The sequence below is a fragment of the Dama dama genome, chromosome 7 (assembly GCF_033118175.1).
Source record: "Dama dama isolate Ldn47 chromosome 7, ASM3311817v1, whole genome shotgun sequence".
Taxonomy (NCBI): Eukaryota; Metazoa; Chordata; class Mammalia; order Artiodactyla; family Cervidae; genus Dama; species Dama dama.
In genome coordinates, this window is record NC_083687.1 from 37967685 (window position 1) to 38039773 (window position 72089).

The 72089-nt window shown below is 38.4% G+C and overlaps 2 non-coding genes and 1 pseudogene across 2 annotated transcripts; 1 reads left to right on the forward strand and 2 right to left on the reverse strand.

The window, feature by feature from the left end:
- Positions 1-24852: 24852 nt before the first annotated feature.
- LOC133059323 (placental prolactin-related protein 4-like) lies at positions 24853-38996 on the forward strand (annotated as a pseudogene).
- LOC133060087 (U6 spliceosomal RNA) lies at positions 30183-30289 on the reverse strand. Its single transcript, XR_009693749.1, has one exon. It is a non-coding gene; the product is annotated as a U6 spliceosomal RNA (small nuclear RNA).
- A 7254-nt stretch (positions 38997-46250) lies between the features above and the next one.
- On the reverse strand, positions 46251-46322 carry TRNAC-ACA (transfer RNA cysteine (anticodon ACA)). Its single transcript has one exon. It is a non-coding gene; the product is annotated as a tRNA-Cys (tRNA).
- Positions 46323-72089: the final 25767 nt, after the last annotated feature.

Below are 72089 nucleotides of genomic sequence, written 5' to 3' on the forward strand. Positions count from 1 at the left end.
GGACAGAAGAGAGACAGTGCTCTGAACCTGACACTTAAGTCTACTTTTTACCGTAGGATTCTTATAGTCACCACAGGAGTTTAATTTCTTAGCTGTACTCTCAGATCATAACTGATAAAAAATACTTAAAGGAGAGTCTACAAATCAAATATTCCTACACTGCACACAAACACCTAACCTCTCTTCCATGGTCCAAAAGAAATCCACCTCCTTGATGAATTGTTACCTACTTTTCCTACATGAAAGTACCATCCCTCCTTATGGCTTCCTAATTTCACTCTCACCATTTTTATCTCACTGACCACATTCTGGCTTATGTTACAGTTAATGATCTGAACAACACCTATTCCCACTACTTTAGTTCAGTTCCCTTAGGGCTACAAAGGCCACACCAGCTGCCCTGAAGTTACTATTTACTGAGTATCTCAACCACGCCAGAAACTGGTATTTTTCACAGACCAGCTTATTTAGTTCTTTTTGAAGTAAATATTATAACTAAAAGCATTTCAGAGATGAGGAATCTGAATCTCAAAGAAGTCATAATTCTGTATATTCCTCTGTACCATGAGTATTTGAATGGAGCATGTATCAAATGAATGATGGCCAAACTGATGTTAGGGACAATTTATGTGGGAATTTCACCTTCCTAGGGATGACGGTCCCACAGTGAGATTTATATTTTGGATTAGATGACAATTGGACAAAATCATAACTGATATTCCAGATAAAAGTTCCCTTTTTTGTCAAATTTCCCTTTCAAAAAGGGGATGTATTCTATATAACTTCAGGCAAATAAGAAAAGGACAATACAAGCAACTCCTGCAGCTCAATTCCAGAAAAATAAATGACCCAATCAAAAAATGGGCCAAAGATCTAAACAGACATTTCTCCAAAGAAGACATACAGATAGATGGCTAACAAACACATGAAAAGATGCTTAACATCACTCATTATCAGAGAAATGCAAATCAAAACCACAATGAGGTACCATTACATGCCAGTCAGGATGGCTGCTATCCAAAAGTCTACAAGCAATAAATGCTGGAGAGGGTGTGGAGAAGAGGGAATCCTCTTACACTGTTGGTGGGAATGCAAACTAGTACAGCCACTATGGAAAACAGTGTGGAGATTTCTTAAAAAACTGGAAATAGAACCACCATATGACCCAGCAATCCCACTTCTGGGCATACACACCGAGGAAACCAGAACTGAAAGAGACACGTGCACCCCAATGTTCATCGCAGCACTGTTTATAATAGCCAGGACATGGAAGCAACCTAGAGGCCCATCAGCAGATGAATGGATATGGAAGCTGTGGTACATATACACAATGGAATATTACTCAGCCATTAAAAAGAATACATTTGAATCAGTTCTAATGAGATGGATGAAACTGGAGCCCATTATACAGAGTCAAGTAAGCCAGAAAGATAAAGAACATTACAGTATACTAACGCATATACATGGAGCTTAGAAAGATGGTAACGATAACCCTATATGCAAAACAGAAAAAGAGACACAGATGTACAGAACAGACTTTGGGACTCTGTGGGAGAAGGCGAGGGTGGGATGTTTTGAGAGAATAGCATTGAAACAAGTATACTATCAAGGGTGAAATAGATCACCAGCCAGGTGGGATGCATGAGACAGGTGCTCAGGGCTGGTGCACTGGGAAGACCCAGAGGGATGGGATGGGGAGGGAGGCAGGAGGGAGGATTGGGATGAGGAACACATGTAAATCCATGGCTGATTCATGTCAATGTATGGCAAAAACCACTACAATATTGTAAAGGAATTCGCCTCCAACTAATAAAAATAAATGAAAGAAAAAAAAAAAAAAGGACAGATACAGAAAAAACACTGTTGCAGGAAATAAAGCTATGCAAATCATACCTCTTCTGTATACACCAAGACCCACATTTAAAACTAGTAAACTTCTGTTTAGTTCTTTGGCCCATTTTTTGATTGGGTCATTTATTTTTCTGGAATTGAGCTGTAGGAGTTGCTTGTATATTTTTGAGATTAATCCTTTGTCTGTTTCTTCATTTGCTATTATTTTCTCCCAATCTGAGGGCTGTCTTTTCACCTTACTTATAGTTTCCTTTGTAGTGCAAAAGCTTTTAAGTTTCATTAGGTCCCATTTGTTTAGTTTTGCTTTTATTTCCAATATTCTGGGAGGTGGGTCATAGAGGATCTTGCTTTGATTTATGTCGGAGAGTGTTTTGCCTATGTTCTCCTCTAGGAGTTTTATAGTTTCTGGTCTTACATTTAGATCTTTAATCCATTTTGAGTTTATTTTTGTGTATGGTGTTAGAAAGTGTTCTAGTTTCATTCTTTTACAAGTGGTTGACCAGTTTTCCCAGCACCACTTGTTAAAGAGGTTGTCTTTTTTCCATTGTATATTCTTGCCTCCTTTGTCAAAGATAAGGTGTCCATAGGTTCGTGGATTTATCTCTGGGCTTTCTATTCTGTTCCATTGATCTATATTTCTGTCTTTGTGCCAGTACCATACTGTCTTGATGACTGTGGCTCCAAAGAAGACATACAGATGGCTAACAAACACATGAAAAGATGCTCAACATCACTCATTATTAGAGAAATGCAAATCAAAACCACAATGAGGTACCATTACACACCAGTCACGATGGCTGCTATCCAAAAGTCTACAAGCAATAAATGCTGGAGAGGGTGTGGAGAAAAGGGAACCCTCTTACACTGTTGGTGGGAATGCAAACTAGTACAGCCGCTATGGAAAACAGTGTGGAGATTTCTTAAAAAACTGGAAATAGAACTGCCATATGACCCAGCAATCCCACTTCTGGGCATACACACTGAGGAAACCAGATCTGAAAGAGACACGTGCACCCCAATGTTCATCGCAGCACTGTTTATAATAGCCAGGACATGGAAGCAACCTAGAGGCCCATCAGCAGATGAATGGATAAGGAAGCTGTGGTACATATACACCATGGAATATTACTCAGCCATTAAAAAGAATTCATTTGAACCAGTCCTAATGAGATGGATGAAGCTGGAGCCCCTTATACAGAGTGAAGTAAGCCAGAAAGATAAAGAACATTACAGCATACTGACACATGTATATGGAATTTAGAAAGACGGTAACGATAACCCTATATGCAGAACAGAAAAAGAGACACAGAAATACAGAACAGACTTTTGAACTCTGTGGGAGAATGTGAGGGTGGGATATTTCAAAAGAACAGCATGTATACTATCTATGGTGAAACAGATCACCAGCCCAGGTGGGATGCATGAGACAAGTGCTCCGGCCTGGTGCACTGGGAAGACCCAGAGGAATCGGGTGGAGAGGGAGGTGGGAGGGGGGATCGGGATTGGGAATACATGTAAATCCATGGCTGATTCATATCAATGTATGACAAAACCCACTGGAAAAAAAAATAATAAAAAAATAAATAAATAAATAAATAATAAAAAAACTAGTAAACTTCTTCAAGTTGACATGCTGACATTTTCAAACAATTTCTCTCACTAGAGTGCATTAATTGCAATTGATGCTTTTCAGTGGAAGACCAAAGTGATAAAAATAGTATTCCATAACAGTCAAGTTATTATTTCTATCAAGGAAATTTTCCTAAAGCTAAGCGAGAGAAATACACTGTGAGATAGAGCACATAATAAGGAGTATAAGAGTTCTTAACAGGAAAGCTGCACAAGAAATAATTTTCTTTTCGAGAGAGGCACAAATAAATCTTCGGCTTGGGATCATGTTTTATACAGAGATTTGCATAATCTTCGGAAATGTAAAGGATTTTCGAATCTAATTTCCTGTGTAGTTGAGAAAACTTAGGCCTAGAGAAGTAAAAAGAAGTTTTTAAAATCAAGAGCATTTATTGCTTGTAGACTTTTGGATAGCAGCCATCCTGACTGGCGTGTAATGGTACCTCATTGTGGTTTTGATTTGCATTTCTCTAATAATGAGGGATGTTGAGCATCTTTTCATGTGTTTGTTAGCCATCTGTATGTCTTCTTTGGAGAAATGTCTGTTTAGTTCTTTGGCCCATTTTTTGATTGGGTCATTTATTTTTCTGGAATTGAGCTGCAGGAGTTGCTTGTATATTTTTGAGAGGGTGTGGAGAAAAGGGAACCCTCTTACACTGTTGGTGGGAATGCAAACTAGTACAGCCGCTATGGAAAACAGTGTGGAGATTTCTTAAAAAACTGGAAATAGAACTGCCATATGACCCAGCAATCCCACTTCTGGGCATACACACTGAGGAAACCAGATCTGAAAGAGACACGTGCACCCCAATGTTCATCGCAGCACTGTTTATAATAGCCAGGACATGGAAGCAACCTAGAGGCCCATCAGCAGATGAATGGATAAGGAAGCTGTGGTACATATACACCATGGAATATTACTCAGCCATTAAAAAGAATTCATTTGAACCAGTCCTAATGAGATGGATGAAGCTGGAGCCCCTTATACAGAGTGAAGTAAGCCAGAAAGATAAAGAACATTACAGCATACTGACACATGTATATGGAATTTAGAAAGGTGATAACGATAACCCTATATGCAGAACAGAAAAAGAGGCACAGAAATACAGAACAGACTTTTGAACTCTGTGGGAGAATGTGAGGGTGGGATATTTCAAAAGAACAGCATGTATACTATCTATGGTGAAACAGATCACCAGCCCAGGTGGGATGCATGAGACAAGTGCTCCGGCCTGGTGCACTGGGAAGACCCAGAGGAATCGGGTGGAGAGGGAGGTGGGAGCGGGGATTGGGATGGGGAAGACGTGTAAATCCATGGCTGATTCATATCAATGTATGACAAAACCCACTGAAATGTTGTGAAGTGATTGGCCTCCAACTAATAAAAAAAAATAAAATAAAATAAAAAATAAAATAAAAAAAATAATAATAAAAAATAAATAAATAAAATCAAGAGCAGTTATGTTAGGACTTAGATGAGAGCCCAGTGGCAGGCCTTAGTGTCTAGTTGCTCCATCTCTGTGGACTAGGCTGAAGATTGGGGTACCAGTTAATGGTACAGTCTTGAGGCTGAGTTGCTTTTATTTTGGGAAACCTCAATCTTTGTTCTTAAGGCCCACAACTGATTGCATAAAGCCCACCCACCTTATAGAAGGTGATTTGTTTTATTCACAATCTTTTGGTTCAAATATCAATTACATCTAAGAAAATGCCTTCCCAGGGGAGCATGTCACAAGACTACAAAAGGAAATTTATAGTTCTTTGGAGTATGTTATCATGTGCCACTTTATCTGGAATTGAATATCTGTTCTACCTGTTCCACTTTCACCACTATGGAAGAGAAAACAAGCTTGACAAATTTTTTTCCCCCATTTAATCTTGTCTAGTGTCTTAGTCCATTTTGGCTGCTATTACAACATACCAAAGGCTGGGGGGGTTATAAGCAATGTTATTTATCACAGCTCTGGAGGCTAGAAGTCCAAGATCAGGGTGCCAGCATGGTTAAGTGAGAGCCTCTTCCAGGACACAGACATTTCTTCCACCCCGGGATAGAAGGGATGAGTGAGTATTTCAGGCCTCTTCCAAAAGAACGCTAATCTCATTCATGGGGGCTCTGCCCATATGTGGGCTCTACCCTCATAACCTAATCATTTTCCAATGATTCCACCTCCTAAAACCATCACCTTGGGCATCAGGTTTTCAACATAAGCATTTTCAGAGAACAAAAGAACTTAACCCATAGCACCCAATGAGGAAACTAATTCATTTAAGGTAACCCAAAGCCTCATCCATACTGAATGCTAACTAATTACAACCTAAATAATAACTGTGAGTCTAGTTGTGACTTTTCTTGTCTCCCACCCAAGAATTGTGGATCTTCTGTTTCAAATGGTGGTAAGAAGCAATAGAGTTGTCCCATATGTGGTAGCATGAAAATCCCTCATTTCTATATCCATGGGAAAGTATGCTGAGAAAACCTGTCTACAGTGGCTGTCATAAAACAAACGATAAATGAATAACTTCATTGCTCCAGTTATCCATCCGTTTCCTGATCAATTCATACAACTGCTTTGTTCTGTCTCTTCATTGTCAGATTTCCACAAAGAGTTTTCAAAAACAAAGTTGTCTATTACAGGGAGCACTCATCTGACTATCCCTATGAGTAAAATCATTTGGTCCGCCGAACAAATTAAGAATACTAAAAATGCCAATGAGTAGAAACACAGTGGGAGTTTGTTCCAGGCAATTGGAACTCACAACTTAGAATTTTCACCTTTCCCCCAGCCCCCCAAAAAATATAGAGAGATTTCACATTTTTGAGAACTGATTTGTGAAACATACTAAAAGTCTTTGTAAAGAGTATCCCATCCAACATCTTTACTTATTTGAAAATAAACTAACTCTTCACTGCTTAGTGAAATTGACACTTCCAGTGGGTTTTCCCCTCTGAAGAATATTCCTCCTAGATTTAAAACTGTAAAAGACATGAATTAATGAGAGAAATTGCAGAATCTCATTGAGTATCTCAAAGGTTTAAAATTCCACTGCTGATACTCAAAACCAAGTTCATCTTTCACGTGAACTACAACAGAAAATGTTCTTCTACATTCATGAGTCATTTGAAACATTGCAGCCTTTCTCAAATGTCTAGTTCTGCAGTCTTTACCTAAGAAATTCTTTCTTAGGACTTAGAGAGAGATTGAAGAAAGGTCTAAGCTCACTCATGGTTACAAATGCAATCATAACTGGTCAGTTTTATAAGCAAAGAGCAGTAGCACTGGGATGAATTTTTTCACTATCAAAAATCAAACAAACCTGCAAAGACTGTCACTGCTACTGTTGCACAATAAACACCACAAATTCTACGTCGAGAATGACCAAATTAATTTGGAAATCATACAGTGTCCAATGGAAAGTTACAAAATGTATGCAGGTAACAAGAAAAAAAAAATTCCACTAATATTCCAGTTGTATTCGAAAGAAGATCCCCACAGCTACGCTTTTTCACACTGTCACTGATGAAAAAGCTAGGTTCATGGGATTTCAAAAAGACGCTCTGTCCCCAAACCTCCCTCCAGAGTAGAACTGGCACCAAACAGAAGCAGGTAAGCGCCAGGAAGCACATTTGAAAAATCAATGACTCCTGAAAATTTAAAGCAAACAAATACCTACTCTCCCACCATAAGCCAGCCGTAGATGTTTGCTTCTATGTCTTCAGGAAATTCTCATCTTATTAGAGATGCCTGAAAAAATAAAGTCAGGAGGAGAAATGAAGGGATGTGTGCACATCCCTCACATTCTTTGGTTTCAAGAAATCTGTAATCTTTGTAAATTGCTAACAACTTTATCTTCCCTCATAGCTCAGTTGATAAAGAATCTGCCTGCAATGCAGGAGACCCCAGTTTGATTCCCGGGTCAGGAAGATCCGCTGGAGAAGGGATAGGCTACCCACTCCAGTATTCTGGCCTGGAGAATTCCATGGACCATATAGTCCATGGGGTCACAAAGAGTCGGACACAACTGAGCAGCTTTTACTTTCAAAGAGGTATTTATAAATACCAGCAGAAACAAGCTAAACAAAACCAGAGCCAAAGTTTGCACTGCTATTATTCACCATTGTTTGGACTGGGAATTAATAAATTTCACAGATTCACTAACCACTCACAATCAGGAACCAGACTCACCTGCCACATGCCAACGGCTTGTCAACAAATGAATTTCTCCCCTCATCAACAAAAACAAATACTGTTATATGGCAGGAATATACCTCTCTCCTCTTTGTATTCCACATACAAAAGGAAATACCCAAGTAACATTGTGATTTATACGCAATCTTTCAGGGAAAACTGTACTTAAGAAAGATTGTGCTGTGCTCTGTTGAGTTGCTCAGTCATGTCTGACTCTGCTACCCCACGGACTGTAGCCCACCAGGCTCCTCTGTCCATCAGGATTCTCCAGGCAAGAATACTAGAGTGGGTTGCCATGCCCTCCTGCAGGAGATCTTCCCAACCCAGGGACTGAACTCAGGTCTCCTTCATTGCAGGTGGATTCTTTAACATCTGAGCCACCAAGAAAGCCCATAGAAGAGGATTAAAAAAAAAAAAAAAAAAACTTACTTTAAATTTTAACATAAAATTCAAGATGAAAATTAAAAGTAGTTAATGTTAGATTTCACAAAAAGGTTCTAGATTATATAACTTTCTAAAACATGTAGATATATCACTAACTTTCAAAATACTATTTTAAAGTATATGTTCTATTATCACAAAGATCTTAGAACCTTCCATTATATAAAACTGGATTCAAAATACTGTTTCAAGGGCAGAAAACAGGAAACAGTATAAATGAACCTTTCTAGTCACACCAGCCCTTCCTGAAGGTAGCAGTCAAACAGAGGGAAAGCTGGACTCTCTTGTTAACACGCGTGGGTTCTAATCCAGGTGTGGCCAGAGGTATAACTTGTATGACTCAGGACAGGTGATTCAACCTCTCCAGTTTTGTTTTCTTAAAAAATCTTTATGTATTTGACAACTGTTTACCGAATGCTTCCCCAGCACTAGATTCTACATTACAGAAAGAAAATACTTTGATAAACGGGACAGGTGAGGTCACTGATTTCATTAAGATTATATTCTAGCGGAAAAGACAGGTATTTGAACAAGCAATCGCAAACATGAAGAGATGTGGAAACAGGAAGGATTCACATTGTGGGAGCAGAGAGCACGGGAACTCGGCTCCTAGTCAAAGGGTTAGGAGTCACTGTCCAAGGAACTGACGCAGAAGATAAAAATCTAAAAGATACATGGGAGGAAGCTGAACAAACTATAGTAAAAAAACATTCTAGGCAGAGCAAAGCAAGGCAAGGAAGATAGTGCAGGATCATGGTATGTTCAGGGAACTGATCAGATCTGGTGTAGCTGGCCTGGAGAGAGGGGAGGACAGGGCAGGAGTGAAGCTGAAACCCAGGCAAGGGCCAGATCTAGGAGAGACCCAGGACAATGGGAAGAAAAGTGGGCTTTCTTCTAGGGAAAAGGGGTAGCCATCCAAGGGTTTAGGGAGCAGGGACACAATTTTACTTGTAATTTTAAAGTAAAGTCCAGCTGAAGAACACAGCCAGTATTACAGGGAGCAGAAGGGGATTCCAGGGATATTAATTCGGTGGCTGGGGATCACCCAGGAGATTGATGGAGCAGTTTGTGGTAGAAGGTCTGGAAAGAAAAGGAAGAAATCTTTAAAAGATTTAACAAAAAGAATGCTTAGAACTCACAACAAAGTCTAATATGTAGGAGGGATAAGGAAAGCAAGAGAGAAACAAGTTCTCTAGCTATAAAATAACTAGAGAATCATCCCTGCCATGTATGATCATGTGAATAAAAATATAAATGTGACAATGTAGACTACATTAAGCATCTCTTATACTGCCTAGTGCATAGAAGAAACTAAAAAAAAAGAAAATGGCTAGTGGTAGTTAGTTAGTGTGAAATAACAATTCACACTTGTTACAAGTGATGTGAGGTTGAATTTTTTTCTGGGTCAAATCCCTTATCTTTGCACTCTACCATTGGGTGCAAAGACTGCAGTTCACCAATACAAATGGAAAGGAATGTGGCAGGAGGCTGTCTGTACGTGGAAAGAGTCTATACTGTGACCTCCAGATTATGAATGCTCTACCTTTACATGCTGGCAGCCAATAAAAACGTTATTTGAGAATATATATCAATCAGTTTGGTGAGATTTTTCTCTTAAATTTATGAAGACGATCAAGACCATGATCTTGATTATGGTTTGCGTTCTTTTCCTGGAAGTCTGTTTTTACTCCTATGGATTATACCTTTCTGAAGAAACCCTTTGGGACTGAATAAAATCTGGAGACTCTGCAGTTTGCACCTCCAGTGGCCAAGACAAAGTTCTTGGCAGGGGTGCTATAGAACTGCGGTTGACCCACACACAAGGTATGCATAGAGGGAGATGGCCACACACAGACCTCTCTGGTGGGCAGGATACAGGAGAACCATCCCACAACAGAAGAAGCCTGTTTTACTTCCCTAAGTATAGACACAGACCATCACTATCACCAAGGAGGAGGGTGGTGTTTCTGTATTATAGGTTAACACACATACATTTAGACTTCGTATCTACAAGGATGCAGTTCTAACAAAAGAATGGGAGTTGAAAGGGCTTTATTCTAAATTTGTAAGACCTCCATATCTTTGTAACGAATTATTCTCTCTGAATATTCAGAAAGACAGGGAAGTCTGCGTGCTACAGTCTGTAGGGTTGCAAATAGTTGGACACAATTTAGGACTGAACAACAATACCTCTAAATATTCTATTGTGCCATTACAATGGAGCTCTATCTTACTCAGGAAATAAATAAGTGAGGGAAAATTTGTATGGAGAAAAACTTACTCGAATATTCTTTAAATCACCCACAAATAATGCTATATGTGGTTTTATACATATTTTGTGGTCTTGCAATAAGCCTAACATGGTCAGCTTTTCTCAAGCATTTAGACAAATTCCTACCTCTTTAGTGGAGAAACCAAATGAAACACTAGGTCTCCGTTTAGTGGTGATTTTTTAAAAATAAATTTGTCTGTCTTCTGCTTTTTAAAAAAATATATATACAATGTTTAAAGGTTGCTTTCTATTTATATTCGCTACAAACTGTTGGCTATATTACCCATGTTGTACAAAACATCCTTCAGCCTATTTATATCCAATAGTTTGTACCCCCCATCCCTAAAAATCCCCTCACCCACTACTAACCACTAGTTTGTTCTCCACATCTGTGAGCCTACTTTTTCTGATTTTTTTCAAGCACATGTTAGTTGAGTAAGTTAAAGATATACAACTCTACTACATATAAAAGAAAAGTACTTTTCTAAATCTATTTTCAAAACCAACAAAGTCCTATTCTAATTTTTAAAGATCAACTTTCAAGAAAAATTTGAATTAATTTATTGTGTAATTTAACTAAAAAATTACCTAGCTCTTTTGCCATGCCATTTGAAACAGTAAAACATCACTGGCCTAATTAGTCATGCTTTTAATGAACCGGGATATTAAATGTGCAGGAAAAAAGGGGGTGGGGCATGTAAGATTTCCCTCCTCTTTTCTCACTCATATGTATACACGAATCCAAATGAATCCCAATGTCATGTCATTCTAGACTTGTATTCATTCTCATTTAATTTTAGAATTGAAAGACAAGTCCAATATTATCTGCCATGCCAGATACCTTCTCTTTGCCCTTCTGGATATACTTTCTTCCTTCTCCACCATGTTTATGGCTTCTGTGGGATGGCCTAGGGACCACATCAATAGGCCCCCTTACTTTCTGTCTTCCTGTTGGAATCAACAAATGGGAAGCCCTGGCAGGAGATGGATGGAAGGAAACAGAATGAGATCAGTGAACTTATTCCCCTGGCTCCCTCCTCTTAAATTTTCCCAGACACAATCACAGTTTCTTCAAGGTGTCCTCCTCTGCAAGACTCTGTTTAAGTTCCATAGATGACCCCTTCTCCCATTTCTTTGGATCTAGGCTGATAACAACTTATTTAATATCACCCATCTCCAATAACTTGATAACACTTCTGAACTATTGTCATTTCTGTATACTGTTTGTTTGATTTCTAAATGCTACAATCTAATTTTACACATGAAAACACTGAACATGAGGAAACACAACTGTGAAGTTCAAGGTTACACAACCACTAGCCAGCCAGTGAATGGCGGTGGGAAGAAACCAGAACATTCCATTGCCAGGAACAGAAACTTCTGTGAAGCAAATTAAACAGACAAAAACATGGAGATGTTCTTTGGACCACAGAGCAGGGAAGTTCAGTGGGACTGAGTTGGAGAATGGGAGGAGGCAGAGTCCAGCCTTTATTATCAGGAATGTGTCTCTTTTCTCCATCCCTCTCCTTAGCTCCAGGTTGACAGGCAGGCTGTCCCCACAGAACAGAAAATGCGACTACTAGAGGCTGTATCTTTACTCATCCCAAAAGTTCTAGCAAAGTCTCAGAGGCAAGTATAGTTAAGTTAGCACTACTCACAAGCCCACCATGAACAAATTAAGTGAATCCTGAGTGCTCAGATCAAGACAGCTGGCCATCCCTGGAGTGAAGAATTAGGACTCACTCCCAAAACATAGACTCAGGTGGGGAATAGATGATTTCTTTGAGAAAGAGGCAGACAGAAAGCAGAAGAAAGGAACTTTCCACAGAAACAGGGGCAGAAGGAGGGTAGAATCAATAGACAACTGGTATACCAAAGCAAGAACAGAATCAGTTATCTGAACCTAATTCAATTTATGTTTCACTATGACACATACAGGAACCAAATAATCTGACCTAACCCAAATCTTATTCCATGGAACCTAAAGAAAATAAACTGTACATACCAATGATCAACAACAGTCTGGTAGTTACAAGTCACAGAGAATTATCACATACATTATCTAATTTAATTCAGTTATTCCAGATTCCGAATTTCATATACCTTGCCTATGGCCTTTTTCAAGGTCAGACAAATGTTTGTGAACTTTGAGAATCCAAAGATTATTTATAAACGCTTCAATGCTGTTCACATGTGGTTAAGAAACTACAGTGTAAGCATTTCAGAAAAACTCATGGTTGTCAGTTTTATTGTGCTAAGAACCACATAGAAATTCAGCCAGAGACCCATTAGGATATATTTCTGGGTCAAAGGCCAAAGTTCTTGGAATGATCATGTCTTCTTTTCTGCAATCTGCATTTACCCAGGCCCCAGGGGTCACTCTAATACTAAAAATATAGCTTTCCCACTCCCTGTGAAAACCACTGACCAAGGCTTTTACCATAATATTGCAGAAAAGCATGGATATGTGTGCCTACATATCCAGAAATGCGTCGTTAGTATAATAATCTCAAACAAATGATCAAGAGGCCAAGACTGGCAGACTCTCATGATGGTTTTGAAGCAAACTGTGGGTTTGCTCTGATGAAATTTAGAGGTCAGAAAACACATGAAGATGACCCCATGATGAAGTATTTCATAAGCTTGGGGAGAATAACAAACTTGGTCTGGATACCACGCAATTGAGAGTGAAAACTAGAACTTGATTCAGAAGGTTAAGAGAAAAGACCAAACACAGTAACATGAAAGACTGAATTTCTTTTGCCCTTTCTTGATAAAGGTAAAAAGTATTTAATGCAAATAACGTTTGAAATTTATATATATGTAAGCATCAGTTCAGTTCAGTTGCTCAGTCGTGTCCGACTCTTTGCGATCCCATGGACTGTAGCACACCAGACCTCCCTGTCCATCACCAGCTCCCAGAGTTTACTCAAACTCATGTCCACTGAGTTGGTGATGCCATCCAAACATCTCATTCTCTGTCATCAACCCCTTCTCCTCCTGCCCCCAATCCTCCCCAGCATCAGGGTCTTTTCCAATGAGTCAACTCTTTGCATGAGGTGGTCAAAGTATTGGAGTTTCAGCTTCAGCATCAGTCCCTCCAATGAACACCCAGGACTGATCTCCTTTAGGATGGACTGGTTGGATCTCCTTGCAGTCCAAGGGACTCTCAAGAGTCTTCTCCAACACCACAGTTCAGAAGCATCAATTCTTCAGCACTCAGCTTTTTTTATAGTCCAACTCACATCCATACATGTTTAAGGTTATATATATATAAATTATATCTATATGTAAAATAGCATATAAAATTGCATATATACAGTTTCAGACATTTTCGAAATTTCTCAGTTATCACAACAGATGGATTCTGAAGATTCCCAAAACTTTGCAATTGAAACTCACATAATGTGATATATTGAAATGTACTTTTCTAAATGGTGATGGCAACCATGGATCAACCCCAGTTGGCAGACATGAGGTTAGTAATCTCCAGGTCAGAATTTATTTGGTGCTGCTAGTTAGAAAAACTGAAGTTGATATATCTGTCAAAGCTCAAAACTATTATTAGTGCATTTCACGTCAGAGGTAGGTGGAAAGGCCCACTCTCTGGAGGAATCATCTGAGAAAACTGGTGACAGATGTGATATGAGGACAGGAAAGGAGAAGTGAGTAAGCAAAAGGTGACTCTAAAATCTTGAGCATAGCTGTGCATTCACTCAACTATGCTTACAGAGCTCTTTTCTTTTCTACTGACTACAACACAGTAGGAAAGAAAACAGCCCAAGTCAGCCTGCTTTCTTACACCAATCAGTCACTGAGCAATACAAGAAGTAGCCATTTTAGGGGATGCAATTTCATTCTGCAAAGTGTTGGGAGGTTCCCCTTAATCTATAAACTGTGTCTAAGGGGATTAATTAAAAGTAAATTCAAAAGAACCTGATCAAAATCTTTGAAGCACTTTTGGAGTTTAAGTAGAAATTAAATGCAGGTCTGGTAACCAAGATTCAGTCACAGATGAGTCAGATTCAGAACCAGTTTAGACAAATATCTGTGTATCATATCTGCTCAATCTGAAGTCTCCCCATTTTCCAAACAAATGACTGTGTAGTATCATTTAAGATCCACAATTCAGTTTTCATCTCAGTCTGGATATGAACATTGACATGTTAACACTGTATTGAAAAGAGGATGCGAACAAGTAGATTTATCAGAGGTCAAGAAGCAAACTAGAGTTACTGTTGTGGAAGGAAAAATATTGCCTTGCCTAACTGCTGACCTAACGTCTAAAGGCTTAAGGCAAAGTTAAGGAACAGATCAGACCTCAAGATTCAATCTCTGAGTCTTTGAGCTTTACACTCTGAACATAGACTTCCACAATATTATAGTTCACCATCATCATTTAAGGAAAGAATATGAGGAAAGAAAGAGTTGTCAGGACAGTTCATTTTCATCACAATATGGTTAATATTTAGTTTCTAGCAAATTAGATAATGTGTGCAAGAAACATACGTCAAGTAAGTACTAATACGATAAATCATTTGCATGCATAGATGCACACATAAGACTTATTCTAATGTTATCATAAAGCATGTTGAACAGGCAAAGAAAAAAAAAAAGTCCTATCCCTAAAGTGTTGTGTTATCTAAAGATACAATTATACTGTACCTAGGAGAAAGACAGACACCCATAAAATGGGTACTCAACAAATACTATACAACAACCGAAAACAGTCCTATGAATACAACTAATTTTCTGGGACTAAAGGTATTTAAAGGGCTAATCCACATTATCTCAGTTTCTCATTTTATATTCTTCCCTAAAATGCTATTCCTTTAATAAAGTGTAACTAATTTGCATTCCAAAGGTGTGAGGTGGATGAAAGTTTGTCACCCTTGTAATCTAAGTGTACAAGATTATCACAGGTACAGGCAATTAATAAGCAGATTGCCCTACACCCAGAGTCCTTGGGGACCCGTCACTAGCACTAAAGGTTTAGTTGAGATTTCATCTCAGTTACAAACAGAATTAGGCAGAGAAAACTTATACACCCTGTTCTCATATTCTCCATTTTCTTTTGAAATTGAGAACACACTTGAGTCACTTTGAAGTGATATTATTGACTTGCAAAACATTTTTTTTTCACTCTACAATGTGAATGTGCATTTTTCAAATATCAAGCCTTTGATCTGACTTGCTCCACCAGAACACTCTATAGAGGCTGGAAACCATTTCTATATAAGGGTTTGCAATGCTGAAAGGAAGACTGCTCTAGCTTGGAAGAGGTTCGAAATATCCCATCTGAAAGCTCTTTTCAGGCCTCCTCAACCTAAACACTTTACTGAGAGGGGTCAAAGGTCACCAACTGCCAAAACAAAACCCAAATTACGCAGTGCTCCCACAAGGAAGCTAAACTAAGTGGAAACTCAGAGGTCACCAACTGGACTCCTTAATGCAGCAAGGGACAAACAGTAAAAATGCCCTTAAAAAGTAACAGGTACATTCTCCTAAATCCTACTGATTTTTACAAGTTGTCCAGTAAGTTTAAACGACTAGCCTCTTAGGTATCAATGTAGAAACTAAAGTGAACTATTAAAGAAGGAGGAGGGAGTGGTAGCAGGAGTGGTGTGGTCAGTCCAAACTGTGAACTCTCAAAGCAACCAGCCTGCCAACTATGAAGTGCCAGATGGTTTTATAAACCCGAAGGCCCGAAGGTCCATAAATCTTCCCTTAAAGTTTCCAATTTTGAACAACAACAAAAAAAAGGTTGTTTTCTTTGTGGGATTGGGGAAAACTTTTGCCATTGGGTATCTGACCACCCCAAACCCTAATAGCTTCTTAAGTTTTCTTGCTCCGCATGCAGGAGACAAGTGGGACAGAGGCCAAGAGAACAAGCTCAGAGCACAGCGTCATCTGGCAGCTGTCTTGCTGGGGAGAGAAGGCTGAGCTTCTATTTCTCAACCTTGACTGTCTCACTGTAGTCATCACAACTTAATGAAGTTCTAAGATTTTAAACATTCACGGACTGAATTTAGAGATTCCTCCTTCAATTGGAAAATTAACATATATTTCTGATTTTCAATTACAACTCCAAATCTCCAGTTTTTAAATCATATTCAGCAGTGGTCAGAAGGAGGAAATGATGGGGGAAAGACTTCTCTGATTTTGTTATTTAGTCACTAATCTGTGCCTGATTCTTTTTGCAACCCCATGGACCGTAACCAACCAGGCTCCTCTGTCCATGGGATTTCCCTGGCATGAATACTGGAATGAGTTGCCATTTCCTTGTCCGGGGGATCTTCACCACTCAGGAAACCGACCCCGGGTCTCCTGCATTGGCAGCTGGGTTCTTTACTGCTGAGCCAGCAGTGTACCTTTAATTTGTAACGGAGTCAACTTTTTTCCCTTCTACTTTTAATGTGTGTGTTTGAGCTACCCATTTCCCACATCCTACACAGTAGAACATGCGAGAAGAGGACAGAAAATTGGAGGGAACGAGGGGCAGACCAAAGAGCGATTGGTGGCCACAATGCAAACTGGCTCATTTCACTTGTCAAGGTCTGTGTACACACCTGTGTGCGGAGCATCTGTGTGCCAACTTTGTCAGGATGGGATTCAATCAGGCAAGAGTCTGCAAAAAATATGAGGCTTTGATTTTGCTACAAAAATTAGTAATCAGAAAAGGGCAACTGTTCTTGGCAGACCCATCTATCTTACATAGTTTGGCTACTGAAATATGTAAGCATCCCATTATTTCATGTTCTTACATCCATTTCCTGCTCTATTCAACCCTTCATTACACATCATCTTAACTTCCTTTCTTCCTTCCCAGATTTCTTTCTTCCCTAAGTGCATGAAACCCTTGTCTCCTTGTTTATCAGAATGAGACTAAGACCAGCATGGATATACAAATTTCTTTGTAAATTAAGAAGTTTTCAAATAATTTCAATCATGATTATTTATTCATATGCCAAAATATACAAAAGACAAGAGTGGAAAGGAAGACATAAGAAATGCTAAATGCTTAAGATGGCTTACCTTTAAAAAATTATGTTCAAGATCATTTAATAATCACATTAAAGTATATTAGGAATTATTAGACTAAAGAGGTTTCAAATTCCACGAAAAATGGAAAAAAAACACATGGAATGACTTCAAGCTTCAAGGTATATATAATAAGAAATTTCAACAATCTGGGTTGCTGAGTCCTGGGGTGGATGAATCATTAAAGAAGACTGTGGACTGACTTCCCAGGAATTGTTTAAGGAGCAGAATGGTCACCGTCTGATGTGGTTCACACTCTGTAACCAAGCAAAAGGAATGAGAGAAATCAGGTCACACCAATCCTATTTTCCAGTTCCAAAATTTGATCAAAGCATTAATTTTTAAAAACTCATGCAAAGTCCCTATAACTTTAATACAAACACCCACATTTTATAATGTAAAATTTCCTACAGAATGGAAAAGTAGTTGAAAATTCCAGCTATTATGGTAACAAATAATAAAAATATTTTTTTAAATAGAACATGCAGTATATAACACATGGACATTTTAACAGCAGCCGTTTCAGATGAGACTTCTGTTTATAAGACACCCCCAGAGGTTCAAAAATCAGAGGTGGTGATAGCAACAAAAGAGCAAGTTTCTCGGTTTTTGCGTGTAGCCCCGCAAAGGCTTCATTATCTGAAGTGTCCAGAAAAAAAATATATTTCAGCGACATGAAAAATGTCAAAACTTTCAGTGACTGGTCATCATGAACATTGTCACAGACCTTCCACACAAAAGTTAATGACATCCCTGTTAGAAGATCCTTCAGCTACCCTTTATGTATATCTGTATAAATATATTTATGTCTCTGTATTTTACATTTATTTGAATATTTTTATTTTAAGAAAATGAAGGAGCAAAGTTAAAATTCTCTTCTGATTTAAAGGTTTTGTGTGGGATTTTCACTTTTTTCATTCACATTTTACTCTGAAAAGAAGAAAATAAGGGCAACAAGAGAAGTCTAAATTTTTTATCTTCAGTCACTGGAAAATGGGAACCTGACTTTCCTTTCATGCCAGTCATTTATTATGTGGCGGGGGTGGGGGGGTGTGTAATGGGCATATGCAAGCATAAGACAGCCACAGCTGCTCAAGCAGCCTGAAAAATTTCATACACCACCGACCCAGTTGCAACAAGAGGAGTCCAGCTTAGAAAACAAAATTTCTCCTCAGTGCCACCGTAGCCTTTTGGGTCTCCTTAAAAACACAAATAATACGGCAGGGGGCGGGGGTGGCTTTTATTTCACACAAGCTGTTTCAAGTGATAAGGGACTTTGTCACCTCTGGGGACTAAGCACCCAGTTATAACGTTTGTATGGAAGCTGACTTGTTAAATTTGCCCTCAAAGATAAGGAACCTACCAAAGCACTAGAAAGAGGGGAAGCAGGGTCCAGTTAAAAGTGAGGCCAGAGGCTGAGGGGCTATTCATCTACTGATAACTACTTAATTATCAATCCTTTTGCTTAAGTGGTATTTAAGCAATCGAAAAATCTCCATTTTGCCTTTCTCAGTAGATACTGCAAAGTTTTATTTTTTCCTATGTAGACATCAACATATATAAATCATATGTCATGAATAGGAACTAGCAAGAAGAATAAAAGTATTGTTTGAGACAGAACTGGCAAATAAAACTGTAAGATATTTAAAGTATATAACATGATAATTTGATATATGTATATATTATTTTTTAAATTTACTTTTAATTGGACTATAATTTCTTTCCAATGTGTTGGTTTCTGCTGTACAACGATGTGAGTCAGCCATAAGTGTACATATATCCCCTCCCTCTTGAGTCCCCCCACCACACACCCCATCCCACTTCTCCAGGTGGTCACAGAGCATGGGGTAAGCTTCCTGTGTCATATAGCAACTTCACACTCAGTTCAGTTAAGTCGCTCAGTCCTGTCCGACTCTTTGCGACCCCATGAATCGCAGCACGCCAGGCCTCCCTGTCCATCACCAACTCCCGGAGATTACTCAAACTCATGTCCATCAAGTCGGTGATGCCATCCAGCCATCTCATCCTCTGTCATCCCCTTCTCCTCCTGCCCCCAATCCCTCCCCGGATCAGGGTCTTTTCCAGTGAGTCAACTCTTTGCATGAGGTGGCCAAAGTACTGGAGTTTCAGCTAGCTATCTGTTAATATTTTACATATGGTAATGTACTGTGTTTAAATGCTAGTCTCCCAAGTCAACTTGCCCTCTCCTCCCCGCATTGTATCCACAAAACTGTTCTCTGTGTCTCTCTTCCTGCCCTCAAAATAGGTTCACCAGTACCATTTTTCTAGATTCCATATATATGCATTAATATACAATATTTGGTTTTCTCTTTTTGACTTACTTCACTCTGTATAACAGGCTGTACGTTCATCCACCTCAGCTCAAGTGACCCAAATTTGCTCCTTTTATGGTTAATTAAAATTCCATTGTATAGATGTACCACAACTTCTTTATCCATTCCTCTCTCAATGCACATCTAGATTGCTCCCACGTCCTGACTATTGCAAACAGTGTTGCAATGAACTTTGGGGTACATATGTTTTTTTGAATTATGGTTTTCTCAGAGTATATGCCCAATAGTAGAATTTCTAGGTTATATGGGAGTTTTGTTAGCACTTCCCTGATGGTTCATTAGGTAAAGAATCTGCCTGCAATGCAGGAGACGGTTCAATCCCTGGGTCGGGAAGCTTCTCTGGAGGAGGAAATGGCAACCCAGTCAGGTATACTTGCCATTTCCACCTACCCCTCCTCCACAGTGCTGACCCTCATTTACGTATGTATTAGAAAAGAATTTACCTTTCTATTAACTTAAGTAACATAGTTATCTGACATGTTTACCTTTTATTTTTTGAAGAGAACACAGATAAGTTCCTCTCTCTTAGACAGCATCAATTATACAACACAATTTTATCAGTTGTAGTCATCATGCTATACATTAGATCCTCAGACCTTATAATTTTCATATGTTAAAATGTATAACCTTTTACAAATCCCTGTTTTCCCCATCCTCCAGGCCTTGGCAATCACTTTCCTACTCTGTTTCTGAGTACCACATTTTTTTTTTTAGACTCCTCACAACTGATATCATACAGTATCTGTCTTTCTCTAACTTATTTCACTTAGCATAAGGCTCTCCAGTTTCATCCATGCTGCCACAAATGGAAGAATTTGCTTCTTTTTTAACGGCTAAATAAAATTCATATATATACATATATATATATAGTATATCACATTGTTTTACTCTCTTCATCTATTGACAGATACTTAGCTTGTTCCTGTAACAGGTTGTTCCCAGGCTACTGTGACTATTGCTACAATGAACATGGGAGTACAGATTTCCCTTTGTGATAATTATTTCATTTCCTTTGAATATATATTCAGAAGTGAATATATATCCAGAAATGAATACACATCCAGAAGTGGGATTAATGGCCACATAACAGTTCTTTTTTAAATTTCATGAGAAACTTCCAGAAGGTATTCCATGGGAGTTGCACCAATATACATTCCTACCAATAGATCATAAGAGCTCCATTTTGTACACAGCCTCAACAACACTTATTTCTTACTTTTTGGTAAAAGCCATTTAAACAGGAATTAGTTGGTATATGTTGTACTTTTGATTTGCACTTCCCTGATAGTGATGTTGAGCATCTTGTCATATACTTCTTAGCCATCTGTATACCCTATTGGGGGAAACATTGTCTATTCTGTAAAAAATAGCATGCATCTTGTATACTGTATTTGAATATATAAAACTCAGTTATCTATCCATACACCAACAAATTATAGAAATAGAAACAATCCCATTTACAATTGCATCAAAAAAATAAAATACTTAGAAATAAGTTTAAGCAAGGTGTTGAAAGATCTATATATGAAAACATTCAAGACACTCATGAAATAAATTTTTTAAAGACACAAAAGGTAATGTATTTCATATTTACTGACTGGAAGAATTAATATTGTTACTATATCCATATTACTCAAAGTTATCTACATATTCACTGTAGTCTCTTTCAAAATTCCAAGGCACTTTTCACAAAACAGAAAAAAAAATTCTACAACTTGTATAAAACTGTTGTTGTCGTTGTTGTTGTTCAGTTGCCAGGTTATGTCTGACTCTTTGTGACTCCATAGACTGCAGCACGCCAGACTTCCCTGTTCCTTACCATCTCCTAGAATTTTCCCAAGTTCATGCCCATTGAATTGGTGATGCCATCCAACCATCTCATCCTCTGTCACTCTCTTCTTCTTCTGCCTTCAATCTTTCCCAGCATCAGGGTCTTTTCCAATGAGTCAGTTATTCACTTTAGGTGGCCAGAGTATTAGAGCTTCAGCTTCAGCATCAGTCCTTCCAAAGAGTATTCAGGGTTGATTTCCTTTAAGGTTGACTGGTTTGATCTCCTTGCTGTCAAAGGGACTCTCAAGAGTCTTCTCAGCACCACAGTTCGAAAACATCAGTTTTTCAGTACTCTGCCTTCTTCATTGTCTGTCCAGCTCTTACATGCATACATGACTACTGGAAAGAGCATAGCCTTGACTATACAGACCTCTGTCAGCAAATGTTTTTGCCCATGTTTTTGCCTTTAACAAACTGTCTAGGTTTGTCACAGCTTTCCTGCCAAGAAGCAATTTTCTTCTAATTTCATGGCTGCAGTCACCATCCACAGTGGTTTTGGACCCCAAGAAGAGGAAATCTGTCACTGCTTCCACCTTTTCCCCTTCTATTTGCCATGTAAGTGATGAGACCAGATGCCATGATATTAGCTTTTTTGATATTGAGTTTTAAGCCGGCTTTTTCACTCTCCTCCTTCACCCTCATCAAGAGGGTCTCTAGTCCCTCTTCCCTTTCTGCCATTAGAGTAGTATCATTCACATATCTGAGATTGTTGCTATTTCTCCCAGCAATCTTGATTCCAGCTTTTAGGACTCATCCAGTCCAGCATTGCACATGACAAGCTCTACATATAAGTTAAATCAGCAGGGTGACAATATACAGCCTTGACATACTCCTTTGCCAATTCTGAACCATCTGAACCACTTTATTGTCCCCTGTCTACTTCTAACTGTTGCTCTTCGAACTGTGTACAGGTTTCTCAGAAGACCGGTAAGGTTGGTCTCGTATTCCCATCTCTAAGAATTTTCCACTTTGTTGTAACCCACACAGTTTGGTGAGGTCAATGAAGCAGATGTTTTCTGGAATTCCCTTGCTTTCTCTATGTTCCAGCAGATGTTAGCAATTTGATCTCTGGTTCCTCTGCCTTTTCTAAACCCAGCTTGAACATCTGGAAGTTCTGGGTTCACATAATGCTGAAGCCTAGCCTGGAGGAATTGAGCACAACCTTACAAGCATGGGAGAGGAGTGCAACTGTTCAGTGGCTTGAACATTCTTTAGTACTGCCCTTCTTGGGAACTGAGATGAGGATTGACCTCTTCCAGTCCTCTGGCCACTGCTGGCTTTTCCAAATTTTCTGACATACTGAGTGGAGCACTTTAATAGCATCATCTTTTAGGATTTTAAATAGCTCTGCTAGAATTCTATCACCTCCACTAGCTTTATGGGCAGCAGGGCTTCCTAAGGCCCACTTGACTTCACATTCTAGAATGTCTGGCTGTGAGTGAGAAACTACACCACTGTGATTATCTGGGTCATTAAGATATATATTTTTTACAGTTCTTCTGTGTACTTTTCCCATCTCTTCTTGGTCTAGTCTTCTGTATTAAATCACAAAACACCAAAGAGTCAAAGTGATCTTGAGAAATAAGAACACACTTTGAGACTAGGGTTGCTGATTTCAAATTGTATTAGAAAGCTATAGTAATCAAAACAGAATGATTTCCTTCTGACATGAAAACAGACACATAGATCAACAGAGCAGGCCAGAGAAGCAAGAAAGAACTGCACACCCATACATTGTCGGTTAGCTTATGAAAAAGGAGCCAAGAATATCCAGTGGGGAAAGGACAAGCTTTCCAAACATGGCACTGGGAAAACTGGACAGTCCTATGAAAAAATGAAACTGTGCCCCTGTCTTTTACCATACACAGAAATCAACTAAAAAAGGATTAAACATTTGAACATAAGACTTTAAGAAATTAAACCCCCTAGAAGACATTGAGGTAATCTTCCTTCTTGACAACGGTCTTTGCAATGAGTTTTTGGGTTTCACACCAAAAGCAATGGCAACAACTGCAAAAATATACAAGTGGGACCACATCAAACCCCAAACAAAGGAACATCAACAAAATCAAATGGCAACCTATGGATTGCGAGAAAATATTTCCAAATCACATATCTGATAATGGCTTAATATTAAAAAGTACATGATACTCATACAACTCAAGGTCAAATATAACCAAATAATCCAAATTTTTAATGGAGTATAAGAAAAGTAAGAGTTTCGATAAATCTGAAGATTAGACTGTAGATGAGAGACACAGCAAGGTTCTCCTTCCAGAACAACAACAGCCTGTGCCTTTTCATCTTTTTCATCTAGACTCACTTGTTTGACAATTACAGTTCACAGTGTACATTCTTCAATCAATAGCAAACACCCCACAGTGAGCTATAATATGTACTAATAGTCCCACTGGGGAAAAAAAATTAATATTTGCATACTTACTAATTAGGCATATAAAAAGGAAGGTAATTTTCAGAGTTTACCACTCTATTGTTTTCTATATTTCATTTCAAAGTTGAACGACCTAGTAAGGAAAAGTGAGTTGAGAGACCTCCATAATATACACATAGAAAATCATTTTTAAATGGGAGCATTAATGGATTATAATTTGGGGGTAATTTATTATTACTACTGTAACTGTATTCCTTTTGATTCTCTGCTGCATCAGGTTAATAATTTATTATAAATATTAATACCAACATAGGGACATATACTACTAAAGTTATCGTGACTAGAGAAAGACATAGAATATATTAGGCAAGAGATGAAAGTATGGGAAGTCAGCAATGGTATTAAAATAAAGGCGAGTATTGCCTTGAGACAAAGTAAGGTTCTCAAAGTTTCTTGAAACACCAAGAACAAGTCAGATGTGAGGAATTAGCTTAATTTGTAAATCAGAAACTCTACCAGAAGAAATTTAAGTTCATAAAAATATTACAATGCTACAACCCACAATTTAGACAGAGAATAGGGTAGGGTAGGGTATATAGACATTCAAAACTCTCCATTGCTTAGTGCATCAGGCACTCAAGGAACACCCTCACTGAAGTCTTTATAGCTCAACCTACAGGTACCAGCATGGAGAAAGAGATAGCTCTACTCCACGGGCAGTTGAACCCTACTTTTATGGCCTCATGGCTTTCCTTAAGAAGCATTCGATGCAGCAGATTTCCTCCATCCCATCCCATCTGGCTGACTCCCCACAGTCAACAGGAGTCCTAATCCTGGGATCATTCCGCAATCCCCATGGCTCCAGCTCCCAACTTCGTGGACACCAGTGGACTTACAACCCTGTCCGAGGTATGAAAGGCAGCATCATGGCTTGTCTATGTGGTTCTCACTCTGTTCAGACGGTCACAGGTTAGTTAGTTCACTCCCCAACAGCTTCAAATGACTCCTCCATTCCAGTGGACGGCCATGGACGCGGGGATCTCTCCCCTGCACATCAGCTCCCTCACCCCCAGGTGCAGGCTGGTCCCACCTGCTCTCCTCCTTCTTTCCCCTTCCTCCTTGTCCCTTCTTTCTTTTGTCCTACCGAGTTCTGTGTGGATCCGGACATTCCTTCTCAGTAGTCAGGGCGTCCTGCCAGTATTCACCTGGTCTTCTGTGAGAACTGCTGCGTCTTTAGACGTTGTTGATGCATTGGTGGAGAGAGGTGTACCCCACTTCCACCTACCCCTCCGTCATCTTGTCCACCCCCATTTGTGCATGTATTAGAAATGAGTTTCCCTTTCTATTAAGTAACATTGCCATCACCACACATGTTTAACTTTTGCTTTTTGAGGAGAACACAGGTAAGCCCCACTCTCTTCAGTTCAGTTCAGTTGCTCAGTCATGTCCAGCTCTTTGCGACCCCATGGACTGCGGCACACCAGGCTTCCCTGTCCATCACTGATTCCCAGAGCTTACTCAAACTCATGCCCATCCAGTTGGTGAGGCCACTCGATGATGTCCACTCTCTTAGACAATTTCAAATATACAATACCATCTTATTAGTTACAGTAACCATGCTATAGATTAGATCCTCAGTTCAGTTGCTCAGTCATGTCCAACTCTTTGTGACACCATGGACTGCAGCAAGACAGGCTTCCTTCCATCACCAACTTCCAAAGCTTGCTCAAACTCATGATTAGATCTCATGGTTAGATCATGAGGCTCAAACATTAGATCCTCAGACCTTATTAATTTTTTATACATGAAAATGTGTAACCTTTAAAAATCTCCTTATTTCCCCCACCCTCCAGGCTTTGGCAATCATTTTTCTACTCTAAGTTCCATTTTTTTTTTTTAGATTCCTTATAATTGACATCATCTGGTATTTGTCTTTCTCTGACTTAGTTCACTTAGCGTAATGCCCTCCAGTTTCATCCATGTTGCCACAAATGGAAGGATTTCTTTCTTTTTCAAATGGCTAAATAATATTTACCTATATATGTCACATCACATTGTTTTAATCCATTCACTGGTTGACAGATACTCAGGTTGTTCCTATAACAAGGCTACTGTGAATAATGCTGCAATGAACGTGGAAATACAGATCTCTCTTTGAGACAAAGATTTCATTTCCTTTGAATATATATCCAGAAGTGGGATAATGGGTCACATAACCGTTCTCTTTTAAATTTCTTGAGGAACCTCCACAGTATTTTTCCATGGAAGTTGCACTGGTATACATTCCTACCAACAGTGCATAAGCACCCCTTTTTCTCCACATCCTCAGTAACATTTGTCATTTCTTACATTTTTGGTACTAGTCATTCAAACAGGTATGAGGTGATATCTCTTGTGCTTTTGATCTGCATTTCCTTGATTACTAGTGATGTTGAGCATGTTGTCATATACCTCTTGATCATCTATAGGTCTTATTTGTGGAAAAATGTCTATTCGTTAAAGATGTAGCATACATTTTCTTTACTATATTCCAATATGTGAAACTCAGTTGCCTACCTATATATCATCAATGAACTATCAGAAAGTGGAATAAAGAAAACAATCCCATTTACTGTTGCATCACAAAAAGATAAAACACTTAGAAATAAACTTAAGCAAGGTGTTGAAAGATTTTATACAAAACCTTTAAGACACTGATAAATTTTAAAAAAGATAAATATATGTAAAGTTAGGTTGTCTATTCAATGTGTTTCTTGTTTCTTGAAGAAGGATTTGTCTTACTATAAACTTCCCTCTTAGAACTGCTTTTGTTGCATCCTATAGGTTTTAGATCATCATGTTTTCATTGTACTTTGTTTCTAGGAATTCTTTTATTTCCCTTAGTTCTTCAGTAATATGTTCATTATTTAGAAATATGTTGTTTAATCTCCATGTGTTTGTGTTCTTTAAAGTTGTTTTTTCTCCTGTAATTGATATCTAGTCTCACAGTGTTGTGGTCAGAGAAAATGCTTGATATAATTTCAATTTTCTTAAATTACTAAGGTTTGATTTGTGACCCAAGATGAGGAAAATGTTCCATGTGCACTTGAGAAGAAAGTGTATTCTTCTGCATTTGGATGAAATGTGCTGAAGATATCAATTAGGTCTATTTGGTCTAATATTTCCTTTGGGGCTTATGTTTCCTTATTAATTTTCTGTTTTGATGATCTGTTCATTGGTATAGGTGAGGTGTTAACTTGTCCTACTATTACTGTGTTACTGTCAATTTCCCCTTTTATGTCAGTTAGTGTTTGCCTTATATACTGAGGTGTTCCTAGGTTGGGTACATAAATACAATTGCTATGTCTTTTTCTTGGACTGATCTGTTGATCATTTGGTAGTGTCCTTCTTTATCTCTTATAATAGTTTTTATTTTAAGGTCTATTTTGTCTGATATGAGAATTGCCAATCCGGCTTTCTTTTGATTTCCATTTGCATGGAATATGTTTTTCCATCCTCTCACTTTCAGTCTGTACGTGTCTCTAGGACTGAAGTGGGTCTCTTGTAGACAGCATATATATGGGTCTTGTCCTTGTATCCATCCAGCCAGTCTGTGTCTTTTGGTAAAAATGGAAGATAATAGCAAATAAAACAACTGATAAAGGATTGCTTTCCAAAATATACAAGCAGCTCATACAACCCAATCATCAAAAGTAAAGGCAAGAGCTGCAAAAATAAACTAGTGGGACCACATCAAACTCAAAAGCTTCTGCATAGTAAAAGAAGCCATCAATAAAATCAAATGGCAACCTATGGAATGAAAAAAATATTTGCAAATCACATATTTGGTAAGGGCTTCATATGCATGTATATATAAGAGATCCATGTAACTCAGTAGGAAAAAAAATCAAATAACCCAAATTATTAAATGAGCAAAGGAAGAGTGAGTGTTTTGAAAAATCTGAAGATTAGACTGTGTAGATGACAGACACTGTAAGTTTTTCCTTCCAGAACAAAAGCCTGTGTCTTTCTGGCATTGCTTTCTTTATTGCCAATCACCTGTTTGGTGATTGCAGCTCATAGTATACATCCTTCACTCAATAGCAATCACCCTATACTAACCTATATGTACTAAGAATAGCCCTACTAACTATAAAAGGCTAATAATTACATACTTAATTTTGAGGTATCTAAAATCCAAGGTGATTTTCAGAATTTTCCACTCCATTGTTTTCTACACTCTATGTCAAAATTGAAACATCTAGTAAGGAAAAATGAGTTAGGGGACCTCAATAACACATGGATAGAAAGTCATTTAAAACTGGGAGCATTACTGGATTATAATTCAGGGGAATGTATTATTACTAATAGTACTGTAACTTTATTCCCTTTAATTCTCTGCTATACTAGGTTGATATTTACTTAAAATATTAATACCAACATAGAGACACAGAGTACTCATGTTACAGAGATTGAGAAAGACAAAGCTTATGAGGCAGGAAGTGAAATCACAGAAAATTAGCAATGGTATCAAAAGAAGGGGCAGTAGTGCCTAGAAAGAAAGCAGAGTTCTCTAATTTTGGGAGACAACACGAACAAGCCAGATGTGAGCCAGCCAGCTTAAGCTGTATACCAGAAACTGCACCAGAAGGAAAATGAAGTTCATAAAAATATGCTGATGCTAAAAGCCAAAATCCAGACAGTAAGAGAATAGGGAAGGGGATATGTAGATGCTGAAAACTACTCAAGAGAGGTATACATGGAAGCAAATACACTAATGAGCATCAGAAAAGTCAAAGCACAAAAGGGTCTGAAAAATAAATCATAAAGAGACTTGGTAGTCTGATCAAAATAATAATAGAATCAAATTAGAAAACCAAAATATAAAGACTTGTGCACATGATAGAACCAGAGAATGCCCAGGAAAGAAAATTTCAGGCTTAGTGGGCCACGAACAGAAGCCTCCAGCATTGGGAACAGAAACCCTGGGCAGGACTCATGACTGTGGGCTTCTGGGAACAACCTCCGTTTCAAAGTTTGGGCGCTATACCGCCTAAAGGCGAACGCAGACAAGGACTATAGCTTGTATGACAGTGAGTCAGACAGTAGTGTGTTAGTTTATTTTTCTCATTCAACTATAAAGTTAATGAATCACTAACCAATGATAATTGACACCATCAGTTTCCAGTCAGATCCTCTTTAGTCATACAATGGATATCTGAACCTGTTATAAGATCCCAATAACATTTTTAATAATTAAATTTATTGATGTTTAATTGAAGGGTAATTGCTGGGAGAAATGTCAATAACCTCAGATATGCAGATGACACCACCCTTAAGGCAGAAAGCGAAGAACTAAAGAGCCTCTTTATGAAAGTGAAAGAGGAGAGTGAAAAAGTTGGCTTAAGCTCAACATTCAGAAAACTATGGTCATGGCATCTGGTCCCATCACTTCATGGTAAATAGATGGGGAAACAGTGGAAACAGTGGCTGACTTTATTTCTCTGGGCTCCAAAATCACTGCAGATGGTGATTGCAGCCATGAAATTAAAAGACGCTTACCCCTTGGAAGGAAAGTTTTGACCAACCTAGATAGCATATTAAAAAGCAGAGACATTACTTCGCCAACAAAGGTCCATCTAGTCAAGGCTATGGTTTTTCCAGTAGTCATGTATGGATGTGAGAGTTAGGTGGTGAAAAAAGCTGAGCGCCAAAGAATTGATGCTTTTGAACTGTGGTGTTGGAGAAGACTTTTGAGAATCCCATGGACTGCAAGGAGATCCAACCAGTCCATCCTAAAGGAGATCAGTCCTGGGTGTTCATTGGAAGGACTGATATTGAAGTTGAAACTCCCAATACTTTGGCCACCTGATGTGAAGACCCTGATGCTGGGAAAGATTGAGGGCAGGAGGAAAAGGGGACAACAGAGGATGAGATGGTTGGATGGCATCACCAACTCAATGGACGTGGGTTTGGTTGGACTCCAGGAGTTTGTGATGGACAGGGAGGCCTGGCGTGCTGCAGTTCATGGGGTCGCAGAGAGTTGGACATGACTGAGCGACTGAACTGAACTGAAATTGCTTTACAATACTGTACTGCTTTTGGCCAAAGATCAACATGAATCAGCCACAGGTATACCTATGTCTCCTTGCTCTTGAAGCTCCTTCCCACCTTCCTTCCCATCCCACCCCTCGAAGTTGTTACAGAAAAATATGGAAGGCTTCACAAATTTGTGTGTCATCCTTGGGCAGGGGCCATGCTAACCTTCTCTGTATTATTTCAATTTTTTAATATATATGCTACCAAAGCAAACAAATAACATTTCAACAGAAAAAAAAAAATCACATAGTCAGTCATCTACCAATAAATGATCGATTACATTAGGAATTAGGGTATTCTGCTATATTTACTGCCTCTTATAAAATTGAATTTTGATAAGGTCCAAAGTTCCATGTAGGAATTAAGCATATATTTATGCATAACACATGTATACATGCACAGAAATATATGCACACAAATATGTCTATGTTATACAAGCTATTACTCTCCTTGCCTGTCACAATAAGTTCTCTAGTTGATGAGAGAGATAGTCCCAATTTTCTCCAACTTATATGTCTTCTTTTTGAGAACCACTTCTTTTATTTTCATCACCTATTTTTTTTTCATTTATTTTTATTAGTTTTAGGCTAATTATTTTACAATATTGTAATGGTTGTTGCCATACATTGACATGAATCAGCCATAGATTTACATGTGTTCCCCATCTTGAACCCCCCTCCCACCTTCCTCCCCATTCCATCCCTCTGGGTCACCCCAGTGCACCAGCCCCGAGCACTTGTCTCATGCATCCAACCTGGACTGGCAATCTGTTTCACACTTGATAATATACATGTTTCAATGCTGTTCTCTCAGATCATCCCAGCCTCGCCTTCTCCCACAGAGTCCAAAAGTCTGTTCTATACAACTGTGTCTCTTTTTCTGTTTTGCATATAGGGTTATCGTTACCATCTTTCTAAATTCCATATATATGCGTTAGTATACTGTAATGTTCTTTATCTTTCTGGCTTACTTGACTCTGTATAATGGGCTCCAGTTTCATCCATCTCATTAGAACTGATTCAAATGTATTCTTTTTAATGGCTGAGTAATATTCTTTTGTGTATATGTACCACAGCTTCTTTCTTATCCATTCGTCTGCTGATGGGCATCTAGGTTGCTTCCATGTCCTGGCAATTATAAACAGTGCTGCAATGAACATTGGGATGCACATGTCTCTTTCAGATCTGGTTTCCTCAGTGTGTATGCCCAGGAGCGGGGTTGCTGGGTCATATGGTGGTTCTATTTCCAGTTTTTTAAGAAATCTCCACACTGTTCTCCATAGTGGCTGTACTAGTTTGCATTCCCACCAACAGTGTAAGAGGGTTCCCTCTTCTCCACACCCTCTCCAGCATTTATTGCTTGTAGACTTTTGGATACCAGCCATTCTGACTGGCATGTAATGGTACCTCATTGTGGTTTTGATTTGCATTTCTCTGATAATGAGTGATGTTGAGCATCTTTTCATGTGTTTGTTAGCCATCTGTATGTCTTCTTTGGAGAAATGTCTGTTTAGTTCTTTGGCCCATTTTTTGATTGGGTCATTTATTTTTCTGGAATTGAGCTGCAGGAGTTGCTTGTATATTTTTGAGATTAATGCTTTGTCTGTTTCTTTGTTTGCTATTATTTTCTCCCATTCTGAAGTCTGTCTTTTCACCTTGTTTATAGTTTCCTTTGTTGTGCAAAAGCTTTTAAGTTTAATTAGGTCCCATTTGTTTATCCTTGCTTTTATTTCCAATATTCTGGGAGGTGGGTCATAGAGGATCTTGCTGTGGTTTATGTCGGACAGTGTTTTGCCTATGTTCTCCTCTGGCAGTTTTCTAGTTTCTGGTCTTACATTTAGATCTTTAATCCATTTTATTTTTGTGTATGGTGTTAGAAAGTGTTCTAGTTTCATTCTTTTACAAGTGGTTGACCAGTTTTCCCAGCACCACTTGTTAAAGAGGTTGTCTTTTTTCCATTGTATATTCTTGCCTCCTTTGTCAAAGATAAGGTGTCCATAGGTTCGTGGATTTATCTCTGGGCTTTCTATTCTGTTCCATTGATCTATATTTCTGTCTTTATGCCAGTACCATACTGTCTTGATGACTGTGGCTTTGTAGTAGAGTCTGAAGTCAGGCAGGTTGATTCCTCCAGTTCCATTCTTCTTTCTCAAGATTGCTTTGGCTATTCGAGGTTTTTTGTATTTCCATACAAATTGTGAAATCATCACCTAACTTTAAATAACCATTTTATTCTTAGGTACCATGCCCCCTTTAAACTAAGAGCAGAGAAATCCTAGTAAATGCTGATATCTTATCCTTCATTAAATTACCACTCTTCTGGTAAACTGGAAAAAGAATCATGTTCAGATCTCATTCAGGAGGATAAAATCTCTATTTTATCAGTTCTCTTGTCCAAACTCAATTCTTGCTCACCTCAGTCTTAAATTCTGCTTACTTACAAAGGATGGACAGGAAAAGAAATACTAAAATCACTCTTGCAAGAGTCTATGATTTTATGCTTCTGTTGGCCAAAGGTAGGGCCAGGAATAATTTCTGAAATATTACAATACATCATGGAAGCCTGAAGGTCTAGTTCTACTGTCAAAGAGGAGATATTTGGAGATGGTTCAAAAACTGAGCCCCATGGTTGTCATGATGTGCTCCCGAGCAGACAGATGGATTTTCTCCCTGAAACATCACAGTCAGGAAAGGCCAGGCCGTGTCTGCAGAGCCAGTGACGGGGTCCTGGGTGCTGAGAGGTAAGATTCTTGGATGACCATCTGGAGATTTACCTGCCATTGTCTCGAAGAAACAAACATAATGAGAAGATTAAAGATGAATAAAAGTAGAAGAGCTGTCAAGGTGCCTAGAAGCAAGTCTAGCCAAGAGAACCAGGCCCCCACACTGATAACTGTCAAAGAATTTAACAGTGACTGTTTTATAGACAGAGCAGAACAAGTGGATAAAACCAGTGTTCTAGGGTCACTGCTGTTTTGCAGTCAAAGACAAAATATTTTTCTCTTTAAGCAGAGTCATCACAGCTCCTGATATGGTCCTGGTTACACACATGCAGACCGAGAGCCCACAGGAATGTGTGATGTGACATCAGGAAGTGAGCAGATGACTGCATTGGTGCCCAGTCACCTCCATCTGCTAATGATGGGACCTGGGGAAAATTATTTGCCCTCTCCAAGTCATTGCATCTTCATTAACATAACTTGATGAACACAGTGAAGATGAACGCTATCTCACAGGGTTACTGTGAAACACAACTTTTAAGATGTTTTAAAGCTTTTGGGAAAGTATCAAAGACATGCATGGGGTTATGAAGGTGAGTTAGCAGATCCAAGGTTCAGTATCCTTTTTCTCTTAGTATTCTCTCTGTACTCAATAGTAGCGATCAGTCAGTCATGTGTTTACTCTTACCCCAGCATGATGGTAAACCACACAGATCAACTGTACTTATCTTGTCATTTCGGTATCTAAAATGCAAGCATTAGTCAATGTAGAGTGAAAAAATTACAAACTCCTAGAGGGCCTCGCTGCTGAGAGTCTGCAGAGTCCCAATATTAAACTGTCTTAAAAGAATGGCCTAAACACTCTGGCTCAGAATTAAGTTCCAAATGTTTGCAGAGCACAGAAGAACTTCAGGGAGCAATACAAAAATGCAGGGAGTAACCTACTTCTCCAACTATCTGTGCAAATATCGTCATCCATCTAAATTCACACAGAAGGCACTCCTTCTTCCCCACCCCAGCTACTACGGCACCAACTCCTGCTCAGGGCACAGGAAAAGAGAAGGCTTCCCTCCACAGGATGGATTTGATAACTGCAGGTGACTAGATCATCTCAGAATGGCTCATATTTTTATTTAAGCAGGGTCTCACCTGCTCCTGCTGCTGGTCATGTCAAATCTGCTCTTGTGCCAAGGCAACTTCTTCACATCCCTCTGTCTTTGCGGGAATGACCTCTGCCTGAACTCCCTTAAAGACCTGTTTACCCATGCCACCAACCTGTCCCACGACATCTATAACCTCTCCTCAAAAATGTTCAATGAGTTTTTAAGTACTGTGGTAATGGTGGTTTAGTTGCTAAGTCGTGTCTGACTCTTGCAACCCCATGGACTGCAACCTGCCCAACTCCCAGAAGGAACCTTTGCAGAAGTGACTGGAATATACTATCCTTTAGACAAGAAGGCTACATCCGCCAAACTTCAAATAACACACTCTCTAGGTCAAAGAAGCCGTCAGCTCATAAGATGTGGAAATCGAAGAAAGGATCAGTTTTGTGAAATCTCAAAGACTCCTAAGGAGTGCAATAACTTTTTCGATTTCCTTTCATTCATTTTCTTTCTTAAATTTCCAAAATAAATGATTTTCTATTTGTCAGCTAGGAATGCCATGAAATAATACAATAGACTCACTGGAATAAACAACAGAAATTAAGATTTGCAGGGAATAGGTTTAGAGCTACAATAGAAGGAGGGTTTACAACTGGAAACAATTATTCTCTTTTTGATGAAGATATTTGAAAATTGTATGTTAATTCTTTTAGGTCAGTCAAGGAGCACACAGTAGAGCAGACAACTAATAAAAAAATGGTGCTAAAGGTTTCTATTACATTCACGTCATTCTTTTTCAGTTCAGCTCAGTCGCTCATTCGTGTCCAACTCTTTGTGACCCCATGAACTGCAGCACGCCAGGCCTCCCTGTCCACCACCAACTCCCGGAGTTTATCCAAACTCATGTCCATAGAGTCAGTGATGCCATCCAACCATCTCATCCTCTGTTGTCCCCTTCTCCTCCTGCCCTCAATCTTTCCCAGCATCAGGGTCTTTTCAAATGAGTCAGTTCTTCGCATAAGGTGGCCAAAGTACTGGCATTTCAGCTTCAACATCAGTCCTTCCAATGAACACCCAGGACTGATCTCCTTTAGGATGGACTGGTTGGATCTCCTTGCAGTCCATGGGATTCTCAAAAGTCTTCTCCAATACCACAGTTCAAAAGCATCAATTCTTTGGTACTCAGCTTTCTTTATAGACCAACTCTCACATCCATACATGACTACTGGAAAAACCATAGCCTTGACTAGACGGACCTTTGTTGGCAAAGTAATGTCTCTGCTTTTTAATATGCTATCTAGGTTGGTCATAACTTTCCTTCCAAGGAGTAAGCGTCTTTTAATTTCATGGCTGCTTTACTCACTAGTTTTTCTTTCATCCTCCATTTTTGACTCTCCATGTTTTTTCCAACTCTTCCAAGTAATATTTCTAAATGTTCATAACTTTCACTAAAGATTAGTTTTTCTCTCTCAATGTGTTATCTAGATTTTTCTACTCTTATTATTCTCAGTCCATTGTTTAGTATTTCCTATAACTTTATGCCATGTTCTTCTGACGTACCATTTTGTCACCATAAACAACACTGTATTCTGCACCTGGGATGAGCACTAAGCTTTTTGGTGTGCAGATTCAGAGATAAGTTGAAGTCATAACTGTATAATTCCTTATAAGGGAATATATTGGCTCCAACCCACAGTAAACAAGAGAGTAAATGGTTAAATATAGGTGCGTGCATGCATTCTAAGTCACTTCAGTTGTGTCTGATTCTTTGCAACCCTACTGACTGTAGCCCAACAGGCTCCTCTGTCCATAGGATTCACCAGGCAAGAGTACTTGAGTATACTTCTGTACCCTCTTGCAAGGGATGCTCCACACCTAGGGATCAAACCTGAGTCTTCTTATATATCCTGCATTGGCAGGAATGTTCTTTACCACTACCGTCATGTGGGAAGCACCAGATATTGGTACATATGTAGTATAGTTGGTTCAAATACTAAATTTAAAAAAAGATAATAATAAAACAGAGAAGGGAAAAGGTTGAACTTAGAAAAGTTAGATGAAAAATCATTTTTTATAGAGACAATGTAGAGGAAAAGTAGGAAGAGAATGACTTTCAGATTTTGTGACCCCCCCCCCATTAAAAAAAATTACACATCTATCAAACATGTTATCATTCTGGTAATGGGTTCATCTACTAAATGCCCCAAAACCTTAACTAACTGCCTGATCACTTTCAGGATGAACAGTATGCCCAGGGCAGAAAATACTATATCACCACCACCAACAGCTGCCATACCACTTCCCTCCATGCCCCTGAGGAAAAAGAACAAGTCCAACACATGCACATGAGTCTTTCACCCGGGTTTTTCACCAGATCAAATGAGACAGTATATTGGTATTACCAAGAATCAGATTATTAGAAGTAATGGTAACTGTACATGCAGAGAAAGGTGGAGGAACCATAAGCAATTGAAGAGAAGTTATATTATGCAGTTGATGAAGCATTAGTGAAATCAAGGGATGACTAAAGATCTGTAGTAGCAAAAAAAATAACAGATCTATAAATTGTCCATGCAGACAACTTTAGTTCAACCAATGCATTAGACACAGGATTGCAGCTATTACACTGTATGAAAACATGAAATGAATGGAACTTCCATGTGTAAAATATAAGATTGCAAAATTCATGAATATGTAGGAAATACACCCCAGTTTTGAGTACTCATTGTTACTAGTGACTCCTACACGGAGTCCTATTCTGCACCACTAGAGCCATCGCATCTGCCTTTCAATGCTCTCCTGATTCTGCTTCTACATCTCTGACACCTCCTTCATTCGTCATTCTCAATGACTCTTCTGTCACCTTTTATTCTTAATTTGTAAGTCTCCCCCACAATGGCCTATATAACATTGCTTTGCTTCTCATGGCCGCAACAATTGCCTCTGTTTTGAGGACAACATAGATTACATATCAAGCCTCAATCATTTATGGCAGCTCCAAATGTTCACCATTATAATCTCTCCTTTTTGATTTCCTGCATTACCCTTCGTCTTAACATTATTTAAAATATTTTCACATGCATCCCCCCTTAAAATACTATCTTCTCTCTCTACAACTTTCTTAATGATACCAGCATTCTTTTCCTCTGTTAAGCTCATTAATAATGAGGATGATCAAGTAAAGGAAAAAGGTCAAAGAAGAGGAGGAGGAGGAGGGATTTTTCAATAAGCTTAAATTTAAAGTTTATTGAGAGTTACTACATGGCCATACATGTTACTAAGCACTTTATGTGCATTACTATATTTCATCCTACTCAGTTCTCTGTTCTTTACCACTAAAACAGTTCATGGATGTAAAGAAATCAAGCATATTAACTAGAGATCTTCAGCCCCCAGGATTTTCATGCTCAATTCTACTAGTAGTAGTGAACCTGGGGGGAAAACCCTCCATTGTGAATCCCACTGATGCTGTTACTAAAGACAACGCTGTGCCATTTTCTGCCCGGACACATGTCAACCAGACAGACTCTTCTGATACCAGCATGGGGGCTGGTGTTGGGATCAACTGAGGAAAGAAAGCCTGTTTAGGAATGTCATGTCTTCTTCTTTGTCTCTTTGTTGCAATATCATAAAACAAATTACCAATTGAAAATCAATACGAATGACTCATCTGATTCACTAATATGAAAGAATCTCTGGGTGACAATGATGTGGGCACAGGTAGAATGCCTCTTTCCTGGGTCAGGTACTGCAGGAGCATACTGACTTGTCATAAAACACATAGATTTCTCTCATGCAAATATACAAACATAAAAGAATTCACTGAGTAGGTGGTTGAATTTCAGAGGAAAAAAGAAAATTCTTCATGTTATAAATTAGAACTCATCAGAAGAATTAGTTACTAAATTCAGCGAAGTGTGAACTAATAGCTTATGCTTTATACTTCGGCAACTTTTACTACCTTCAAAAATCTCTGCATACACATAGGAATAACCAAGAGTTCTTTAGGTCAGCTGCTCTGAGCAAAGATCACATGTTACCAAAAGCACTGAATTATGATTATTTTAATGTGACTGTTTCTTATGGTTGCTTAGAACAAAGGCCTTATTAGGTGGATACTCATGTTACTGTACTCCTGGGGTAAACCTCTGTATGAGCTAGTCAAGGACCTGCAGAGTATGAAAGAAGTCTCAGATGCTATCCTATCAAGCGCCAGAGAGAATGTGAAAAAAGTACAAGAACTTCAAGCACTCATAGACAGGCCGTTCAGCCAGGTGAGCATCCTGCAGAGGGCTTTCTTGCTTTGTTCATGAATGAAAGAGGTGACCTCTGTAATGTGGAAGGAGTTTTGAAATATCTCATTTTGTAAGAAAAAGATTCATGACTTCTATATTCTAGACTGCTACTACATAAAGCAGGAGCCTAGTCATTCATAGTGACAGATTCTACTGTAAATGAATCAGAATTTCACTGCAACTTTTGACATGTGCAGCCTTCCCTGCATTGCACACAATTCCACCAAAAGCTTGCCTCTTCCTGGGTACAAGTGGTTGAAATATTTTCAAGAGTAAGAGAACTAGAGAAAAGAATTTCCAAGATCAGCATTTTCTTCAAAGTATCCCAGGACATCTGCTATTGAAGTTCCACGTGTCTTCCTTCTCTGTTCTTCTCAAATCAAAGGATGAGAGTGGGAAGGAAGAAAAGAGAAAGTTAAAGCTAAACTTGAGTTATGTTTCTACTTTTTAGATTCCTAATAGGTTTCTTATAGGCTGGCTCCAAAATCCATATCTAGAGAGTTTTATATTCATGTGTCTTCCCCAAATCTTAATTTGATAATTAGAAGGAACAAAGATAAGCAAATACTAATAAAACACATAAAAAGTCCTTATCTTTTGGGTATTCAGGTTATTCTTACAGTCAAAAGGAAGATGGCCTAAGCTAACACTGTCTGGTAAGGACGCCCATCCCTGTAGATGGGCAATGAAGATATGCGTCATTCTTCATTTTATAACCTGCTCCAGTGCCTGCACAGAGATTCATGTAAAACTGACATTTACACCAAACTCCTGGTGTGCCAACTCCTCTACGACAAGTGCTAAATCCACATCCATTCCCATCCAGCTCTGAGGTGGTTGTAATGATCTACCCCATAGCAAGCTTCTTTGAAATATACAGCTTTTTAATGCATGCTTTGTGAAATGGGTCTCCTCTTAGAAAAATAAACACAGACTCTCTAGAGATGTCAAAATCTAAGAAGGCAATTTGTCAACATTTCTTATCTTCATTTAATAGAAAAATCAAAAGAAAATCCACTCCTACAATTGAGAGAGTGAAGCTCCTATTAAAATTAGTCACAAATAGCAGAAGCTGGCATTACAAAGAAGACCATTAAGAGATTACAGAATCACAGCCAACTATTCTGAGTCAAGTTATTAGAATCAAAGAATTAGACAATTGTTCATCATTCTGGTCATGCCACCAAGAAGACTGAATTCTCAGGATTCTTTATGAAAGCCAGCTACGAACCGTCAGCCCACTGTCACAGTGTTACACCAGACAGGATCAGTGCTTCATACCTTTGTACAAATAGCATGAGGTTTACTGAACTGTCTAAAGATTGTTAGGATGCTGTCTTAGTCTTTCTGGGTTACTATAACAAAATATCACAGACTTAAAAAATGGAAATTGATTTCCACAGTGTGGTCATGCAGGGTCCTTTCTGGTCTCACACTCCTTATTGTATCCTCACAAGCGGGAAGGGCTCGGGAGCTCTGTGTGTCTCTTATATATAAAAGCACTCATCTCATTGAGGAGGCTCCATCCTTATAACCATCACCTCACAAAGGCCCCACCTCTGGATACCATAACCACGGGAATCAGGATTTCATCATATGAAATTTCTGGGGGACACAAAGGTTGAGACCATAGCAGATACAAACGTGAACTGGCTCCATCCTCCTCCGGTAGCTGTCTTCACCCACACTCCACTGCATCCTCATTTTCTGCATCACCTTGCAACCATTCCATACATTCTATCACTCTGGGTTTCACAAGGCCAGGTCAGTCAAGTCTCAACTCCATCTCATATTCAGCCTATTCAGTGTTTCCCTCTCCCCTGCTGAGGCCCAGGGGACCTACCAGGAAGCATCGATGTGTCCATTTCTGCAAGGTTCCTTCTTTCTCCCTCTCTGGATCTTTATTCATCAGGCCATGTTGGAATAGGGTAGATGGTAACGAGATGGGAAAGTTCTGACATCACTGACTTACATGGTGCTGTTGCAGCCCCTTGGTGGTCAAGAGGGACTGACCTGGAATTCCCCCTGACTGACAAATGTCTCTCCTATGGGGCACCCTTGTGATTTTCCAGCACATTCACAAGTTGGAGGTATCTGACTTCATACTTTCGTTTTTAATCAGGGGAAATGTTCTGGCCCCCACAGCTCACCACCTGCAGTATTCTCCACAGCCTCTCTGTTTCCCCTGCTCTGCAAGCACCTTCTGGAGAAAATTAATTAGCCTGAAGTCAGCTACCCACTAGCTGACCCGCAGGAAACCCATGTATCATAAACATTCCAAACAATTGAAGGGCAGAAATGCTGGTGTGCATCTCATCCCCTTGCTGAGGTCTCTGGACAATTCTCTGTCTGGTCACATAGACATAGAGTAGATCAGAAAGTTGGATCCATAAAGATACATTTTTCTGAGGAGTGAGATACCAGTCTTTCCTCCTTTTATAGTAACTATCTTTGTAAACAATTATTTGGCCTTACAAACATCCCCTATAGGTCCCTGAATTACAAAACCTTCCAAACATACTAAGTCTCTATAGAGACTACAAAGATGTGACTGAATTAGGGTTGCTCACCTTATTCAACTGCCTCCAGACAAACTGTGATGACGGCCAATCTCTCCTGAGAAGTCCGTAGGGTTGCTGGGCTGGTTTTGCAGTATCTTTATGGCTTTAGCAGGAATTTCTAGTAAACAAGACAATGGGAAACAAAAAGGTAGAAGGGAAAGGGGAATGAAGAGGAAGGAAAGAGAAAGACAGGATGGAAAAACAGAAGAGTGAAAGTGAATAAAAGATTTGGGTTTTGAAGGGTGAAATGCTATTAGTATTAGAATACCGTATTTGGTAAAGACACACAGACATATGATTTAACTTTAATACCCTAAGAATAAATATCATCTCTTGTTACCTCCACTTTCTCTTTTCTCCTCTTTTTCTGAAACTGTCCTTTGTATTAGGAGTATTCTTTTGTTGCTACTAATTGACTTGATGTAGTTCTAGAGACAAAACTTATTACCTCTTCAGCACAGAATCCAGGGAAATTTTCTAGCGTCATAAATAGACACCCTTCACACACATACAGGAACACTGTTCAGCAAAACCAGTCTCTTCCCTCAAAGCCAGGGTTATCTTTGCCTGAGTCCTGCTCCTGCCTCTAGCTGTGATGACCCAAACCTTTCAGAAGATGACAGAATACTCTGCCTCAAACTCATCTATTAATCTCTCCTTTTCCTCCTGCATGCATGCAAAATGCCATCTTTCTTGCAGAAAATCATGGTAAAGACCTGTATGCACTTTCTTTCCAAATCATTTATTGCTGAAAATATCTAATTTCACTGTGTGACCCTCTTAACTTTCTTTCCTTCAGTGTCTAGGTATTTCTAGCAAAGAAGATGGTATTTATTAGACGAGAAATTTGGCAATAAAGGGGGACAAAGCAATTGTAGGAAACATACACTCACTAATAGCCCACACATCTTCATGTATTTGTCTCTTATAAAGCTTATTCCAAGTATAAATTTATGACTCTGGATCAACAATACAGACGGTGATATTGAAAGGTGTCTCCCTGCTTGACCATGACATATAAACAGAATACTAGAGATTTCAGACAATACTGACCCAAGTCATAGGTGTTCTGTAGAGACAGCAAGGAGTAGCTGAAAAGAGGATATTCAGGGTAGATTTAAACCAATCATTCCCCTGCTATCCAGAGTACATTGATTTTTTCCCTCTTTTACAGATTTCAAGTAAGACTGCACTTGAAGAAACCATCCTGCTATAGCAAGAACAATAGCAGTGGTTATTGAATGGAAACAAAACAAATGAAAAAGCCTAAAGTTCAGTGACCAATTAGATTAGTAAATCACGTGTCATAGAGACAACAAGGACTTAACTGAATCTCTATTGTCCAGAAGATGGCTCTCAAGCTGTGCAGAAAGAAAGAATGACATAAACACAAAAATTACTATATTATATGGCAGACCACAGGACTGGAAAAGGTCAGTTTTCATTCCAATCCCAAAGAAGGGCAGTGCTAAAGAATGCTCAAACTACCGCACAGTTGCATTCATCTCACACACTAGCAAAGTAACGCTCAAAATTCTCCAAGACAGGCTTCAACAGTACAAGAATCAGGAACTTCCAGATACTCAAGCTAGATTTAGAAAAGGCAGAGAAACCCAGAGATCAAATTGCCAACATCCACTGGATCATGGAAAAAGCAAGAAAATTCCAGAAAAATATCAATTCTGCTTCAGTGACTCTGCTAAAGCCTTTGACTGTGTGGATCACAACAAACTGTGGGAAATTCTTAAAGAGATGGGAATACCTGACCACCTTACCTGCCTCCTGAGAAATATGTATGCAGGTCAAGATGCAACAGTTAGAACCAAACATGGAACAAAGGACTGGTTCCAAATTGGGAAAGGAGTACGTCAAGGTTTTGTATTGTCACCCTGCTTATTTAACTTATATGCAGAGCACATCATGCAAAATGCTGGACTGGATGATGCACAAGGTGGACTCAAGATTGCCAAGAGAAATATCAATAACCTCAGATATGCAGATGGCACCACCCTCATGGCAGAAAGTGAAGAAGAACTAAAGAGACTCTTGATGAAAGTGAAAGAGGAGAGTGAAAAAGCTAGCTTAAAACTCAACATTCAAAAAATGAAGACCATGGCATCTGTTCCCATCACTTCATGGCAAATAGCTGGAAACAGTGGCAGACTTTATTTTGGGGGGCTCCAAAATCACTGCATATGGTGACTGCAGCCATGAAATTAAAAGGTGCTTGCTCCTTGGAAGAAAAGGTATGACCAACCTAGACAGCATATTAAAAAGCAGAGACATTACTTTGTCAGCAAAGGTCCATCTAGTCAAAGCTATGGCTTTTCCAGTAGTCATGTATGGATGTGAGAGTTGGACTATAAAGAAAGCTGACTGCCAAAGAATTGCTGTTTCTGAACTATGTGTGTTAGAGGCGACTCTTGAGAGTCCCTTGGACTGCAAGGAAATCAAACCAGTCAATCCTAAAGGAAATCAGTCCTGAATATTCATTGGAAGGACTGATACTGAAGCTGAAACTCCAATACTTTGGCCACCTGATGTGAAAAACTGACTCACTAGAAAAGACCCTGATGCTGGGAAAGATTAAAGACAGGAAGAGAAGGGGATGGCAGAGGACGGGATGGTTGGATGGCATCACCGACTCAATGGACATGAGTGTGAGCAAGCTCCATGTGTTGGTGATGGACAGGGAGGCCTGGCGTGCTACAGTCCAGGGGGTCACAAAGAGTCGGACACAACTGAGCAACTGAACTGAACTGATGGCAGAGCAAAGTAAGGATAAGAAGTGATGTCAAACAACGTGCTATAGTGGGTTGAAGTACAGCTAGGAGCCATCTGGATGTGAGAACAAGGAGTTTTTGTAGTAACATCACTGTGATGGCTGTATGATAGAGTTTTGAAAGACTGCTGGGATTCTAATATGCAAAAATAGGAAGACAGAATATCTGTCAATTCATTTAGGATCATCTTATGATGTACATATCTACTACATCAGGGACTAAAGGAGCTGAGATATTAATATATATAGCTATATAAGATATCAGTGAATAATCAAGTCTGACAAAAATATTCATTTTTTTAACACATATACATCTCTCATGATTATGCTGCCATGATGTGCAACATACATTATTGCAGGGTTACAATGGAGAGAATCCCATAAGGATTGTTTATGCATTAGGGAGGATCATTTATGCCAAATTGGAGAGTTTGTAATGATTTTGCAAGGCAACAGAAAATTTTAGTGCAAGAGAGCAGTTATGTCCAGAATTGACAAAAAGAAATATTAACCTGTACTGACAGACTGTGGGTGTTGAGACTGATAGAGGAAAAGCAGCAGCCCAGAAACAGCTGCGAATATTATGACACTAAGGGAAAATCAAAGAGCGCTCTGCCAAGCTAAAAGAAGCAAAGGATAGGAAAGATATAGGAAAAGAAATAGGCCTTAACCACACAGACAGAATGAGGCAGACATTAAGAGTCAAAAGGCATCCAAGAACATGGGACTAGATGAGTAAATAAATGGCTGGAAAGTCAGAGAGAAGGGAGGAGATAAACGAAGGCTTTGTCCAAAAGCATCTGAACTTTATTTTCCTGTATTTCATTCACTTTGTACCAGAAATCATCAAAAAATGTTAAGTCACTGCAGCAAATCACAAAATAAGTACACTCAATAGTCTCTGTTAGAATCTATCAAATACCAGAACCAAAGCACGACTACCCAATGATAACAAGCAGTAAGTCACTGGTCACTTTCAACACTTAAATAAGATGTACATTGTAAAGCATAGAGGATGAATGGAAATAAAATGAAAACAACCCATTCCTTTACAGAGCCAGCCTAACCCAAATCCTAAACAAAACGTAAGTAATGCTCTCCTTAAACATGTGTCTACTTCCTCCAAGAGTTTCTCATTCCTTTCACCTGAATCCACACTTGTTTACTATCCCTTCATTGCCTTACTCTCAGCAGAAGGTCAGCTAATAAATAATCAAATAATCAAAAGTGTTCAGTCCTAAGATAATATTGATAGACTCTTGAAACTGAAAATCTCTCTAATCTCCTGAAAGTAAAACTCTAATATTGGAAGAACTCCTTCTGAGCCTCTTTCCAAAATGCAGGAGATGAAACTCTAGCTACTTAGACGTCTTCTGCCATAATTATAACCTATTTTGATAATAAATACAAGGAAGACAGATGAGGCAATGAAAGATGTTGAGGAAGAAATGCATGGACAAGTGGAAAAGAAACATATGCTTTAAAGACAGATTTTTCCCTCACACCATACCAAGTGATGGCAGCCAGGTGGACCTAATCAGGGGTGGATTTTTCAAGAAAGCTCTATATGAATTGGAACTGAGAAATCTTATTCAATTCTACTATTCAAACATGATTCTTTGATGCTAAGACTAGGAATGACTTGTCCCACTTAACTGCACTAAATTAAAAAATGAATATACTTATTGCATGTTTGAATGTTGCTAAGAGATCTTAAAATTCTCATCACAGGAAAAAATCTTGTAACTATATCATGACAGATGTAACCAGACTTACTGTGGTGATCATTTTGCAATATATACACATATCAAATAATTACACTGTACACTTGAAACTAATATAACATTATATATGTTATAGATGTATGATGATCATACAATCACTATGTTTTATATGTCAAACATATATTGGTTTATATACATATATGTACAAACAAATGTACACACACCTATATATGGACTCTTTTCTTAAAGGAATATACTTATTTTTGGATAAAGAAAGCAACTAACATTATTTGGTTTTTTTTCAAAGATACATTCTAGCTAGCATATTGTGTTTAAAACCTTATCTTCAAATGTACTTTATGTTTATGCTGATAAAGAGAACAGAAAAGGGCCTTAACCTTGCATCATTAACTGCCTAACAGTTTAGTTACAATAGCTAATAAAAACCACTAAATTCTGAAACTATATTGTTGTTCAGTCACTAAAGTACCCTGCTGTGCTACATTGTACTTAGTCACTCAGTCATGTCCAGCTCTTTGCAACCCCATGGACTGTAGCTCTCCAGGTTCCTCTGTTCCTGGGGATTCTCCAGGCAAGAATACTGGAGTAGTTGCCATGCCCTCCTCCAGGGGAACTTCTCAACCCAAGGATCGAACCCAGGTCTCCCACGTTGCAGGTGATTCTTTACCGTCTGAGTCACCAGAGAAGCCCAAAGTACTCTGCCACTGGTCATGTAACAAATATTTTCTTAATTCCTGCTTGACTCAAGCACGCTTATAGGTGCTTGGTTTACATCAGTAAACAAGACAGGCAGACACTTGTCCTCATGGAACTTATATTCTAGCTAGGGAAGACAGAAGTGAAGTGAAGTCGCTCAGTCGTGTCCGATTCTTTGCGACCCCATGGACTGTAGCCTAACTGGCTCCTCCATCCAAGGGATTTTCCAGGCAAGAATACTGGAGTGGGTTGCCATTTCCTTCTCCAGGAGGTCTTCCCAACCCAGGGATTGAACCCGGGTCTCCTGCATTGTAGGCAGACGCTTTACCATCTGAGCCACCAGGGAAGACAGATAACCCACAAAAAACATGGGTCCAAGTACACTGTAGAGTATGTTAACAGGTGACCTTTATCTGTACTACAGGAAAAGAAATGGTAAAGCAGAGGAGGTGATTTAGGGAGTAAAGGTGAAGAAAAGGAGGTGATTTAAAAAAACAAGTAGGAACCCACTGAGGGCAGCAAACTTGCTCTCTTATGTTCCAGATTCAAGGTTTATTTACCCTGTACAATCAGGTCTCTTGCTCTTCTGCCCAACTTCAAAAATATTTCCATCCCTGAAGCTTTATGCAAACTCATGCAAACATGATTATTTTGAACATTTTCCCCCTCTTCAGTTGAAATGATTTCATAAATAATTTGGGGGTAAATTGGGCTTCACTGGTGGGTCACATGATACAGAATCTGCTTGCAATGCAGGAGACCCGGGTTTGATCCCTGGGTTGGGGAGATCCCCTGGAGAAGGGAAAGGCTACCCACTCCAGTATTTTTGCCTGAAGAATTCCATAGACAGAGGAGCCTGGCGGGCTACAGTCCTTGGGATAGCAAAGAGTCAGACATGACTGAGCAACTAACAAACTACTTTCTAAACTACACTACTCCCAAATTAAGTAACATTTTATGCAGCAAATTTTGATAATTTTCTGTTTCCAAAAGAACTAATTTCCAAATTATTTTCATTTTTCAACACATTGTCAGTGACTCAAATTGTATAACGCAAAAAATATTATATATGCATTGCTATTCTAATATAGTGTGATATTTTAAAAATATACACAAAATATAAATTAAATGAGTGAGATAAACAGTCATAGAAATGCTATTATTCTCTTCTCAAAGGGATGAGGACATGCAATTTTACGGCCCCTGGACTTATGGATTCAGTATGCCCACACTTAATTGTAACAACCACAGTTGTTTAACTGTCATAATAAAATAATTTCTTTTACATATAATTTAAACCAAAGCTCTCAGAATACCATAAGGGGCCGAGAATAAAATTATATGTGAATATCTCTCTTCATATGCATATATAAAATTTTGTAATTTCAAATAAGTAATCATCATTAGTCATTTTATTATTCCATCAATTCAGATACTGCAATATAATCCAAACTCTACAATAGATTTCTTTTTTTCAAGGGTTTAAATCTCAGGTCCTAACAAAAGCAGAGCAATGGCCTAAAAGAATAAGTAAAATATAGTATGGGTATCATTATATACATCCATTTGTGAAGAGAAATAATGAAGAGATACAAGACTTACAGTTTGTTGAAACAGAAAGTATACTTATTCAGAACAGAATGTGCATATCACTTGAACTGAATCCAACAATATTATAATAACACATCGTGATATGTTTCTAGTCCCTTCCTTCCTAAGTCTGGTCACATACCTATCTCTTAAAAGAGTATAAGTAAATCAGCCATACAGTCAGTTGGGGTCCCAGTAATAATATTGTCACAACTGCAATACAGTGACAAATACCCAAGTCAAAGCCAAATCAGAAACTGACCTTTCCCCTTAAAGTTAATCATGACAAGGTTCATTCTAAAGGTCTATCAAAATCAAGTATAACTACATTTACAGGATAAAACATTTCTATCACGTAGAAACAATGAGTTATCTGATATTCTTTTTTTGTGCCTCTAGAACCACTCTTGATCATTTTCTTTCATGTTATGAACCTCTGGAGAGTGACCAGACCAGACTGCATCCCTCTGGCTCTCCTGGCCTCTGACTTCTACTAGAGTTTGGCCAATGGGAGACACGAGCAAGAGATTGGAGTCAGTGGCAAAAGAGATTAGTGGATTTGATTCTTTCCTCTGACTCCTCTTCTGCTGGGAAGTGGCCAAGTTTCTTCACTGAAGACTACAGCCCTGGTCAGAGGTTCTCGCCTTCAGCTGCAGCTATATACAAGTCTCTCTAGAGACTGCAATGTCCACTCTCTTCCTTTGTCCTGTGGACCTTGGACCTAAATGTGTTCATCACTCCCTGCTCTTGCCTGTCTCCAACAGGTTTTGCTATTCCTGTTCAGTAATCCTTTACTCTAGTACAACTTCCAATAACCTCTTAAGTTCATTAAGCTCTCTTTATTTTTCCTTACCTGTGTAAATCATCTTGTTTTTGGACAATGATACAGGTGGTTATGGAGCTGCTAGATAAAGATGGTTCCTCAAGGACCTATCGCTAAAGTGTTTACAACAGGAGGGGGACATCTTTTTCCTGAATTCAAAACCATAAATATAAGAATATGTCTCAGATCGCATAAAAATAAATGCTAAAAAATCAATGACGAAAGAATTTAGTAAAAGAGTACAAACTTTAACCTCTAAGATGAATAAGGTCTGAGGATCTGATGTATAACATAGTGATGATGGTTTGTAATGTATTATTTACATTTGTCAAAAGAGTATAAAACAAATGTTCTCACCAAAAATGATTTTTAAGTGATAAATAGGTGAGGTGATAAATGTGTTAACTAATCTGATAGGAGGAATTCTTTCATAATGTAAAGCTATTTAAATCATCCTGTACATTTTAAATATCTTGCAATTTTATTTGCTAATTATATTTCCATAAAGCTGAAAAAAGAAAAAGATCATTGATTTAGATATTTTTTATATAATTTCATAGATATTTCAGCCATTACTCTTAGCATGGAAAATGGGTTTTTTTAATTCCACTTTTTTAATCCCAGTGGGATTCATTTGATAGTCAGAAAAGGAAGAAACCTTGGAAATCAACCAGACTCTCCTTCCATTTTCAGTTCAGTTCAGTTGCTCAGTCATATCTCTCTTTGTGACCCCATGGACTGTAGCATACCAGGCCTCCCTGTCCATCACCAACTCCCAGAGCTTACTCAAACTCATGTCCATTGAGTCGGTGACGCCACCCAACCATCTCACCCTCTGTTGTCCCCTTCTCCTCCCACCTTCAATCATTCCCAGCATCAGGGTCTTTTCCAATGAGTCAGTACTTCATATCAGGTGGCCAAAATATCAGCGTTTCAACTTTAGCATCAGTCCCTCCAATGAATATTCAGGGCTGATTTCCTTTAGGATAGACTGGTTGGATCTCCTTGCAGTCCAAGGGAGGGACTCTCAAGAGTCTTCTCCAACACCATAGTTCAAAAGCATCAATTCTTCAGCGCTCAGCTTTCTTTATAGTTCACCTTTGACATCCATACATGACCACTGGAAAAACCAAAGCTTTGACAGACCTTTGCTGGCAAAGTAATGTCTCTGCTTTTTAATATTTTAGATATATATATATAATATATATATATAAGAGATAAATATATGTAATATTTTAGAGATATATAAATAAATCCAAGAATGATTATGTCACTTATTTAAACTCATAAAACTCCATGGCAAAAGTAGAAACCAAGTTTCCTAAGTTTAACTAAATGTACATTCCAATAAACTATACTATCTCTTTGAAACTTTACTTCTCAAGCACATACAGGCTTGAGCATGAACTGTTGCAATCCTTGCTGTCTCTCATAAATCTATTGGTCGTGTAACTTTAAATATGCTATAAGCATATATGACTTGTGCTTTAGAGGCAAAACTGCGATGGACAAATAAGTGCTGTACCCTAAACAGCCTGGAAGGCAGAATTCGACAGTAGATATTGACAAAGGGCACATTTTTGCTGTGGTTCCTGAAGACCTAGAAAATAGCATGTTTTAGAAGTTGCAAAAACATAAACTGAATAGTTCAGCTATTTCTAAAAAGTCTCATTAATTTTATTTCTATTCTGTATAAGTTACACTCCTTCAATCACCAAATAAATTCTCCTACATGACCATTAAGTTTCCACAGATCCTTGAATGCCTGTGTTTCTGACAATCAGTCTCTTCCTAGGTTATACAATTACCAGCAAAGCTCCTTCAGGCAGGGCCATATATCATCCATGAACTCAGCCAAATATCACATACCATATGTCAATATTTCTGCTTAGATGTCCTAAATGTATTTTCAAACAATTTTTATTTGGAAGCTAAAGTGACTCTCAGACAACATTTCGAAAATATCTCCTTTCCTCTGGGCTCTATGCCTGTGTTTATAGATGTCCCTCCATAATTGAACATAGAGGGGAAAATGTACTTTTTATGGGGGTAATTTTTTCCCTTTCCTCCCGATTTATTCATCTGGGAAGAGGAAATGAAAAAATATGAGCCATGGAGTTGAACATACTATAAACTACATCTATTTTTGGTGGGCAACAGACCTATGCACTGTCTTTAGAGTCGAGTGGGAAACACTCACCACTTCCATTTGGTTTCTGCCTCGGCTAGGATTCCATGTAGTCTATTTCTCTAAATTGACAGCAAAGGGCACAAAGACAATATAGAAAACAAAGCAGATGCCAACAGCAGGGCGGACCCAAACTAATTGAATAATACTGCTATAATTTTTCAGCCTTTCCTTACAGGACTAAGCTTACCTTCAGAGAAATCTCTTAAATTTTCAAATCCTATACACCATCTCATGGCTTCCGCGGTGACTCAGCGGTAAAGAATCCACCTGCAATGTAGGAGATGCGAGTTCAATCCCCTGGGTCAGGAGGATCCACAAGAAAATGGCAACCCACTCCAATATTCTTGCTAGGAAATTCCATGGACGCAGGAGCCTGGCAGGCCACAGTCCATGGCGTTGCAAGTGCTAGTTGGACACAACCTAGCGACTAAGCAACAACAAATACACCATCTCAAAGCAAGAAACAAGGACATTCTGTGAACATCTGAGGACGAGTGAACTGCAGCTCTAGCTGAATGGTGAGTGTTGTTAGGGAGCAAAGGGAGATGACCTTGAGAATATAAGTTCTTGGCTCCTAAAAACAGGTATCTGAACAAACGTTAAAAGAAATCATTTCAACAGGGTGAAATACATGCTTGGTATATATTTTGAAAATCAAATATTCATTTTGTGTACCCGATTATCAATTCTGTATTACTCCAAATGAAATGGAAAACAGAGTAAGGAACACGTATGCTTACTGGGAAAAATCCTTTTAATTTTATAAGAGCCTAAGGAGAAGGGTGCCATAGGAGGCAGGAGTGCAGAAGGGAAGTGAGTAAAGTGCAAAGGGAGAGCTTCTCAGCTTCAAGGGATGGACTAGGTCCAATTCCGAGCTCCGAGAAGGAGAAAAGTACGCCTCTCCCCTGTTTATTTCCAAACCAAACTGGGTCAGAACTCATGGAAGCATCATAACTACAGCCACTCAGCTTCAAAAATGGGGAATAAATTTCTGTGAACTGGCATTTGAAACTAACCACCACGTTAAGCCTGCTTCTATGACAAATGAGTTCTAAATGGTTTACAAAGGAACTTTCAGAACAAAACCTTTCCCAGGTAATGGATCTCCTATAAAAAGGCAAACAAAGGGGGAAAAAATGTCCCCCAAATGAATTTTCCTATGCCTAGGAAAAGTTATAAGGTTGTAAAAAAAGACAAGTTAAAATTTAAAATTATTCCAAGCCACCAAATCATACATTTTGGGTAAAATAAATGTAGCCCTATAAATTGATGCTTTAACAAAGACTATGCTACATGTTCGGAGAAGGCAATGGTGCCCCACTCCAGTACTCTTGCCTGGAAAATCCCATGGACAGAGGAGCCTGGTGGGCTACAGTCCATGGGGTTGCTAAGAGTCGGACACAACTGAGCGACTTCACTTTCACTTTTCACTTTCATGCATTGGAGAAGGAAATGGCAACCCACTCCAGTGTTCTTGCCTGGAGAATCCAGGGATGGGGGAGCCTGGTGGGCTGCCGTCTATGGGGTCACACAGAGTCGGACACGACTGAAGCGACTTAGCAGCAGCAGCAGCAGCAGCATGCTACATGTTAATTTAAATGCCACTGTTCAGTAACACCATATACATAACTGTGTTTGAATTTACATAAACATTAATGTGTTTACTGGTAAGCAGTGCTCAAAATATTTTTTACATGGGTTTAAATTGTGATTAGGTTTTCCAATTTTAGTGACAACATTCTTATCTATCATAATAACAAATCACTGACTACTTGATTTCCTCATTTAAAATTATCTTGGGGACTTCTCTGAAATTGCCTTTTTAGTCATGTGTTAGTTTATTCATGTGTTTATTATTTGCTTCTGTAAGTACAGATTCCATGAGGGCAGGCACTTTGTATTTGGTACAGGCACAGAGGAGTTGCTGAGATGAATGGATGAAATTAAACTATTTTCCTAGATCCATCTTACTCAAAAAAGTGTAAATGCTAAAGCTACAAATGGGATATTTAAATCTGCAGCTAATTTGTTAGAATCATTTGAAATTTGAATTATTTCTAAATATCTTTCAATTATCAGTAAGTCTTTAACTTATAAATTCTCTAACAACATGGTAACTATCTTGATCTCTATACAGAAAGTCAGGTTCAACTATACATTTTTAAATATAATCCTATAAGGCAAATACTAAGGAAAACAATTCTATGCTGTTAGGTTGATAACTAAAGGCCAACACAATCTAACAGAGAAAGCTTTTGGCTTGAGAGTCAAGAGACCAAGATTCTCATCTAAACATTTACTCACTAGTTGCAGGAGTTTGCATGGCCATTTGACCTCTTTGAGCTAAAGTATCATCTGTAAAACATCAAGACTGGATATGATTACTAAGACCTATACTTGTTTTAAAAGTCTATCAGGACAATAAATTGTTAGCTAGAGGAAAACTGTTCCACGCATATATGCATAGACAACACATATGGTTCTTACCAAGTGCCAGGCATTCTCCTGAGCATTTACCAGCGATTAACATGCAAAATCTTCACAAACAAGCCTATGAAGGAGCTTTCATCCTCCCCATTTGCTTCTGAAAACTGAGACTAAGACAGGACAACTAGACATGAATAGTTAACAACCCAAGTGACCCACTCCTTGCCTGCCCCTCATCCTCCTGGTCTACCACATTCAGCTCAAAGCACGCCGGCCTTCTCCCTGGACCCAGAGCATGCAACCCTGTTCTCATCTCAGATCCTTTCCACTAGCTGTTCCCTTTGCTTGGAGGATTCTTTCCCTGATCTTTGTGTGGCTGATTCCCTCTCAATGTTCGGGTCTCCTATCAAAGGTCATTATCCTGTCCTGATTCCTCTAACTAAAGTTATCACCACACTCAGCCACTTCTTTTTCTTCATAGTATCCAAAACCATCTGAGATTATCTCATCTGGTTGTTTATGAATTTTCTTCACTGAATCTTCAATACTGAGAATAGTGTAGGGTATAGAGTAGTTACTGATAACAGGAATAAGTGGACGAGTGAATGAATGATAACATAATCAAAATGATTTTCCTACATTCCTCTTAGTTATTCAAAAAATGTGAATGGTAGAGTGAATCACAGGATATACTGAATGTCTGCTGTGCCATTTAAGAAGCATTTTTAGACAATGGAGGAATGAGTTTACTGACAATATTTAGTAGCATTTCTCAGAATTTCTGCTTTACCGTCAACTCCTATCAAGATAATTATGTAAACATTTCTTTTTTTAACTGAGTGTGTTCATTTCAGAGAAGAGTTCAGATCTTTTATTAAATCACCCAAGAAACTGAGTGACAATATGAGTCATCAAAAACATTGAGCTCACCAAATTCAATACTTCCAAGAAGCATTAAACTTTATATGAAAATGCATATGCTTAAAGAACATTGCACAAGTGACATGCCACACCAACCATGTTTCATGTCCTCCATGGGGAAGGTGGTATAATATCATTTTATCAATAGAGAAAAACCCTGTAGAGGGAACAGTGAACAAATCTGGAGTGTGATATGACTACATAGGGGGTCAGCTTAAAGAACACAGGAATCGCTAGACTCAAAGGACACAGAAGAATGAAAGGGTAAGGCCTTAACTGTTCTGCAAACTCTCACCCTCACTTCCATAAATTTAAGGAAGCTTTCAAAATCTATATATTAAGAAAAGATAAAATCTCAACTAAAGAAATGAAACCAAGAGAAAACAATACTAGAAGAAATTAGTGGATACCAGGAGTGAAATGAATACACAAGCTTCCTGTGGATCTGGACCTTCACCAGCAGAAGGCCATATGTTGACTCTAGCTTTTCTAGAATCCAGTGCCAGGGCAGGCCTTGGGGGACAGAGCCAGGAAGTTCAGGATTCAGAAGTGGCCCCATCATGTACCTTATTAACAACATGGATGAGGAGGGCACACGTGGCTCAGGGCAGGCATTCCTAGTTTTGAAATCCAAGAAACTCTTCTCCCACGGGTCCTCATAAAGATGGTGCTGGCCTAACGAAACAAACCCAACATTCTTACACTAGATCTAGCATTATGTTTCAGAAGACTGTTTCCTCATAAAATTACTCACTGTAGGCTGGGGCATTGCACTAAAGAAGTAATTCAAATAAAAGCAGTTATATGAGGGGACAAGAGCAATAAAGAAGTCAATTAATGCAGTTCTCAGCTGGACCACATACTCTTACAGTGATGTGTGTGTGTTTACAAATATACTTTTGTTCAAGTGAGTTTTTCATAAAATTGGTGCAGCAGGGACCTAAAGGTGGTATTCCTTAACACGGACCTGAGGCACAACTGTCCCATGCTTTGTCTTAGCTTGGAATCTTATGCCTAAATTGGGATGGACTTTTAGAAGAATTGGGCTTCCCTGACAGCTCAGTTGGTAAAGAACCCACCTGCAATACAGGAGACCCTGGTTCGATTCCTGGACCGTGAATATCCACTGGAGAAGGTAAAGGCTACCCACTCCAGTATTCTGGCCTAGAGAATTCCATAGACTGTTTAGTCCATGGGGTCACAAAGAGTCGAACACAACTGAGCAACTTTCACTTTCACTTTAGAAGAGTTGTGTGCCTGCCCAACAGTATGGAGGGTACACAGAAAGGCTCTCTCTTCCTCTGAGAAGATGTAAGACATTTCTAGAGATGTAATTTTGCATATGCAGATGAAGGGACCAAAAGTTCCCCAAAGTTCTGCAGCGGAGGGTTATGCGTGTATGCTCAGTAGTGTCCGACTCTTTGCAACCCCATGGACTATAGCCTCCCAGGCCCCTCTGTCCATGGGATTACCTGGACAAGAATGAAAGAGTAGATGGCTGCAAAAAGAGTTAGCCTGAAAATGAAGGTTGTTGTTGTTCAGTCGCTAAATCGTGTCTCACTCTTTGCAACCCCATGGACTGCAGCATGCCAGGTGTCCCTGTCCCTCAATAACTCCCGGAGTTTGCCCAAGTTCACGTCCATTGAATCAGTGATGCCATCCAACCATCTCATCCTCTGTCACCCTCTTCTCCTGCCTTCAATCTTTCCCAGCATCACACCTACTCCTTGGTCCTATTTTTTTTTTAAGTATCAGGAAAGTACCCTTAGAGTAGTTAATCTTGAATTAGCAGGCTGTTCTGGAGAGCACTGATTGCAAAATACATACCTGGAGAACGAAATGAGCTAACTTACCACATAAGATCATAAATTAGAAAGCAGTTGAATGGATAGCTTGGGCTTCCCAGGTGGCTCAGCAGTAAAGAATCCGCCTGCCAATGCAGGAGCCACAGGAGATGTGGGTTCCATCCCTGGGCCACAAAGATCCACTGGAGGAAGAACTGGCAACCCATTTCAGTATTCTTGCCTGGAAAATTTCATGGACAGAGGAGCCTGGTGGGCTGCAGTCCATGGGGTCGCAAAGCATTGAACACTACTGAATGACTGAGCACGTATGCATGCATATGGATAACTTGCCAAGTTGTTGACTTTTGTTTTGGAGTGGTGCATCTAAACCCTCTGCCTGGCAACAAACAGCATGGCTAGGTGTCTACTAACACTACTGCTGGTTCATGGCACTTAAACCACGCACTTTTATAGAAAATAAGGTTATCTCTCTGCTTTATTATAATACTCCAAGAAAATATTACATATATTTAATATATTTACATAGTTGATTATATTTACATATTAACAGATTAATTAAATATATTATAATAAATATTCAATATTTAGTATATAATTCTTAAAAAAATAAAGCTTCTGAACTCTTCTCTAGGAATCTCATGGAGGATGTTGTTTACATTATTCTCTTAATGAGAAATCTTGCAAGAAATTTCTTTCCGGGATTAGTATACAAAATAATTGCACCTCTTAAACAATTGGTCTATTTTTAAACACATGAACTCTGTGAACTATGGAAATTTTCAGGTTACAATTTTTTAGTCATTGTTGAAAAGTTTAGTGCTAATTTTTGGTCGATTAATACTTCAGCCAGTGTAGAGATTTCTATAACACTCATTTAATAACCTTGTAATTGTTTGTCTTTAATTTTTAAACTATTTTTAATTTATTCTGAGTGTTATGCTTTATTTTCTTGTTGTGTTTAAAGTTTCCTTTAAATCTACAGTAGTATAATGGACTTGTCAAAACATGTTTTCTCTTCAGGAAAAAGACAGGATTGAATACCTGTTTTATTGAAAAAAAGAAAAGAAACCAAAGCTGGTGTACATTTTTAATCAGATGACTAGACCATAGTTAACCATATAATCAGTGTAACATTTGGAGGAGGAGAAAATAAATAAACCATGTCCTTAGTTGCTCAGTCATGTCTGACTGTTTGTAACCCCATGAACTGCAGCCTGTCAGGCTTCTCTATCCATGGGGATTCTCCAGGCAAGAATACTGAAGTGGGTTGCCATGCCCTCCTCCAGGGAATCTTCCCAACCCAAGGATCAAACCCAGGTGTCCCGCATTGCAGGGAGATTATTCACTGTCTGAGCCACCAGGGAAGCCCAAGAATACTGGAGTGGGGAGCCTATCACTTCTCAAGGGATCTTCCCAACCCAGGAGTCGAACCGGGGTCTCCTGCATTGCAGGTGGATTTGTTACCAGCTGAGCTACCAGAGAAGCCCCCAAATGGACTTATGTATCATTAGTTAAACTCTTCAAGAAAATTAGAGATACCAAGGGAACATTTCATTAAAGATGGGCTCAATAAAGGACAGAAATGGTAGGGACCTAACAGAAGCAGAAGATATTAAGAGGTGGTAAGAATTTTGTACAGAAGAACTGTACAAAAAAGATCTTCATGACCCAGATAATCACGATGGTGTGATCACTCACCTAGAGCCAGACATCCTGGAATGTGAAGTCAAGTGGGCCTTAGAAAGCATCACTATGAACAAAGCTAGTGGATGTGACGGAATTCCAGTTGAGCTATTTCAAATCCTGAAAGAATGATGCTGTGAAAATGCTGCACTCAATATGCCAGTAAATTTGGAAAACTCAGCAGTGCTCATAGGACTGGAAAAGGTCAGTTTTCATTCCAATCCCTAGGAAAGGCAGTCCGAAAGAATGCTCAAACTACCTCACAATTGCACTCATCTCACACGCTAGTAAAGTAATGCTCAAAATTCTCCAAGCCAGGCTTCAGCAATACATGAACCGTGAACTTCCAGATGTTCAAGCTGCTTTTAGAAAAGGCAACCAGTCCTAATGAGATGGATGAAGCTGGAGCCCCTTATACAGAGTGAAGTAAGCCAGAAAGATAAAGAACATTACAGCATACTGACACATGTATATGGAACTTAGAAAGGTGATAACGATAACCCTATATGCAGAACAGAAAAAGAGACACAGAAATACAGAACAGACTTTTGAACTTTGTGGGAGAATGTGAGGGTGGGATATTTCAAAAGAACAGCATGTATACTATCTATGGTGAAACAGATCACCAGCCCAGGTGGGATGCACGAGACAAGTGCTCCGGCCTGGTGCACTGGGAAGACCCAGAGGAATCGGGTGGAGAGGGAGGTGGGAGGGGGGATCGGGATTGGGAATACATGTAAATCCATGGCTGATTCATATCAATGTATGACAAAACCCACTGGAAAAAAAAAAATAATAATAAAAATAAATAAATAAATAAAAATTAAAAAAAAAAAAAAGAAAAGGCAGAGGAACCAGTGATCAAATTGCCAATATCTGCTGGATCATCAAAAAAGCAAGAGAGTTCCAGAAAAACATCTATTTCTGCTTTATTGACTACGCCAAAGCCTTCGACTGTGTGGATCACAATAAACTGTGGAAAATTCTGAAAGAGATGGGAATACCAGACCATCTGACCTGCCACCTAAGAAATCTGTATGCAGGTTAGGAAGCAACAGTTAGAACTGGACATGGAACAACAGACTGGTTCCAAATAGGAAAAGGAATATGTCAAGGCTGTATGTTGTCACCCTGCTTATTTAACTTATATGCAGAGTACATCATGAGAAACGCTGGGCTGGAAGAAGCACAAGCTGGAATCAAGACTGCCGGGAAAAATATCAATAACCTCAGATATGCAGATGACACCACCCTTATGAGGAAAGTGAAGAGGAAATGAAAAGCCTCTTGATGAAAGTGAAAGAGGAGAGTGAAAAAGTTGGCTTAAGCTCAACATTCAGAAAACTAAGATCATGGCATCTGGTCCCATCACTTCATGGCAAATAGATGAGGAAACAGTGGACAGAGTGGCTGACTTTATTTTTCTGGGCTCCAAAATCACTGCAGATGGTGATTGCAGCCATGAAATTAAAAGACACTTGCTCCTTGGAAGGAAAGTTATGACCAACCTAGATAGCATATTAAAAAGCAGAGACATTACTTTGCCAACAAAGGTCCGTCTAGTCAAGGCTATGGTTTTTCCAGTAGTCATGTATGGATGTGAGAGTTGGTCTATAAAGAAAGCTGAGTACCGAAGAATTGATGCTTTTGAACTGTGGTGTTGGAGAAGACTCTCGAGAGTCCCATGGACTGCAAGGAGATCCAACCAGTCCATCCTAAAGGAGATCAGTCCTGGGTGTTCATTGGAGGGACTGATGTTGAAGCTGAAACTCCAATACTTTGACCACCTGATGCGAAGTGCTGACTCATTGGAAAAGACCCTGATGCTGGGAAAGATTGAGGGCAGGAGGAGAAGGGGACAACAGAGGATAAGACGGTTGGACGGCATCACTGATTCAATGGACATGGGTTTGGGTGGACTCCAGGAGTTGGTGATGGACAGGGAGGCCTGGCATGCTGTGGTTCATGGGGTCGCAAAGAGTTGGACATGACTGAGCAACTGAACTGATTATTAGTTTGGAACAGAATTAATGATGTGAGCATCATTTCCAAATATCCTTAGAAGTTTAAAAATAAAATTAAATTGATTTCTCTTAAGGTGTTGAGAGTTTTGAGGGAGAAGGAGGGGTTGCTGCTACTGTTGTTTTATCTAAGACTATTTGTGAAGAGTCTAATTGTGAGTTGAAACTAAATTCAAAAATGTTAGTACATATATTAATTAATCTCATGTTATGGGACTTCCTAAATCATTTGTTATAGAATTTGAATCATTTGTGAAAGCATTTACTTTTAATATCTTAATTATTTTGCACTATATCATGCAGAAATAATTTTCTTCAACTATTACATACATTTCAAAATGCTCCTCAGTAGATTTGTCATAATCTTACTAAACGTTTTGGCAGTCATTAGAACACAGTAGGATGAATTTAACAAAGATATGAATATGCTGATTTTTTTAAAGTCTTGCAATATTTGTTAACTCAAGTAATCCAATTTACTCACAGTTTGAATAGGAATAGTATGAATAGAAGATTTCAAAAAGTTTAATAGGAATAGTTTAAATAAAAATATTCAAGCAAATTCCTTAAATTTCAATCCCCAAATTTCCAATATAGCCATATTTTTAAGAGTTGATAGCAGCATCAATTTTCTATTTCAATGTTTTTATAACAAATATTGAATAATGTGTAATGGTTTTGTCTAGTTACATATATCATTTTAAGATTTTATTTCTTACTTCCATCAAACACTTGGTATAACATTTTCTTTACTGTCAAATACAGTTTTCAAGTATGCTGAATGCCATATGCAGATATGCAGATATTTTCAATTCAGAAGATGAGGTAACAAGAGAAAAAAAATTTGGGTGAAATTGTCCTTCAAATTAAAAATTTGCTAAACAATCATTATAGAAACATTTTGGAAAAGACAGAAATTGGTAGCATAAAAAGCAAATGAATATGAACAGAATTAAATTGGGAGAGAAAATTAACCTGTTTAACCAAATATGCTTGAACTTCTAAGAAGCAACAGTGGGGTCTCTTTAGGTAATTAATGCCTTCTAACAGCTAAGAGGTGGCATAGATAATATTTTTATTAATAAAACAAAGCTTTAGGCAGCAAAATATTCTTTGCTTTTTTTTTAAATGGTAACAAGAATAGCTAGGTATGATTTTAAGATGAGACTAACTCCACAATCATATATAAAAAATCAGGCGCATTGCCTTCTATCACATTTTATCTAGTACACAAAAATTTAATTTGTGCTCTAGTTTAGGACTTTGACGCAGAAGTTTTCTACATTTTCCTTACTGCTTGACATTGTGTTAAATCCTAAGCTTACACAAGAACAACATGGTTTTAAAAAAAATCAAGACTTTTCTGGGTAGTCCTATGATAACTTGCGGAGAAGGAAATGGCAACCCACTCCAGTGTTCTTGCCTGGAGAATCCCAGGGGCGGGGGAGCCTGGTGGGCTGCCGTCTATGGGGTCGCACAGAGTCAGACACGACTGAAGCGGCTATCAGCAGCAGCAGCAGCAGCACGATAACTTGAACACAAGCAGTAAATCTGGCCTTTGTGATCCCAGCAGTCAGAAGAATGCGTGCTAAGTCACTTTAGTCATGTCCGACTCTTTGCGACCCCATAGACTGTAGCCCACCAGGCTCCTCTGTCCATGGAATTCTCCAGGCCAGAATACTGGAGTGTGTTGCCATTTCCTTCTGCTCAGTTGAATGAACCTTATGCAAATACAGGTCTGAGAAAGTGAAATTATCAACCACATACAAAGGAAGGGACACCTTGAATTTCATTTGAGATACAGGCACTCTAAGTATATAGCTTAAAAGCTCTTTAAAAATAAAATTTATTATCATATTTTACTGTCATCGCTGTCAGCAAAATTGGCAAGTGGTGTTAAAACAATAGACTTGCTCCAGTGCCAGTAATATCACTTTGAGTATAAACAGCAACTGAGTTTCCCCATCATCTCAAAAACTATACACCTTTTGCTTAACACCTAAATTAATTACTTGAAGACTGTTGAATATAATACAAATGTTATTAACCTTTAGCAAAAAGCTATGTAACAACATAAGAACCACCTTTACAAATAAAGAGTAAAAAAATTAAAATACATATTAAAAATAAAAAACTGTCTTTCACAAGAGAGCAAAAACTAAAAAATCAAACTCCAGTTTTGTTTTGGTTTTACTAACAGATGATCCATCTTTCAAATTAATTCCATAGTTCTAGGTCTCTAACTAGATAGTTTTATGATCTTAACAAAAAAAAAATTGCTTAATCTTGTTAGTTCTCATTTTCCTTGACTCTAGGATATTCAAGAAAAAAAGTCTAGAGATGGAAAACTGTTAGTTTTCAAAGTTTTGTCCTCAGAGAAATGAGACTTAAGAAAATAGGTATTTCCTAAAGATGGAGGAAGAGAGCAAGTGTTCTAGAAATGAGCAAAATAAGCACATCTAGGAGAGTGGACAAAACCAGTGAAATAAGGAGCAGCCCATATGACAGAAGACAACCCAGAATTAAAGCCACAAAAGAGGTTGTTTCAGGAAAACTGACTGTGATCTAAAACATGAACATCTACAGAGATGTTACAGAGAATGAACACTGAGCAAAGGCCATCATATATGGTTAAAAGAATGTATGAATGGTATTCTAGAACAGTCTCAGGGAAGACACAGAATTAATTCAAGTCATAAGGATACACAGTAGACATGCAGATGAGAAATGCTGACCATTCATTCTAAAACTGTGGTAGTAAAAAACATAGAAGTGTCAGAGCAGCAGCTACACATGTGATAATGTTAAAAACATATCATTATATTATTCTCAACTCTCCTCAGTTTTAGGAATGTTCATCTTTGCCAGATGATTTATCAGTTATTTAGTTCAATGACTTTTTTTCACTTAATTACTATTCTTAATAAGATATCCTGTGTTAATTAAAATCTGCAAAAGGGCCTATTTATATAAATTTAGTGCAAATTCCAAAATAATGGGACACTTTAAAAAGAGGATTTTAGCTACTTTCATTTAAAGGCAGTTCAACAACTCTGATTATCATGTAACAAATAACTAGCACAGGTATATACTAGTTAAATACTCTTCACAATTAATTCTATAATGTTTTATAAAGAATTGTGTTTACATTTTATTTTTAAAACTCAACTTGAGTTACATGTACTTCTACTGAATTACTGCAATAAATTCAAATGAGATTAAAAACTACACTATAAAATCTAAAGAATATTAAAATCCACTTAAAAGACACTATGCAATACAGTAAATAATATTCTTTTCTAAGCATAATTCTACACTTAGAAAAAGGATTAATAAGAAACAGTCCTAAAATATCTCTAAGGTGTCTCTGGCATGCTTACTATGTGATCCTGTGGTTTCTAATTTCCCCCTGTAGAAATTTTAAGAGAGCCCCAAAGTGACTGGTTATTGAATGGCTTTTTCATTCAATTAATAGTCACATTATTACTGTTAGTATACACTGAGATGCAACACTATAGGACAAATATGTAATATTCTGCATTTGATTGTTATGAAAGGGTAGGGAGAAGGGCATGGTGGGTAGGCAGAAGAAAGTACTGAAGAAGGTAAACTATCAGTTGTTACAGGGAAAGGTAAATTATAGTTGCCCGTGACATTTGTTGCTAATTATAACAATCGTCTTCCTAGACCACAGGAGGATAATGATACTCAATCAAGAGCAAGTACTCACAATTTCCTCCCCAGGCTCCCCGGGCCCATTTGATTCAGTGTCTCTGTCCTTTTCCAAGTGGGATCGGATTGTTCTTTCTTGAATTAGTTCTAAACCATCCTTTAACCCTTTGTCCCACCCATTACCAAAGAGCTCTTTGTCTTGAGCAACCTAACTGCGAAAAAAATGACAAACTAAGACAGGAAGGAAAGGCATCGATTCAAACTAGGAAGATACACATGAAGAATAAAAGCAAAATATATACACCTGAAAACCAACATGTTTGCCACAGAAGTGAATAAAATATAATAAAAGAAGTTATGATTTTCTTTATGCTAAGTTGAATCACTCTTATTATTGCAAGAGTAATATATATAACACTCATATTACACAAGAGCATTTCTAAACTGTCCTTAATTATCCAGCACAACTTTCATATACTTTTATTTGTATGTGAAATTTATTTACTCAAAATATACACTCAATTTTCTTTTTTTTTTTTTTACAATAAAAGCAATTACTTAAGTATAAAAATAAATACAAATTAGCTGGATGCTTGTATAAGGCATTAAACACCATGTTGCATAATATTAGAAATGTATAAACTAGAAAAACTATATGCTCTGATGTGGGGTTGATAAATTATCAACAGACACTGACCACCTAAAGTAACAGATGATAAATGCTGACCAAGTGTTCTCATTCTTTATTAGGATAAATCAAGACGAAGTTTAAACCGTAGGTGGTGCAAATTTGAGAATGAAAAAGAAATAGTGATATGCTGGAAAAATCTGGAAAAGTAGTTAGGGGATTTAGCTCAGTCTATAAGAATAAATGAAACAGCCATTAATTATCACTACCACCTCCATCAATCACTGCCATTGTTGTCATCATCATCATCATCATCAATATTTTCAAAATCCCTAAAGAGTCTCTGTTACCATAAAAATCTCCATACCCTGGGCAATTTATTGACTGTCAGTTCCAAATCCACTCTTCTTTGCCCACTCTCTGAGAATGGAGCTTTAAATATTTCTCCTTAGCAGCAAGCATGATCATTAGCTTTGTGAACAGAAGGCAATGGAGGACATTACAGAGGAGGGACTTGTCTTTTCCTGCTTCCTGGTGAGAGTCGGTGTTTTATGTGTATTTTCACATGTTTAAGGAAAAACTGCTGGAGACATGGGCAAATCCAGGTTGTGAGACTCCAAGCATTTTGGGGGGAACCCACTATAAGAAAAAAACCAAATTATGTATATAAAATTGAATATTTATTTGGGATAAAAATAAATGGCAACTGATTTCAACATAGAAAAACTGACATGCCACAAACATAAGCCAAAGGAGAGCAAACATTTCTATTCATAACCTGACAGACCCAGCTCTACAATAAGTTATGCCTACATTTTTAGCTTCAACCTCTTTGACTGTCCCTTTTGCAAAGATGCTAGATAACTAATTCAGTCTCTCCTTGAGCATAGTTAACCAAAATTTATTTTCTTTCACTATTGATAGTTTTTCAATTATTTTTAGCTTCTTGAATGCATTATTAGCAAATTGAAATAAAAGTTTTGTTGATAACTTGGAAAAACTCTCTCAAGCCTTGTTCATGTGAGTGAACAGCCAAAGTCCTAAATCTAAATATTTATTTAATATAAACCTTATTTCTCCTCCATTAGCTACACAGTCCATGCTCAGCACCCCAGGATATGTTCATTTGGCCCTGATCCTTCCTATCCAGATGCTAGTGAGAGTAGTTGTCAGCAGAAATAATTCCAGAAACCATTCCTAAACCAGGATGACCAGCAGTGATTTAACTACACATGAAAGTGACTATGAATTCCATAAACTGATCCCAAGGTACCAAAATAATATTTGACATAAAGAAACATCTGGAGGTAACATATACCTTGATTATCCTGATAGTATATTATAGGTATACACATGTATCAAACAGCAAATTGTACAGTTTAAATATGTGCAGTTCATTGTACGCTGAGTACAAAATTTGTTCTCTTAAGTAATGTATCAGTCAGAATCTCCTCAGGCAACATAAAACACAAGATGATTGAGCAGAGAACGTTTGATATAAAGAATACTTAACTACTGAGTTTGTGAGTTCTCCTCCCTATAGCGCAAGAGGTCACTCTATGTTGTATGAATGCATGGCATGACACAATTGATTTCATAAGAGTCTTCTATCAGTAAAGTCTGCATTAACTATAAAAAGGAATGTGTGTGTGTTAGTTGCTCAGTTTTGTCGGACTCTTTGCAACCCCACAGACTGTAGCCTGCCAGGCTCCTCTGTCCATGGAACTCTCCAGGCAAGAATACTGGAGTAAGTAGCTGTTCCCTTCTCCAGGCAATCTTCCCAACCCAGGGATCGAACCTGAGTCTCCTGCATTGCAGGCCGATTCCTTATGGTCTGAGCCACCAGGGAAGCCCATAAAATAATGAACTATAACGAAGGGTAATAATAAAGATATAAGCAAAGCTCTAAAGAATAATATAAACTTGAAGGAGAGTACTCAAAGAGGAATGCAATTGGAAGGGGGCCCTTCTCAAGGTTGAAATAAAGTGGTCTTGCAGCCCACCACATAACAGGGAAGTTCACTGCACTGGCTAAACCTGAACTGGTCCACAGGTGCAGAGCAAGCAGGAAAAAAAAAAAAAAAAGGTAAATTAAAAACCTCTCCCAGCTGCAGGTGAAACCACGCAGCACAGAAGGAGTCAAGGTGACCGATGCACACTCGCTGTGGTGTGGTGTCAGCCAGGAGTAACAGTGTCAATGTCAGGAGGACTGTGAGAAACAATCGGACAGGCTGCAGATGGGTCAGGGCCGGTGGGATATTGTGCAGAGGAGGTTGGAGTACGGGGAGCCTTTTGACCAGAAGGACAGAGCAACACCTGGAGCATGTGGTGTCCGAGTCAGCGGGGCCACAGTGAGTGCGGCGGCCAGGGCAGTGAGCTCACGGAGGGGCCTGAGCGCTCCGGATGTGTTGCTGGGGCAGTGCCCTGCTGAGATCATGCAGCTGGGGCAGAGAAGTGGCAGAACAGCAGCAAACTGGAACTAAGCCTGAAACTGAAAGGATCTGCAGTGAGATCCATAAACTAACAGGTAAGCTTGTCACAGCTATAGATGTCAATATATGTGTATGTGCATGCATAAATGTGCATGCATGTGCATGCATAAATGCGCGTGCACATAAAATCTCTCGTTCAGGGAACAGTACTTTCACAAACACAGCAGTGTATGTCCCTTCCTCACGACTCAGTTCTCCCACAGGGGGATGCAGGGGAATGTCACACGTTCTATTGCCACACGTGGAAATTGTTCCCAACGAGAACAGGGTGTGATGCGGCAGGGCCCATGTACCCTAGGCATAAAAATGAGTTCTGCACCACAGGATGGACACTCCAACATTATGGAACTCAGCACGTACAGAGGACTGTTGGCACACCTGCCATGCTCCTCTTTAGAGAAACCTTTGCTCCAGAATATAAACAAATGCTCTCTAAGGATTCCATCCTCTCCCCTCTACATTATCACCCTGCAATATAAACAAATGTAAGCACATGGGTCTGCAGAGATCAATCTGTGTCTCTCTCCAGATGCCTTTATCTTCATGGTTCTATTCAATCATCCTTCAATCCAGGTGCCAATGTTCTTTGCTCCAAAGCCCTAACTGCAAAAACTTGAGAATATACATAGAACACTGACTCCCACGAGAAAGAAGGAAGACAAGTCCCTCCTCTAATGACAAAGCATATTATCCTCCTTGCTGCAAGGGAGACATGCTTAAAGCTCCATTATAACAAAGCAGGGGCTTCCCAGGTGGGCTCAGTGGTCAAGAATCTCAGGAGACGTGGGTTTGATCCCTGGGTCAGGAATATCCCTTAGAGAAGGAAATGACAACTAACTCCAGTATTCTTGCCTGGGAAATCCCATGGACAGAGGAGCCTGGTGGACTGCAGTTCACCGGGCAGCAAAAGAGTCAGTAATGATTTACCAACTAAACAGATCACAGAGCAGGTAAAGAGTGGATCTAGAGCTGAGAGGTAAGAAATTAATAACTAAGATAGCTAATAAAGGAATGTTGTAAACTTTATGCCTATAAATCTGACAACTAGATGAAAATGACAAATTCCTTCAAAGACATAAACTACAAAAGCTTATTCAAGAGGATACAGATAATCTAATACTATTTATTAAGAAGTTGCATTTGTAATTTAAAATCTTCCCACAAAAAAAATCTCTATGTATAGATGGTTTGGGGGGCTTCCCTGGTGGCTCAGATGGTAAAGAATCTGCCTGCAGTGTAGGAGACCTGGGTTTGATCCCTGGGTTGGGAAGATCCCCTGGAGAAGGACATGGCAACCACTCCAGTATTCTTACCTGGAGAATCCCCATGGACAGAGGAGCCTGGTGGGCTATAGTCCATGGGGTCACAAAGAGTCGGGCACGACTGAGCAACTAAGCACAGAGATGGCTTTATTGGTCAAGTCTTTCTTTACTAATTTATAACTAACATACAATATTATATTAATGTCTGGCATACAACACAGTGGATATTTTTGATATTTGATATTTTCATACATTATGAAATGGTCATGAAGATAAGCCTAGTTAGCACCTGTCATTTTATTGGTCAATTCAATCAAACACTGAAGAAAGAAAACAAATTCTATGCAACTTCTAGAAATTTGAAGGTATTATTCTTATCAAGTGCTCAACTCCATGGACTACAGCCCACCAGGCTCCTCTGTCCATGGGATTTTCAGCCAAGAATACTGGAATAGGTTGCCATTTCCTCCACCAGGGGATATTCCCGACCCAGGTATCAAACCTGCATCTCCTGTGTCTCCTACATTGGCAGCTGGATTCTTTACCATTTCAGCCACCACCACTGGATGAAGAGAAGGTAGTACTTCCCAATTCATTCTATAATAGCATTACTCTAAATCCAAAATTAGACAAACACAAGAGAAATAACTACAGAGCAGCATCCCTCATGAACACAGGTGCAAAAAAAAATTAGCAAATCAAATTCAGTGATATATAATTTTAAAAATATAATGCATTATAACCAAATGAGATTTATCCCAGGAATACCAGTCTGGTTTCACACTGAAAATCAGTCAATATCATTCACCATGTAAAGTGAAATGTAAGTCACTCAGTCATATCCAACTCTTTGAGATCTCATGTAGCCCACCAGGTTCCTCTGTCCATGGAATTCTCCAGGCAAGAATACTAGAGTGGGTTGCTATTCCCTTCTCTAGGAGATCTTCCAGACCCAGGGATCCAACCCAGGCAGACTCTTTACCGACTGAACCACCAGGGAAGATTTGGCTGATTTAAACACACACCCACACACAATTATCAATAGATGAAAAAAATTTTTAGCAAAATCCAAATCCATCCCTAATTTAAAAAAAATTTCAGGAAAGTAGCATTTCTCAGTAGGAAACTTCTTCAACAAGATAATGGACATCTACAAAAATGTACACTTAATATCCTACTTAGTGGTAGAATACTAAGTGCTTTTTCCCCTAAAATCTTGAACAAAGAAATGATGTCTGTTTTTACCACATCTACTCATTATTTTACTGAAGTACTAAGTCAATGTAATAAGACAAGAAAAGCAAAATAAAAATCATCCAGATTGGAAACAAAGAACTTAAACTGTCAATATTTGCAAATGACACAATCACTCACAAAGAGAACCTTATGAAATCTACTCCCCAAATCTACTAGAACTAAAAATTGAGTTTAACACAGTCATGATATCCTAGATCAATACTTAAATATTAAAGAGTATTTTTTATAGTTTAGTAATGAATAATCAGTTGAAATTGAAAGAATATCATTTGCATCAGTGTCAAAAATACAAAATATTAAAGTATAAACATGATAAAAAGATGTACTTGGCTTATACAATGAAAACTACAGAACTCTGCAGAGAGAAAATAAATAAAACCTAAGTAAATGAAGTGATATACCGTGGTCATAAATCAGGAAAGACAATTTAAGATATCAATTCTCATTGATTGAGAGATTCAATGCAGTCCCAATAAAAATCTCAGCAGGTTTTCTCGGAGAAATTGACAAGCTAATTCTAAGATTCATATGAAAATTCGAAACACCTAAAATATACAAAAATACTTTGGGAAAAAAAACTTAAAACAACAAATTTTATTAGCTAAATTCAAGACTCATTATAAAACTACAGCAATCCAGACTGTGTAGTATTAGCAAACAAAGAACTGTATCAGTGAAACAAAATAGTTACTTCAAAAATAAATCCACAGTAGTTCCCTGGTGGTCTTTTGGCTAAGACTCGGTTCTTTCACTGCCTTGGCCAGAGTTCAATCCCTGGTTGGAGAACTAAGATCTTGCTAGTGGCATGGCCAAATATTAATAAATAAATCAAAATACCCCCAAACATATGTGGGCAATTTATTTTTAACAGTTGCAAGGGGAAGAAAGGGAAGTTTTTCAATAGTGCTGGAAGAATTGGATATACACAATGATAAAAAGTGGAAACCTTAAAAAAAAACTTCTCACCTATCCTTCATACCATATATGAGTTTGCGGAGAAATTACAAAAGAGACAAGGAAACTTTTGGGGGTGATGTTATAGGTTTTGGTGAGGGCATACACCACACACACAAACACACACACACACACACCATCAGAACAGCGACTTGTATGCTTAAAATATGTACCATTTGTTGCATATCAATTATACTTCAATAAAGCGGTTTTAAAAAACTAATACATTATCTATTATTATCGATTACTTAAATGTCGTTTTAATACACACATTCACATACACAAGTATATGTTAGATATATTTAACAGACACTTGGATTCATAAAACACAACAGCTATTATCACCGTTTGCTGTTTCTAGTCACAAGTTTACACTAAGTACTTTATGAAAGATGAAATACTTCCACATGTGGAAAGAGTGTTCCAAACGAAAAAGCACTGCTTTGGTGGAAACCAAGAAGAGATTTTGTGTGCTTGGACTTACTTTCCATGTTGCTTGGCTTCATTTAGTTGGCGAGAACAACAAAGCTGACTGACCACCAAAGAATTCCTATCATCACAAGAGATGCCCACACAGTTGTTCTTGTTGAGGATCAGCCAGGACGTTGACCCAAGTTTTGGAAATATAAACTTCCATAACTTGATCTCTGCCACAAGGATATGTAAAACAGTAGAATAAAGCACACTCTCAACTCTAAGGGATTTTAGATTGCTTCTATATTATAAATGAAGAAATGGAGGCCAAGAAAGATGAAATTATTTATCCACGTCTTGGTAAAGGCAGTTAAATCGAGAATCCCATGTGTGCTGTGATCAAATCCTGTGCTTTTTTCTTAGTATCCAGCACCATCCTCTGAGTATTTTCCTCCTAAAACACCCATTAATCATATTCTTTATAAAAATCATCTTTTTACATTTTGCTTAAATATTTTTAACTACAATGAAAAATATTCAGGCAATCTTTTCTTTTGTCAAGCCCATCTGCAAACTCCAGATTTGACCTTTTGGAAAAATAGCTATTTAATTTACACACACTGGGGACAATGTCCCCTGATTTTGTTCCTATCTCCTTGTAACTCATTTTTCATTATCTGTGGTGAAGACAATAGTCTCTGTCCTTCATTTGGAATAAGTGTTTTGAAATCCTCTTTTAAAACAAAAGTATCAGGTTAAGAGTAGTTTCTGTAACAATAAACTCTAAATACAAGAAAAATATGCAAAATCCCAAGGACCTCTTAATCATATTACTACAATCCAGGTAGAATTAAATTAGTTTAATTTCATATTTAAATATTCACTTTTTTCATTCTGATTTCAAAAGCATTTTCTGTTCATGAAAAAAAAACTTTGAAAACAGATAAAAGCTTTAAAAAGATAAAAATCACCCATAAACTCACCAACCAGGTATAGCCATTATTAGTATTTGGCATTTTTTCAATTTTATAAATAGACATATAACTAAAGATGTTTAATTAACTAAAGGGCTATAGAAAAAGCTATAAAGACAGAAGCAGTATCACAAATAAATTTAGTATATTCTCAATTACTGCATTATAATCCTTTCCTCATTACTAAAATTATTTGCAATATCTTTCTCAGGAAATGCCTATTATTCAGTCATTACTACAGTTGAGCAATTTGTAGTATAGCCATAATATGATACTGTATCATAGCAGTTACTTATAGTATGTAATATACTAAATCAAAAGTATAAATTACTATACTATTATTTCTTCTCTCATTACTGGATATAGAAGTAATTTTAAGCTGTTTATATGCATGTTAATCTTCATCAGCATTTCTGATTTTTCTCATAGGACATATTGCTGGAAAGTTGACATTAAGTTTAAAAGTTAAAAATTGACCAAATGTAGATGATCATATAAGCTAATACAAGGTTACATAAAGTTCTTCTTTAAAAAGACTGTGCCAAGTGCACTTGGAAAGTAAGAATGGAATGCATATAAAATGTCTTTTTCCATGCATAAGCATCCAGCAGGAATAGTAGCTATCTAATTTTAAACATTTTGCTTTATTTCCCTTTATAGTAATAGTGGAATAATATTTGCACACAAATTCCCAGTATCTGGACATTATGGTGGATTTGAAACTGAAAAACTGTCACTGCCTAAAAGACTAGTTCCTAGAAGATCTATTTAAGATAAATTTTTAATAAAGGCATAATCGTATGGTGTCACCATGGTGATAAAAAGAAACTGGGAATACCGTCAGATAGAATATAGGTTGAATTAAAAAATAGGCTGGTGATACAGCAGAAGTTCAGCCAAAGAAAGGATCAGAAGCAAGAGCAGAGGGTTTCTCTAATGAAGGAAAAATAAAGAATTACTGAAGTATTCCTTTTCGATTAAATCATGTGAATGCCACAT